The following is a 66,883-nucleotide window of genomic DNA, read 5'->3' as shown; positions in this document are numbered from 1 at the left end:
GTCCTTCCAGAGAGACACTCCGGCCCCCTTAAACAGAACTCCTCCGCCCCTCCCCCAGCGCCTCCCGTCTCTGCAGACCCAAGCGTTCTGAGTGCCCCACGTAAGGGGGTCGGTGGTGCAGTATCTGTCCTTTGGGGTCTGCTCTCTGCCACTCGGCCTGATGTCGCTGAGGTTCATCCACAATGGAGAACGTCTCAGAATTCCGTTCATTTTTAAAGCTGAGTGACACTTTGTTGTGTGTGAGTGGCACATTTTGTCTATCTTTTCACCCACTCACGGTCACTCGAGTTTCTGGCCGTGTGAAACACAGCGCAGTGAGTGTTAAGTGTGCAAATATACGTTCAAGTGCCTGCTTTCCATCCTCCTGGATATGTGTGTAGAAGAGAGATTGCTGACTCACGTGGTAACTGCATTTTTAATTTCGGGGAGACCCGCCGCAGTGCCTTCCACAGCGGCTATGCTGACCCCGCTCCCGCCAGCGGGGCACCTGGCTCCAGTTTCTCCACGTCCTTGGCGATACTGGTTGTTGTCTCGCTTGTTTGTTTTGCTGGTTTTCATCGGCCCTCCTGATGCCCGTGAAGTGGTAGCTCGCTGTGGTTTGATTTGCGTTTCTCTGATGATTATTGATGTTAAGCCTCTTTCCAAATGCGTGTGGGCCATTTTTTATCTCTTCTTTGGAGAAATAGCCATCCAATCTTTCCCTATTTTAAAATAGGGTCACTTGTTTTGTTGTGGTTTTTATTGAGTTGTAAGAATTCTTCACATATTCTGGGTAGTAATTCCTTATCAGATATGTGATTTACAATATTTTCTCCAATTCTGTGGGTTGCCCTTTAGTTCTCTTGATAGAATCCTTTCATAAATAAGTTTTTAATGTTAATGAATCAGTTTATATATTTTTTCTGTCTTACTTCCTATAATTGCATGTGAGTATACAATTAAATGTAAAAGTTCACTCCATCAGACAAAATGTGAAAGCCCTTCTTAGCCGGGGGTCACACAGAAACAGGCAGCGCGGGGCCCACGAGCAGCAGGCTGCCGACCTCGCTGCGGAAGAGAAACCGGGGTTGTTGCCACTGTTTTCTTGTTCTAAAAACTCACTCTCATCCTGCTCCTAACCCGTTACTTCTGCGGCTCAAGGACTCACAGATTCTTCGGTGTGTATGTATCTGCGTGTGGTCCCGCCTTCCCTGGTCCCAGAATCAAAGAACTTGTCAAAACAGTAGCTACAATTCCACACCTAACTTTCAGAAACCAACACCCAGATTTTTTAGCTTTGCTCTTAACAGGTATCCCCCACGTTTCATTTTAGGCCACGCCGGCTTATGAAAGGCGTCGTGGGGACTCTCTGCTCCCAGAGAGCGGGAACCTGTATCTGCTATCTTTGGTGCATGGCGGCAGAGGTTTTAAGATGGCACCTTTGCCGTCCCCTGCGCAGCCTTCTGCCCCTCCTGGGGGCCTGCCCCCACGCCCTCGCACGAGTGGGCCCCCCACGGCCCGAGACAGCCTCTCCTCTGCCTTACAGTCCTAGTTGTTAGAAAGTCCTCACATCACCACATCCTAAGCAAGGTTTGGTCCCTTTTTAAACTGAGGGCAGTGTCACTTAAAGAAGGTCATCGTAACAATAGTGCTGGTTCTGATGACATCACACACTCTCTAACTGACCTCAGTGTGACATACATTCTTTCTCACACAGTGAGTACTTTATACCGGTTTTACAAGAACCAATTTGTCACCCTGCTTGCTATTAGAAATAGCGTTACAGAAAAGGCAGCAGTACAAGCCACCTCAGGAGTTTAGGGGGACAAATGGGAACCCTGCAAGGCCCCAACCCAAGCCCAGACCCACTGTGAATTCCCCCAGACCCTCAGCAGCCTCCGCACTGGGGACCTGCCTCCCTCCGGCTGGCCGATGGCCATTTAAGAAGATGTCTGATTCTGCCACCCTCTTCACGGGGTTTCAGTCTCCTGTGGGTCTCAGAGTAAAGGCCAGCACAGCCTGCAGAGCCCAGCTCAGGGTCTCCAGCCTCCTTTTGCTGCCTCTCCGGCCCTCGGGCCCCACAGCGCTCTCCCTCTCTGGGAGTCACTGCTTCCCGCCCAAGGGGCCTGTCCCCAGCACATACAGCGCTCCCTGCCCGGGGCCATGGTCTGCTTCCTCTCCGCTGAGGCTGTGTTATCTGCTAAATCAGAGATTTTCAACCCTTTTCATCTCTCGGCACACATAACCTGATGACTAAAATTCTGCAGCACACCTAAAAACGTACTTTTTGCCAACCCGACAAACAAATGGGTTTAATTTTGACTCGTTCACACTGGACGGCTGTTGTGTTGCTGTTGTCATTTTTTATTGGACAAGCTAAGGAAAACCAGGTCAGTGCCTCTGACTGAACCTTCAGGTACTGCATGTTTTAAAAATTCTTGTGGTGCACCAGCTGAAAATCGCTGTGCTGAGCGTATGTTTGATGTAATAAGAAACTGCCGACTTGTTTTCCAAGGCGGCCGTCGGGTTCTGCACACCCACCACGGAGGTGCCAGAGTGTCTCCGAACAGCTTGAGTTCGTTTCTTGCAGTGAGAGCCTTGGTCCCGGCCTCCCCGTCACCTGCCTCCTCACAGAGACACTCTTGAGTCAAGCTTCATGAAAGTGGAGGGGATTCAACCTGCTGAACCACACACATTGTTTTTCAGACCAAACTGATAAGAGCACAACAGCTTCAAAGCCCTACCTGCGCATCCCCACAAAGCTCAGACTCACCTCTGACCCCGCCGTCTGGGCTGGAACCAAAGCGGTGAGGGTGGCGGCCCCATGGGTGGAAACGTCGCGGTGGGCACAGTCACAGAGGGTGCAGAGGCTTCCGGGAACGGAAATGCCTTTGAAGGTTGGGTAACATAGTTTCCAGATCATTTCGGAAGACTACCAGTGGATTCTTTTTTTTTTTTTCCCTTCAACACAAACCCCACCGTGGCCAGGCAGCGGGACGTGCCATGTCTCACGGACGACTTGCTCTGTGTTTGTCAGCGCACTCCAGTGCGAATGGCTCTGCGGGAGGTGACAGGAGCCCAGCTCCAGAGCTGGCCTTCGCTAAGGTTCACGTGTCACCAGAGTTATAAAAAGAGCTCAGCCCCTCATCTGTCCACAATGACACCACTATCCCCACAGAGAGAGCTGTCACTAAAGACTGGACATACGTAGCCTGCTAGCCACTATCCCAACCGCGGGTCTCAGCACAGGAACCATAGCCCCAGGGGAAAGGTGCCCTGGGACATGACTGGCCAGGTGCGGTCGTGTGCCTTCCTGTCCCCCCAGAGCCTGACTCTCCTAGGGATCATCCTCATGGGAGCAGCCAAGAGCTCCAGCTCTCTCTCAGATGACAAACCCCAGACAATTAGGCTGTGATTTATCTTCTTCTTCTTTGTCTCCTCCCCTCCCTTTCCTAGCATACATGGTACAGTACATCAGACAACATGTACGCAGGAGGGCTTCATAATTATTTATTGGGTGGTTGGGTGGATGATGGATCGATGGATGGATAGATGGATCGATGGATTGGTGGATGCGTGGATGGATTGATGGATTTGTGGGTGGATGGATGGGTGGATGGATGGATAGGTGGATGGATGGATAGGTGGATGGATGGGTGGATGGATGGATTGGTGGGTGAATGGATGGATGGATGGGTGGATGGATGGATGGATAGGTGGATGGATGGATTGGTGGGTGAATGGATGGGTGGATGGATGGATAGGTGGGTGGATGGATAGGTGGGTGGATGGATGGGTGGATGGATGGATAGGTGGATGGATGCATTGGTGGGTGGATGGATGGGTGGGTGAATGGATGGGTGGATGGATGGATAGGTGGATGGATGGATAGGTGGGTGGATGGATAGGTGGGTGGATGGATGGGTGGATGGATGGATAGGTGGATGGATGGATAGGTGGATGGATGCATTGGTGGGTGGATGGATGGGTGGATGGATGGATAGGTGGATGGATGCATTGGTGGGTGGATGGATGGGTGGATGGATGGATAGGTGGATGGATGGATTGGTGGGTGAATGGATGGGTGGATGGATGGATAGGTGGATGGATGGATTGGTGGGTGAATGGATGGGTGGATGGATGGATAGGTGGATGGATGCTTTGGTGGGTGGATGGATGGGTGGATGGATGGATAGGTGGATGGATGGATTGGTGGGTGAATGGATGGGTGGATGGATGGATAGGTGGATGGATGGATAGGTGGATGGATGGATTGGTGGATGGATGGATGGGTGGATGGATGGATAGGTGGATGGATGGATAGGTGGATGGATGGATTGGTGGGTGGATGGATGGGTGGATGGATGGATAGGTGGATGGATGCTTTGGTGGGTGGATGGATGGGTGGATGGATGGATAGGTGGATGGATGGATTGGTGGGTGAATGGATGGATGGATGGGTGGATGGATGGATGGATAGGTGGATGGATGGATTGGTGGGTGAATGGATGGGTGGATGGATGGATAGGTGGGTGGATGGATAGGTGGGTGGATGGATGGGTGGATGGATGGATAGGTGGATGGATGGATTGGTGGGTGAATGGATGGGTGGATGGATGGATAGGTGGATGGATGGATAGGTGGATGGATGGATTGGTGGATGGATGGATGGGTGGATGGATGGATAGGTGGATGGATGGATAGGTGGATGGATGGATTGGTGGGTGGATGGATGGGTGGATGGATGGATAGGTGGATGGATGGATTGGTGGGTGGATGGATGGGTGGATGGATGGATTGGTGGGTGAATGGATGGGTGGATGGATGGATAGGTGGATGGATGGATTGGTGGGTGGATGGATGGGTGGATGGATGGATAGGTGGATGGATGAATTGGTGGGTGAATGGATGGGTGGATGGGTGGGTGGACGGACGGATAGGTGAGCATGTTAATTCTGTGCTTCCATATACTATCCTGGAACTTTGACCTTTTATGCACAAGTTGATATATTAAAGACAATATCCTATGTAATATGCATCCAAATGTTCCCCCACCAAAAAAGTAGTTTCCCTAATACCCAGAGACAGCTGCCCCCAGTCAGGGCATCCAAACATCAGAACCACCTGGGGAGCATTTTTGTTTTAGTTTTTTTAAATTGCATTAAAACCCACACAACCTAAAATTAACCATTAACGATTTCACAGCAGACAACTCAACGGCAGTCCGTACACCCCCACTGCCGCCAGTGACCTCCTGCACCTCTCTGCACGGTTTCTCATGACCCCAAAGGGTCTTCGTACCCAGGAAGAAGTCACACCTGCTGAGCGCTATTTTTAATTAAATTTTTTGTCTTTATTTTATTGTTGAGTACATAGTCCAAGGCCCCACATCCACGAGACTGAGATTCAGTGGACATAAGAATATTTTCCAACCTTCCAGGTATCTTGCTCCTAGCTATTTACTCAAGAAAACGGGCGTGCACGCAGCATGCTGCGTGAATGGTAACAGCGGCTTCTCCCCAGGCACCCAGACCCGGGAATGACCGAATGCCTCTCGGTTGGGGACATACACACAGACTGTGACACACCCCGAGAGTGGACTAGTTCTCAGGAACTCAAAGGAACTTCTGACGCGCAACAAACAGGAGGAATCTCCGGGGTTTTACGCCAAAGGGAGGGACCCACTTCCCCTACTGTGCCCCATTTAGATGACATTCTGGAGCTATAGCGAAGGAAACAGATAGTAGCTTCTGGAGTTTAGGGGAGGGGGCGGGTTCTGGTACAAAGGGGCAGCACGGGGAATTTGGGGAGGGGTGATGAGAGGCTCTTGCAGGTGGACTGTGGCGGTGCTAGCAAGCATTTGTCAAAACTCGTAGAACCTGACACCAAACATTTAAATTTCACCGTATTTAAAAATAAGCTGGGAAGCATTTTAAACCTCTCTGGATGTGCTGACGTGCAGCCTGTTTGGGGATCCAGGGCATGGATAATCCCGGACCACCTCACACTGTTGGAGAACCCAGTCGAGCTACACTTGGGGCCCGGGCGGGCGCTGCCAGCTCACCGAGACCAGGTCTCCGATCAGCATCGCCGCACCGAGCATTTCCACGGGCTGGACGCCTGAGCCACCCACCGTCCCGGTCCGCACAGCTGAGGCAGTCTGATCAGACGTGTGCGCAGACAGAAGTTCGTGACAAGCTGTCGTGCCCTGGAGCACCTGAGTGTGGGACAGGTCACAGGACACAGGTAGGCAAAGGTTTCTTTCTGGGGTTTGTCAACCTGCGCTCACCGTTGAAGGCGGTGACTCTTGAGCCTTCTTTAAGAATGTGAGTTATACTTTGTATTTAATCAGGTTAATGGAAATCTTCTGTATTGATGGAGATTAGAATATAACCAATGAACTTACCCTAAAACATTCTATTTAACAACGGCAACGCCATGTTTAACAGTCTCTTTTCAATGAACCCAAATCGGAAACCGGAAGTCGGCAGTTTTATGTGGAGATCAGCGACCATAACCAGCTCTACTGGGAGTCATCTGGGTTATTTCCATCAGATCCGATACCTGTGCCACAAAAAGGAGACCAAGGCCCACTCGTTTCCTCGCTGGCCGAGGCCCAGAGGGAGGGGACAACCCCGCATCAGGTCCTGCGTCCCTTCTTCTGTGGATGTGTACGGGTGGAAAGCAAATGACAACCTCGGGCCGGTGTTTCTGTGGATGACTTTGTTGTGCTTGGCCTCCCTTAAAAAAATGCCATATCCTGCTGTGGCTGATTGTCTCAAAGAAGCGCTGAAATTCAAACAGGAACTTCCGACTGTGAGAAGCAAAGAAGCAGGCAGCCTTTAGATAGAAGAAAAGGCTCACTTCAACCCCGACAAAGGGAAAGTGCAAAACAAAGGCCTCTCTGTGCAGTAGGGGGGGTCCCGCCCAGCCCCGCCCCCCCAGGGCGCCTTTGCTGACCTGCGATCTCTGGCTGCCCCCCCACCTCCCACGCCGACACACACAGTTTCTGTGTGTGCCCTCACTTTGCTTCCTCATCACTTTGTAGAGCGGCCACAACTCTGTGGGGCCTCTGTTCACTCTGCTGCCTTTTTTAGAGCTGCTTGTGCCCAAGAGGAAATGGAGGTGCAAGTGTTTCCTTTCCATTCAAAACGGGCCCTTTTCTGCAGCAGGGGAGGCGGAGGAGGACGGCCAGCTTGCTGCTCACAGCCTGAGACGACTTCAGCTCTCTCGACCACAGTCCTCGTGTTAGAAATTATTTGGTATGAATTTTGTCACAACCTCCAGGAAGCCAGCTGGCCAAATTTTCCTGGTGCCAGGTGGCTCAGCAGCCCTCTCAGATGTCGCCCCTCTGGGTCACATCCCTGCTTCAACCGCCCCACACCCCAAAGTTGCATCCCGCTGAAAAGTGCACTTAAAAACATTCCCAGGAAAGCTCCTCATTTCACAGATCCCAGGCTTGGCCCTGCCTCTTCCAGGAACAGCCAGGGCTCCTCACCTCCCACCTGAGCGCCGCAGGGGGGTGGAGGGGGGAGCAGGTATGCCCAGGACCTGGGAGACAGATAGCCAGGTGCCCTGTGCTGGAACACAGGTGCGCAGTTGAGACACAATAATGCGGAGGAGCTGCGTGCCCATCTCTGGTAGTAAAAACTGACTTCGGGAAAATTGCCGTGCTGATAGAAATCAGCGTTCTTTGTTGTCGGTGACAGGCCACACTTGAACTGGCTTAAAAGGGAAAAGGGCACCTATTGGCTCGTTTACCTAGATAGGACAAAGAGGAGAGTGACCGGGCCAGCGACACTGCACAGGCGTCCTTTGGCCTCCTGCTTCCGTCCGCCGCCGCTCGGGTGGATTGGGCAGCCACAGCCCAGCGACTCGGGAAAAGAGGGAAGAAGCACATACCCGATCCAACGCGGAAGGTTCAGATTTCATACTAGAGTGATGGGGTGCCGAGGAGCGGCCCCCAGAGGACAGACGTGGCCCCTGGGGACTTGGTCTCCGCCACAGACAGATTATTTTTATCTTGAGCTCTCTTGAACTTCCAGGCGCGAGGACTCCTGTTCCTGAGAACATGTTTGTATCAGTTTGAGAAGCACGGGCGTGGGTCACATGGTTTCTCGGAGGGGCTCAGAGCTGGAGTCGTGGGAAGAACGCGCCAGTGAAGAGCTGGCTTTGTTCTCTGATGGGCATTTGGCAGTGGTGACAGCCCAGGGACCCAGGGGAGACGGTCCACCAGAGAGCATCGAAATATATCTTCTTTGGAAAAATGAAGAGGAAAGTCAGCAATGGAAAGAGCAGGAGGGAGGGAATAAAATGAGGGAGAAGGAACAGTGGACGTGAGCGGGGGCTACTTAACAGTCCCTGTGGTGAGGAGGCAGAGGGATTCCTGAGACTGAGGTGAGGGGGCCAAAGCTCTGTGACACAGACAGACGGGGGTTCCAGAAAACCCACTGTCTTTTCTTCCTGCGATTGAAACGGGACCCCGCTTCCTCCTGCCCCCAGGCGAGAGAGCAGGTGCCAGTGCCAGCCCTTGGGCTGAGGGGTGCTGCCCCTACTTGGCCAGGGTGAAGGATGAGCCTGAGGTTGAGAAGCCTTATCTAGGCCTGAAGGGAATGGTGTCTGAGGGACACCGTGACTTTCTGAGGTTCGGGGAGCTAGCACTGGAAAAAGATGACTCCCACGTCAAGGATGGAGATTTTAATGACGTCCGTGAACAGAAAGTTCAAAGTAACACCTCAGCCGCTTGGGCGCCTACAGCAGTGCGGCTCCAAGAGAGAGCAAGCCTCACGGGAGTGCTGCCCAGCGGCAAGCAGGGTGGCCGGCTGGCCTGGGCCTCCGCCCGCAGCAGCGGCTCCCACTGAGCCCCAGCCGGGGGCTTCCCACCCGGCACTGAGGCTGGCTTCTCTGTGGCATTGGACTTGTAGGCGCATTTCCCCTGTCAGACTGTGAGCTCCAGGAGGACAGGGCTGTGTCTGTGTCTCCTCCAGGATCCACCGGGCGCCTGGCTCACGTCTGGCACACCCACCTCGTGCGAATGCATCGGAGCCAAATGCATTCGGCAGATGTGGGGCCTTGAGACAGTCCCCTGTTGGCCTCAAGAATCCCCCTCCTGACTTTGTTTTGACAAATCAAATATGTTTTACTGTCCGACCCCTTGAAAGGGCACTGGTACCTTCCTTTCTGTAAAGAGCAAGCGGCGTGAGTCATGTGCGAATCCGGCGGCAGTTCTCACTCGTGAATTTCGCAGCAGCGGCCACCACGGAGAGCTGTGGCTGTTAGTAGTGATAACATCTGCTGCTTCCTAGAAATCACACACCTCCTCTTCTGACGGGGCCCAGGCTGCGCTGGAAACTGTGTCTCTTTCCCTTCGGTCCAGGCAGCAGCTTCGCGGCTGAACCTCAGCTGCTCTGCCTTCGGAACCTTCCTCAGCAGAGTTCCAGGAACGACTACTCTTGTCTTTTCAGAAGAGGATGTAGTGGCGTTCTTTTTTCACACTCCGTGGAGCTGGCTGCCTTGAGTTCACGGCCTCTCCCAGCACCCAGCGTGGGCTTCGGTACTTAATAGACACTTGATAGTGTAGTTGAAGAAGTAGGTGAGTGAACTAAAGTTGTTTCCCTCTGGGGAGGCACTGCAGAGGAGGACACTTAAGGCGGCGGCTGCATTCTGTCGCGGCGCACAGTGAGTCCTCAGGGAGCAGTGGCTCCCCAGAGCCTAGCGGGGGAGGGGGGAGATTAGAGAACAACTTCTACACTCAGAGGGAAAAACTGACCAGTCAGCCATGTGGCTTGGGCACAGGCCAGGGGAATGGGACTTTCTGTCCTAGGCCCAGAATCTACTGCCTTGAACTCGAACAGCTGCAGAACGACGTCCTGAGTTAGCGACGCCCACAGGGAGACTGGCCCATCGTGACTGGCCATGAGTTTTAACTCTGGTCGAGTGTCCATGTGTCGGGTACCATCCATGGCTGCGCTGTGCCATCTAGGAGCCACGGGTCACACGTGGCGGTTGAAATTTAAATTAACTAAAGTTAAAATTCAGTTTCTCCCATTTCCAGGTGCTCACTAGCCGCTACTGGCTCCTGTATTGGGCAGCACGAACCTCGAACGCGCTCATCATTTCAGAAAGGTCCACTGGACAGAGGCGTTCTCTACGCCGCCTTAGAAAACTGCGCTGATACTCACCGGGGACAAGCGTGAACGCGGCCCGCAGCGCCCGTGTGTCCGAGTGCGGGTCTGTTTGGGGAGTTTTTCAAGTGGCCCTGGGCCTCCGTTCTAGGCTCCAGGGGTTCAGACGCAAACACAGCAACATTTCTGCCATCACAGAGGCTCCAGCCTGGAGGCCAAACCAGGAAGGTCGCTGCAGACCGCGGGGCATGCACGCCGGAAGTACACAGACAAGGTGCCCGGAGAGCGTGGCAGAGGGGAGGACATGGCTGTGGGCGAGGAGGCCTGGACATAAGGGGCCAGAGGCTGGAGGAGGAGTGTCCAGGCAGGAGTCATCGGAAGTGGTCCAGGCAGGAGTCATCGGAAGTGCAAAGGCCCTGAGGTGAGAGGCCGCTGTGGTGTTCTGGGGACAGAAACCGTGTCCCCAGACAGGGGGCCGTGTGGTGGGAGCCCAGAGACCAGGAGGGAGGAAGAGACGGCAAACCTGCAAAACAAGTTGCCGTACATGAAGACCATCCCATGTTCCTGAAACAGAATTCACGTGGAGGTTTAGTCTCAATCTACTTCAAGGGGGTTTTCACGTGTGGGAAGTTGACAGCATGGGGTTAAAATAAGCTGAAAGGAAAAGCATCCCAGGATCTCCGAGAAATTTTTCCAGAGAGGAAGCTATCGGGCATCACGACGTGCAATGATGACTAGAATGATTAAGACACTCCTGCATCGCCACAAAATGGGATCGTTTAGTGAGTCCCGAATCAGCCCTTGGACTACCCAAAAACTCCATCTGATGAATTCTGTGTCATGGACTCTGGGGAGGAGGGCCGGATGGCTAAGCTTGGAAGCAATAGTAAAAAAACATGAAGGAAAACATTGTATTTGAGCACATCCAGATTAAAAGCACACTTCACACTGTGAAAAATATCCGTTGTATAGGGACATGCGTGGGGCTAATATCCTTACTAGGTAAAGACCGCCATCGATGCTTAGACACGCAAACACCCAGCCAGCTGAGCATGGCCAGTGGGCGGGAACACACAGAAATGGGCCGGCGAGCGGGCACAAAAGCCTTTGTCCCTCTGATGGAAGAACGCGATGTGGTGTAGCAATGAGAGCTGCTTGCGGCCCGGAGTGGAAGAGAATTGAGTTAAGACGATGGGTCAGAATTCACTGAGTTCTTTCACGCGCTGGGCACCCTTCCAGGTACATACTTGCAGTTTCCACGTCATCCCGGCTCTGTGATGCGGGCAGCACTGCTACACCCGCCCAACCGGAGAGAAACCGAGGCACGGGGCAGTCAAGCAGCCTTTCCGAGACACACGGCCAGGAGGTGGTCAAGTGGGGCTCAGTCGCAGCCCCTGTGACTGGGGGCCCAGACCGCAGGGCTGACTGTCCATCAGCCGGGGGAGGCGCGGGGGAAGGGCCGCTGCGGTTGCCGGTGCTGCCGCTGCTGGCGGTGGAGTGAACCGGCAAGGCCTCTTGGAAAAGCAGTTTGACTCCGAGTATCAAGGATCTTAAAGAATTTGTCATTCTTGACCCAGTAACTGCACTTCCCAGAGTCAGTTCTGAGGACCTTAAAGACAGATCTAGAGAATCATGTTAAGAATACTGACTCTAGAATTATTTATACAACTGAAAACTTAGACGTAAGGCCAAGTGTTCAAGAAAAGTGTTTAAACAAGTGGTAGTGCCTCCATAAAATAAACACACATGTTTTTAAATGATTTAACAGCATGGGAAATGCAAGAGCATATACTAGATTTTAAAAAGGTGCCAAGTATTATGTATGTTGTCGGTCTGACTATTCCGACTGGAGATCAGGAAGGCTCGGGAAACACAGCAGGGTGTCCATAGTGAAGGTCCTGGAGAGGCGGAATTACGGGTGTGTTTGATTTCCTCTTTACACTTTCTGCACCTTCTAGGTTTTTCATAAAGAAATCCATACGATCTTTTTTTATAATCAGGATAAAGCCAATGAACATTCCATGTTTTAAGCAGAATTACTTGCAACATTGTTTTGAATGAGTTTTGCTCCTTGCAGGTGATAAACCAGACATGGTTAGTGATTCCCTTCCTCCCTCCCTCAGCCCCAAGAGCAGGGCCCAGAGCCCTTGACCTTTGCATGGAGGGCAGGGCTGCAGCGGAGAGAGGCTGCCAGCCAAGGACTGGGAGCCCTGTTGGGAGGAGACAAAACACCAGCTTTCCGCCTTCAGGTCCTTTCCTTTGATGAGGGCAGCTGAGGTCACCTGAGACGCGTCCACCCTGCCTGGCCAGGCTGTTTTCACAGTGCACTGCAGGGGCTCGGAAGCTGGAGCACGGGGACCCCTTCCCTGGGTGGCTCAGCCGCGTGCCTTGGGCCAGCCCTGACATTCGCCGCCTGAACATGAGGAGTGTCACCTCTCACAGAGGAGCAAGAAGTGCAAGCACACGGCCAGTCAATCCAAGTGAAAACGAAAACACCGCAGAGAAGTGAAAGTTGCTATTATAATGAGAGCTTTCTCCGTGCCTGGAAGGACGGTCTTGGTCCCTTGTCTCAAGTTCTGAGCGTGGCCCTCGGGAATGGGAGCGGATATGAGCTCCGTGGCTGGGCTGCAGCTGGGCCACCTCTGCCCAGTTTCGAAAGTGCTTCCTGCGTGTGCCCCGAGCAGGCCTTTGATGTAAACGCGCATTGTGTTTGAACCGTACAGGGCTGTGTTTGCTGTGAGTCACATGTTTGCCTGGCTGGGGTGAAAAACAGCCAGCAAGTACCCAAAGCCTTGCTCCAGAAATGTCATTATGTACTTTTTTCTTTAGTTAATAAGTGTCAAGAGAAATGCAAGTAATTACATGGTGGCTGGGTGTGTCTTTCAACCAAGTGCTTGAGCAGCCCTGGCCTGTGAGGGGCAGCGGTTCTCAGCCTCCTCCGGAGTGCTGCTGGCGCGTTCGGGAGGGCTCAGAAAGCCGATCCCAAACAGGGACATTTTAGGAACAGACAAAACAGTAAGCGTTCAGAGCTCCGCCACCTCGGCAGGCTTCTGTGAGGACTGTGGGCAGTCTGCAGTTCTCCACGTCTCCAGCTGGGCAAGGAAGGTGAAGGCCCCTGAGGGCGATGCATCTCCGTGACCAAAAGGCCAAGGTCCTCCCAGATCTTGGCCTGAGTCCCCGTGCGGAGTTTCTGCCCCAGAACTCCCGAGCTGCTCTGCTTCTCCCTGAGTGCCTCTGGGGCTGAAGGTGGTCCCCGCACTGAGGCCCCTTTTCAGGGGGGTTCAGCACTGGTTCCCTCTCCTCCATGCAGATCTGGGAGTCTGCAGGGCCTTGGGTGCCCCCAGCAGGGGCTCCAACAGCAGAAATGTACTTTCTCGCAACTCCGGAGGACAGACTCCTGAGATCAGGGCCCACGGGACGGCGTCTGGTGAGCACCTGGTCCCCGGCTCGCACGGCCGCCTGGTCTCTCTGTGGTCGGGCACGCGGCCTGCTCCTGGGGTGTGCACAGGGAGGCAGGGGAGAAAGCCAACTCTCTGGTGTCTCTTCTCTCGAGGAGGACAAGGGATCGGCCCTGATCTCATGACCTTACTTAACTTGATTATTTCCTCAGAGGCCCTAGCTCCTAAAATGGCCACATGGGGGGTTAAGACTCGGTACATGAACTTGGGGAGGGCACAGGCATTCATTCCACAGCAGTTCCCCTGCAGGATGAATTCCTGATACCGAGGACTCTGGAATTTTCTGCCCGAAGAGCCCAAGCCAGCTGGCAGAATGTCTGCCTGGGGCGCCCCAGGAGGTTGCCAGGTGGCACGTTGCCGCCACTGCATGTCACGGGGCAGGGACGCCGGGTTGGGTGCAGGGAGCTGCCGGACAGAGGAAGAGGCCGGGGCCCGGGCTAGATGCTGGCTCGCTCTGTGCCTCTGCTGTGTGGGGTGGTTCTCTGGGAATTTTTCGTTCTGACCTGAACTTCCCAGTTGTTAAGGAGAGAGGAGGGTAGAGAGCGTTTTACTCGGCAGTTTTTTTAACGTGCCCCTTAACTTTTAAGTATTTAAAATGTGGTAGGACAGCCTCACATCTCCTCTCTGCCGGTGCCCAACAAGTGTGGGGAGCCAACCTGCGGCGCGCTGTTCCTGCTCTCTCTGGACCCACTTTCAGCTCCATCTCTGATGGACTGGCCAGTCCCACCAGGTCACCAAGCTGAGGTGGGTAATACCAGTCTGAATCCACGTGGAATCAGGTCCCGGACCCCCATGTCCTGACCGGTGTCTAGCTCACAAGCCCTGTGGCACGGCACTAAGGTCTGATCCAGGCTTGCTGTGTGCCCATTACCCTCCCAGCACTTTGCGTAAAGAAATTCACATCCTTCCCGCAACCTGTGAAATGATACTGTTACTCTCCATTCTATAGCTGAGGAAACATGAACACGGAGAGATCGGGAAGCCTGTCCAAGGCCACCCCGCTGATAAGTGGCAGAGGTAGGAGTTGAAGCAGACTGTTCGGCCTCAAGATCTGCTCTCTGCCATTTTGCAGGAGCCCCCCAGTATGAGCTGATTTTTCTTGAGCAGTCCCGATACCCCGGCCCCGGTGCTACGGCCGTATGAGGCCAGGATGAGTACTTCTGCCTTTCACCAGGTGAGCCCCACAGGTGAACTCCTAACAAGCCCCCTGGCAGATTCTGACACAGGTCATCGGTCCCAAGCCCGCACTCTGCCCTAGGCCAGTTCTGCTTGCTCATGACCGTTCCTTGAAGGAGCAGACGCAGATGGCGAGGAAGGCCTGACAAGTCACTGGGTCAGATCGTGACAGTTACCACAGAGGAAACTCATCCACGCTCGGTGAAGAAATAGGCCGATTTGAGTAAGACTGCAATTTGAGGAAGTTAAATGGATTAAGATGACAGGTTGTGTTTCACGCTGGGAAAAAGACTTGCATTTTTAGTTCCTGTGGCTTGACATGAAATCTCAGACTGAATCACCACCATCGCGTTCTGACCCGAGGAGCGGCTTCTGCGAGAGCAAGGCGTTCCTCTGGAATCTGTGAGCCCTTTAAAGCCCCTGGGCTCGGAGCCACCCAACCCCGGATCTGTTTCTGCCTCATCCCGTGGCATCTGTGGTGTCTGGTGAAATAATAGGTTCCCCCACCGGAGAGAAATTTGGTGACGCAGGAAAGTCCTGTCGACGAGGAGGCTGCTTCTCTGATTCCGCAGTTCTGCGTGTGGACTTGGCCTTGGCTCAGATCCTCATCGACAGGACTGAAAGCTGGAACTACGCCGACGTGAAGGGCATCAGAATACACTCGCAGCCACCCCTCCGACGATCCCCACCTGAAGGTTCTCTCGGCACCAAAGGGGTCACTGAGGCACAACGGGGATCAGGAAATGTCACCCCTGGATCCCGACTCCCGTGACCATGGCGGCCTGGCGGCGTACTTTCAGGGCCGTCCTGGCTCAGTGGCCTTGTGTGTTTGTTTCCCAGCCCCCTTGGCTGGCGCAGGGCTTTGCTTGCTGAGCTGCGTTCACTGTCTTTGAAGGTCCTGTTTGCTTATGGGCAAGAGCCTGCCTGGAGAAGGTTACAATGCAAACTCAAGGTCAATGCAAAAGGAGCTGTAGCTCAAGCAGAGAAGGAGACCACCTGGGCGCTGCAGCCCCCTCGGGAGGAGCCTGTGTCTGGACCCTCTGCCCTCACCCCCAGGGCCCCCCGGGAACATCTGACTTCCCCTTGGCACACTTCCTTTGTCTAAACAAAGCCCGGTGTGTACTCTTGTTTGTAACTCGAATATTCTCTTTACCAAAAAGGACAGCTATCTAACTCTACTGTGCTCAAATTACATGTTCAGAATACCAAAGGTTAGGTTGGGACCGTTGGTCTCAAATTTTTTTCTGCGTCAGATTCACCCAAAGGGCATTTCCGAACAAAGATCCCCAGCTGGCCGTGGGCCCTGAGAGCTTCTGACGTAGCAGCCCTGGTGTTAGGCCAGGAACTGACATTTCAATACCTTTTCAGGGGAGGCTGAGCTGCCAGGTATGAGCCACCCTTTGGGAGTGACTGGATTGATGTTCTAAAACTTTTTCTGCTTAGTCACACACCCGGAGCGGGAGTGGGGGTGGACTGGGGTGCTGGCGACCAGACGCTCCCCTGGCAGTAACAGGGTCACCGGGACAGGGACCCCGGCAGCATACTGACAGCACATGGACCTTTAAAAACACCTCAGTCGGGACTGTGCCTCAGACCACAGAGCTCACAAGGCCTGGTGGTGGGACCCAGGCCCGGGCACGCTGGTAAACACGCAGGCGATCCCAGTGTGCAGCCAGGGCCAAGAGCCTGGGCTGGCATGAGCCCCTCTGGGCGGGGGCGGGCGGGAAAGAGGCAGAGATTGGTGTTTTATTATTTTTCTTTTTTTAAGATTTTATTTATTTATTTTCAGAGAGAGGGAAAGGAAGGAGGAAAAGAGGAAGAGAAACATTGGTGTGTAAGAGAAACATCAATTGGTTGCCCCTTGCCCGCCCCCAACCAGGGACCTGGCCCGCAACCCTGACTGGGAATCGAACCAGTGACCTTCCGGTACACAGGCCGGCGCTCAGTCCCCTGGTCCACACCAGCCAGGGCAGAGAGATTCCTGCTGTAACATCCCTCCCTGGGAACTTTAACGCGTCTCCTTGGGGTGAGACTCTGTGACCGTTTTGTGACCAGGCTGAATGTCAGCAGATAATGTCCAAAATAACGCCTCACACGACACTCGCAGAAGCTACACGGCCAGGGCCACATATCTCGAATTTCTCTGTGGTTACCTTTTCCTTCTTCTGAAATTGCGCAGCAGGAGGCGAAGGAGCAGCCAGCTGGGGCAGCTGGATGATAAGGAAGCCGGGGCTGGGCGCGGCCGGGGCTTCCTGCTGTCTTAGCTGATTCGGGGCCCAGGGGAGGGCTCAGCCCCTGGCTCAGAGAGGTGACCTGCAGCTCCCTGAGACCTTGTCATAGCTGAGCCCTTTTGACCCCGACGCGGTGAACCCCGAAACAGGAGTGGTCTGCGTGCACATTGCAGTGCCCGCCCCGGCCCCGGCCCCCAGGGAGACCTGCGGCCAGGGCTCCGGCACTCGCTGGCTGTGCGTGACCTCTTACGCTGACTGGCTCCAGATCACTGCTAGACAAGGACTCCAGCCTAAGGTTTCCATTCCACTCTGGACACTCCCTGAGTGACTAAGGGCAAGGTGCCTGTCTTCCTGGAATATCCAGTTTCCTCGCAGACACAGGGCGCAAAACCAGCTGATCTGTTCACCCGGCAAGTAATGTGGGACTAGACAACATTTTCCTACGTGATCACAACGGAAAAGAGAAAAAGCCTCACGCCACAGCTACGTGCTTTGGGTTAGGAAATGCTGCCCTTTTCAGCTTCATGATATCCCCAGGCATCTGATGCTGCCTTTATAAGCACCCGGGAATTCTGTAACAACTCTGCCACGTGTGCGTGCTCTTCAGCCTTCCCCATCACAGGCAGTCCACGAACGTCTGTTGACCAAAGGATGGAGCATTAATCAATTGCTTAAATGAAGGCGTTTTCAAAATCTGATATGCCACTAATAAACAGAACCCCCAGCTGTAGTATTCTAAATGAATAACTCGGTGACTATGTCCTAAGCTGCATTCACGATCATCACCTACTGTACCCCTGCATAAGAGATATTAAACGTAGGGGGTATGTGACAAATTCTAAATTAAACACTTGATTCATGGCTGGGCTTCAGGAAGCAGAAGCAGCGACAGCTGTGTCCACGGGTACAGTGTGTGCCCACACGCACTCCCCAAGCCCCTCCTGCTCCGCTCTTTCTTGTTTTCATGGCCTTTAGCACCTGCCGGCACAGCGTGTAATTGATTTACATATTGTGAAAATCAACTGGCTCCTGGAGCTCAGATCCCCATGGTGAATACCAGTTTCCTTTAAACTTCTACATTTTTTCATATGGTCTCATCCTTGGTCACCCAAGTGCCTGGTTGTTTACAGCGCCCAGGATGAAGCTCATCGAAAAACATGCAGGTTTTGGGTGACAACAAGTATGACCTGTATAGAATGTGTTTTCTGGAAAGCCAGACTGACATAATGGGCGTGACCCACAAGAAGAGGGGGAATGTAGCCCATAAAAATAGTGTCTTAGCGTACTTTGCATTGGGCAGACTGCATATTTACATGGTACGGCGTTTGGTTCTAGATAATAGTACTTTATGGGACAGACGCCAGCTGGCGGGATCTCGAATGAGCAGTCCGGACAGAAATCTGGATATTGTGTCAGATAAAGAGAAGTCGGGACTCACTGTGAATTTCCATGGTAAAGGATATAAGGGTTAGGATGGGTGTGGCAGCTGAAAGTTCTGGTGTAGAAAAAGTAATGCCCATGGTCCGTGTGGGCTGAGGCTGCTGTAACAAAGCATCCTAGCCTGGGAGCTTAGATACCAGAAATTAACTCCTCACAGCTCTGGAGGCTGGTCCAGGGTCGAGTCCAGTCTCTGGAGAGAGCTCTCTCCCTGGCTCGCAGATGGCCGTGTTCTCAGACGTCCTCACCTGGCCTTTCCTCTGTGCCGCAGTGGAGAGAGGGCAAGATTTCTTTCTCTTCCTCTCCTAAGGGGGTCGTCAAAGTATCAGATTAGGGCCCCACCCTGACAACCTCCTTTAATCTTGACTAACTCCTAATATCCCTATCTCTAAACACAGTCTTCTGGGGAGTTAGAGCTTGAATGAATTGTGGGAGAAGTAACTCAGTCCACCACACAGCCCACAGTCCTCTAAAGCAAACACAGGGGGAGGCCTTGTAACTCACCAGTGAGAACACTCTCAGGCCAAAGCAGCTCCGCAAAGAAACTGCCCCTGGCTCCCTGAGGCTGGGGCCCCTCCTGTCGCCGGAAATACTAACTCAGCTCGGAAACCTGTCTGTGGTGTGGGGAGCAGATTCCTGGCATGGGTGGGAATTTGGAACAGAAGGGAGCCAGCATTTCTCCAACTCAAAAACGCTCTCACCCGTGAACTTGTTCAATGTTGCTCTTCTACTGGATTCACCTCCAATGGTCCTCTCAAAGAATGGGAACCACATGTGGTTATCCTGGCACGAGAATAAAAGTCTTGTAAAAGGCTTCAGACAAGAGCCTTCAAACAATTTTGCATTAAGTGAAATTTCACAATTCTTGGTTTTGTGAAGAATGATGAGATGTGGCTGATTCTCATCAGGATTTTGCTTTGGTCGACGATTTTGTGTGAGGTTGGGAGGAAGTGGTTTAATTAAACTCTTAAACCGCACCCCCGAAACCGCTCGTTACCAGTTTTTAAAGAACCGGAAAGAGGTTGGCTCTGATTCCATGAATCAGATGGAAGGTGCCTGATGTGTGAGGCCATGGCAAACCTCGTCTTTAGTAACCTTTGGGCAGAAAAAGCCAAGAGAAAGAAACTAGATTAAGAAAGAAAAACAGGAAAATGTTTTCACTGCTTTTCTTCCAGAAAGCACATGGCCTCCTCTGTGACGGCCAGACGTAATAAATTTCCAAGAGAAACTTAGTTCTGGGTGAACCCGGAGTAATTAACAACCAACACTATCTATTAATTCTGAACTCTGTTTTACTGTGAGTGGTGTTATAGTCCAAGTTTTTTATATACGACAGTTCAGCTTAATAAAAATGTTCCTATTCTTATAAAAATTTTACGTCAACAAACATAAGACATAACATGAGTTAGTCGCAATTGAGTCCTTAGAAGTCAGTAAAATGAATTCTTCTGTTAGGAATGTTAAATGAAAACAATGTCAAGAACGCTTACAATAAGGTGGCTGTGTAATTTATGTGAAAATGCCCAGGGCACTTTGAGAGGGGAGGGGGTGTCGCTACGCTGGCTTGACAGGCATAAGCAGGAACTGTGCCAGGACATTTGGGGGCCCCACCCATAGGGGATGTGGCGGTGGGCGCCCCAACCGCAGTCTTTCACCAATGAGCATGTTAAGACAGTGGTCCTCAAAGCGTGGTCCCCGGCAGAGGTACCGGCACCACGTGGCACCTCGTCCAACCGCAGGCCTCCGACCTCAGGAACGCTGAGGCCGGACGGGCAGGCACAAGTCTTTCCATGTGTGCCCCCAGGTCATCCCAAGGCGGGGTCTCATCCAAGACCCACCAGCGTCAGCCCGTCCTGATGTCCCATGGCCGTCATCAGGGTGGGTTTAGGGACACGCTGGCACCACACCAGTTTGAGCCGTTGAAATGCAAGGAGAGGCCAGTCTGGGATTTCTGGGGAAGATAAACTCTTTCGTTGGATGTGAACAATGTGAACAGGGACCACACTGCCCAATCGATGCTGAGGGCGGCTATGAACCGCAGCACAGGGACAGAAGGAGAGCCCAGCACTCTCTGGCTGTGGGGTCCGCCACCCAAAGCCCCCAGGCTCCGGACTCTCAAAGGAAGTAGCGTGCAGAAGCCTTTCCTGCTTGAACTAGCCGAGGGCTTCCTTACACACGGCTGCTCACTCCCCCTTGACTCGACCTGCCTTTGCACTATTGCCACCTGCACGCCATCCTCTCTCACGGGTCTCCCTTCAGTCCCACTTCTCACACCGCCGAAGCCCACCAAAGCCCCACTCACCCTGCCCTCGTGAAGGTTCCCCCGACGGCTCCACCCCACGCAGTCTCCTCCTCTTCAAAGTCCAGGTGCTTACTTTCCGGCCACTGTTCTGCCTTCACTGTGCACTCTCTCCCCTGCCTGTCTGAGGCCTCGTCCTGTCCAAGTACCTGGCACCTGGAACTGAGCGTGGTACTCCAAGGGTGCTCAGCAGACCCTTCAGGGGTGTCTGACGTTTGGCGTCGCTGGGCCGCAGTGGAAGAAGAAGAGTTGTCTTGGGCCACATATTACATACGCAAACACTAACGAAAACTGATGAGCAAAAAACAGGCTTTAAGTCAATTTACGATTTCGTGTTGGGCTGCCTTCGTAGCCATCCTGGGCCATGTGTGGCCTGTGGGCCATGGGCTGGACACCCCTGGACGGTGATTCCAGTGGTCTGTGCAGAGGAGGTACTGGTGTGCAACCACTGCCAGCACGGCCCCCTAGCCCCGTCACAGCCCTTCCTGGCACAGACCACCCCGCCAAACCCCAACTTAACTACAGCTCGAATCCTGCTGTGGCCTGAAGCCAGACTGAGACGACTTCCGACGTCTATCAGGCAGAATCCAGGAGCAGAACGGGACAGCCTGAGGCCAGACAAATGCTGGGCCGTCTGCGTGGAGCAGGACATCGCTGTGCCGAGGCGACCTACGTCGCCACAGGAAACAGAGTGGCCAGACCACCATCAGCATGCTCCCCCTTCTCTGAACTCGCTCTGTCTGGAAACTGGCTGCCACCACGGGAATTGTGTTGGGTGGCAGGAAGCTGAGCGTGTGCGTGAGCTCAAGTCCCTCCACCTTCTGAGAAGACAGCAGAGCTCAGTGTGAGAGAAGGTGGCTTTTGGAGTCAGACCACCAGGGCTGGATTCTTGGTGAGACTGCTGTCTATTTATAACCGCGGGCAAGCTCTTTGACTTCTGGGACTCGGTTTCTTCATCTGTAAAATGGGGTGGGGGCAGCGAAGACCATGCCTACTTCATTTTCTCACGTGAGAAATAAATGAAATCTTGTTTGTAGACACTTAGCATCACGCCTGGCTCGCAGGAAGCACTCAGTACGTAGTTACTGTTAGTGACAATCTCTGTCCCTCCCCACTGTGGTTGTGGGAGGGGAGGGGCCTTCAGCCCCCCCACTGGGTGTCAGGCGGTGAATGAAGGGTCCAGGCAGTGACAGGGGCGCGGCCGGCACAGAGCAGCCGCGCCTGGCCAGCTGTCGGCCAGGCCACCGAGGGTTAGCACCTGCATGCGAAATCTGCCAGCGCCCTCCTGAGCAGACCTGCCACACCGCCTTCCCACGCCCCGCCCACCGGTCCTATCACAGTCACGTGCTCAGCTGGAAACGAGCAGACACGAATGAGGTCCAGAAGCTTCTGCCAGCGTCTCACTGTTAAAGTGACAGCCGTGACACTGTGGTGTCAGGATTGGAGCAGTGGTCACCAGGGGGCCTCCAGTGGGGGGTGGGGGGGCTTTGGGGGGCTGGTCGCCTTCTGGTTCTCCGTCTGGAGGCGAGTTACACAGCTGTGTTCAGTTTGTGAAAAATTCCAAGCTGTGTTCTGGCAGTATGCTCACTTTTCTGAATACATATTCTTCAGCAAAATTTCTGAAATTAGTGAGTCATAATGATGCTTAGTTTTATCGCTATGAAGTGAATCTTTCCTGTTTTCTAGCTTGGAAATCTAGTAACAACCTGATTTAAGTTCATCTTAAACTTATGTTACTAAGTGGATTGCAAGGTGTTTTAAACGGCTTCATTTTGCAACGTGTGTTGACTTAATTACTACTTTTAATTGTTTGGTGAATTAGCAGCTCTTGGGCTACAAAGGTTTTAACACCTATAGAAAGGCTGTCTCCAACTCACCACAGAGGTAATAATTTACATTTTTTCCTGGGGCATTTTGTGCTAGCAATGGAAAGGATAAAACCTGGCAACTGAACTGGGCAGCAGCAGTAGAACCAGGAACATAGGGGAAGGGACCCTTTTAAAGGGGAAGGGGCTTTCTTCCCAGGAGACAGTAGGCAAGGGGACATCTACAGTCGCCTCCTAAGGTAGAGAAAAGTTAAGGATGCTCACAAATGATGGCCTGGGTCTTTCTGAGGAATAATGAAACAAAGGTCTGGACTACAAGTTGTGTTGGGTGGGGCAGGCCTTTCAAGGCAAAGGGAAAGAGGAAATGGCCCAGACCCGGTCGAGGGAACAGGAGGTGCTAGGAGAGTGTAGGTCCACCGTCGAGGCGAGTTCCCACAGCCGAGGAAGCGGAGGTAGGAAACAACCGATAACACCATGGGAACGTGGACTGGAGGTCACTAAGGGGACAAGCTGCAGGCGCAGTGGGAGGAAGGGAGGCAGCAGGCCTGGCTGCTGTGAGGGGGCAGGGCAACGCACTCCCCACAAATGCAAAATGTGGCAGGTGGCATGAATCCATCTGATGACTGGATGCAAGGTGTGGCTGCACCTGGGGGTTTCGGATAGAGGGGGTGCTGAAGGTCATTGGTAAAGAGAAGGGTGAGAAGTTGTGAGGGCAGGGTGTGGACTGAGTCATCACTGTGGATACTGACATCCTTCGGTCGATGCGGAACGTGGGGACAGTCCCCACGGCTGACACAGAGTTTCAGATGCAACTGGGTGCCGGCAAGGAAGGAACCAGTGCCCTGGCCAGGGCCACCTGTCAGCGGAGAGCACGGCAGGCAGGGTTAGCCTTCACGCTCTCTCCCCCCCGTTCTGTAGCACAATCCCCACGCCCACTTCGTTCACCTGCCCGCAAATGCCCGTGTCCTCACGGCGGCCCTCTGCCTTGGACCGTCCAAATCCAGAACAGTCCCAAGGCACAGGCGGAAACTCCCTGTCTAGGTACCACTCTTCCCCGCTTATCGCTGCGTTCTGACAGAGCTTTCGAAGGACAGATCCTTACCCCAAAAGTGGCCACTTCAGGGCCAGTACCCTACAGGGCTGTGTGCAAAGTTATTTCACCCCAGAGGAGGGGACAAGGGCTCACTTATGGCCCTGAAAAACCTCCCTCCGATATCCATTCATTCTTTTAGCCCAGGATGTTAACCATCCCCACAAAATGAGTTTCTTAGCAGTTAGGGCTGGACTAACCCAATACGAAGGTAGCCAGCCACTAATGGACGCAGTCCTTTGCTTTTCTGACCAGTGTGCAGGGCAGGCTAGTGTGCTGGGAGTTATTAATCCCCTCTGTCCACTCCCTGTGCCACAGACTGTGACTGTTTTCAACACAAGCGGCCATGCCAAAGGTTCGGGAGGCACTGCCGTAGCAGACAGCCCCTAATGGGAACGGCCGACTCCTATTGAGCACCTGCTACGGGCCGAGCCCATCGTGCATGTTAACTCAGCAGGTCCTTGCAGCAGTCTGAGGGGGTGACCGTTATTCTCATGCAGACAGAAAAACTGAGAGGACCTGCTGAAGGTCACAGATTGGGGAAGTGGCAGGATTTAAGCCCAGGCACTACGGAACCTGAAGGTACCCTTAGCTGGTGGACACTGCCCCTAAGTCAGTGTTTGGTAGATTTTAAAAGTTTGCTTTCCAACACACACCCCTCTGAGTGGCAGAGCTGGGGCACAACGCAGTCCCGTTCCCACCGGGAGACACCAGGCGGCAGGGGGCAGCCTGGCGGATCTGGGGAGCTTTGTCTCCATGCTCTGGTCTCCAAGTTGGCCTGGGACTCCTTCAGCAGTAGACACACAGCAGGCCCGCCTGTCTGTGTCTTTTAAAAATTACATGATCTCCACTAAGAGATCATAATTTGGTCTGTGTTTTACTGTATCCAAATTCTCAGTATGATGAAGAAACTTACAACTGCGTTACTACATGGGTATAACTTGTTCCGTTCCATAAAATCATTATTGTCCCCCTATAGATAGCCTGCCATTCTTCCACAGAAGACCCTGGCCACACCCCCCCAACACACACACACACAGACACACTGACACCCCCGCCCCCCCAACACTCATCAGGTGGCCTCGCAGGCCCTTCCTCCCGCGGGGCGAGGTGGCGGATGGCGGGCGTTTCACCAGACTAGCTCTCTCTCAGGGTTTTTGTCCCCAGCCCGAGTCTTTGCCCGACTGATGCCACCCAAAATCTTTCGCTAACTTAGAAGTGGGAACCCTGGCTCGTTTCCCGGGACTGGACTCAAGCCGCGGCAGCCGCCACCTGCGGTCGCAGCGGCGAGCAGGGTTCCCTGAGGAGTCCCATCCCAGTCCCCAAGGAGCCGGCGGTCCCTCCCGGCCGGGTCCCGCGGGCAGGCCGCGGAGCCGCGGCGAGCTGGGAGGCGGCGCGCGCACGCGGGCCTGGACCTCCGCCCCCGTCGCTCCACGCAGGGACGGGACCTTCCGCTCCTCCGCTCGGCCGGGGGCGGGGGGTGGGACCCTCCGATCCCCGGCGCTCTGGCGACGCCGGAATCCGGGACGCTGGGAGCCGCGTTCCGGGAATCGCGGCCGTCAGGCCCCACCCTTCGCCGTGCGCAGCCTTCGAGCCAGTGGCGTGGCGCGCCGGGCCCGCGGGGGCCAATCAGCACGGCCCAGCTCGGTGGGCGGAGGAGGGGCGGAGCTGGGGGCGAGTCCCGCCCTGGAGGAGGGCCGCGTGCCGCGTCTGCTGGGAGGACTGAGCGGGCCGCAGAGGGGTGGTAAGCAGTGGACGCTGGGCGCAGCTTGCCAAGCGGCCCGTGGCCGCCCTGCCGACGGGCCGGACCGGGCCTGGCGCCGAGGGGACTCGGTTGCGGAGACCGGGGAGCGAGGCGCCCGCCGCAGGTGAGGGGGCCGGGGCCGAACGCGGGGCCGGCCGCGGGAGGGTGAGGGCGCGGGCGCGGCTGGACGGCCTGCGACCTGGCTCTTCGGGGCCGCCTGCCTGGCCGGCCGGGAGGGCGGCGCCCCCGCCGCGCGCCCGGAGCGGCTGATCCGCGCCGGGAAATCCCCGCATTCCTCGAACCGGTCCCGCATCCGGATTGGAGCCGTCAGCTTTGTCCCCGGGAATCTCAGCGCGGAGCTCGCCCCTCCGTGCGACGCACAGCCCCTGGCCCGCACACAGGCAGCACACAGACAGCCAATACATTCACACTAACACACACATCAAACACACGCCCCCAGCACCCTGGCGAATTCTGCCCCATTTGAGTTACGAATCCCCACTTTTTCCTTTCCTGTCCACTCAGTCTCTGCTTGGGTTACAGGCCAGGCCCTCGGCCCCCTTCCCATCCGAGCCGAATGTCTCTGGCTCCGACTTTCGGAGCTCACACGCCTTCTCTCTGCAGTGTCGCCTCCCGGGCCCAAAGCTTCTGTCTGAGCCTAGGAGACGACGTGGCCCTCGTTCTTTCCTTGCGTCCCTCTGAAGGAAACCGTTCCCTTGGAACCCGTGTAGGATTGTGGAGTATTTCGGCGACTAGACTGATTCGAACTAATTGTTGGGAGACCCAGCGGGAACCTCTGAAAGGCTGGGGGCTTGGGGTGGTCGGTTTGGTGAGCACATCCAGCACACGCGCACGGACGGCCTCCTGTTGGACCGGCTCCGAATTTGAAGTGACTGGCTCGGTGTCCTCTGAGCTCTTTGCCATTGTCTGAATTTCTTACATTCATGGTCACTCCTATTTGGAAGTATTTCGGAACTATTAACTGGAATAGTTTGTAGAACCAACTGGCTACAAAGCGAAATTGTGCTTTCCAGGGCTTGTCCGACCGGGATAGTTTTGGACACTTGTTTTCGTCACAAGTGGAAGGAAACACTGGCAGGGTGGAGAAAGTGTCAGAAAAGCAGGGTCAGGTGTGTTGTGCAATTTCGTCCTGGTCTCGGGTCTGTACTGTTTGTTGTCTCACGTTTTGGCAGTACTGTGTGTGTTTAACCTTCTCACAGGTAATTCAGATACTGTAAATACCGCCGCCAGCTAATTGAATACATTTTCTCAGGCAATGAAAAACGTGTTCGGTGTTCTCGTTTTTACTTATGAAGTGCAGTGTTTCCAGTTTATTTTAGACCTTTCCCAGGGCTGCAGCTCATGGTCGGGGTGCAGGTAGTTATTACGTATGTGTGGTGTGGGTTACAAGGCTCACCAGATAGAGGGGGAAACTGAGGCTGCATCCCTGGGAAACCCAGATCCCGTCCCTTCCCCATGCTGACACATTTCTCCCAGAGGACCCCCTGCTGCCTAGGGCTTGGGGCCTCCGCACAGTCTGCAGCTCCCCTGCAGGGAGAATGCCTTTCTCTCGCCTTATTTCTGAGCCTCTCTTCCTGTGGCCGGCACTCTGGCCCCTGCATGTCTGCAGCTGTGCTCCTGGAGAAGCGTGGCACGTCCATAGCCGCCTCTTGTCTTTGATTGCAAAGGGAGTGGGGTCCCCACGGAGCTTTCTCGACTCACACAGCAAGCACTGAGCGCTCGCTGCTGGCTGTAGGGACTCACGGAGCTGCGAGGTGCCCTCCAGACCGTCACAGAGCTGGCAGACAGGCAGAGTCACAGGGGTGTGAGGCAGTGTTAATTAAACACAGAGTGATACAGAAAATGCTGCCGGCCTTGGAATGATCAGAGGGTTTACCAGAGGTCAGCCTTGAAGCCTGGGGAAGATTTGGATAAAGGGAAAAAGGAAGGGAGCCCATTCCAACTAGAGGTCTGTGTGGAAAGGTCCAGGTATACCCAAGGTCATTAACTTGCCTGGTGCCCCTCGGCTGGTAAATGGCAGATCCAAATTCATACCTAAAAAGCCTGGCTGCAGACTCGCAGCTAATAACCAGGAGGCCTTGCTGCCTCCTGCTAGAGCGGCCTGGAGGGACAGGGCCTAGAACTGTATGGCCATACCAGACGGTCTTTTAAAACCCACTCTTAATGGTCTGTTACATGCCCCTGAGTATGTTAGATGCTGAGGATACTGATGGGCAAAACAAGCCGTTACAGTCCAGCTGATGAACCCCACTAGGGGGCTCTGCACGAGCACTGGGAGCAGAGGTGCCTCTGAGAGGAGAGGGGACGCCTCGGGGAGGATGTGCCAGCTGAGCTGCGCACAGTGCGAAGCCACGTCCAGGGAGAGACTGTAGAGGAGGGACAGGCGCACCAGAAGGGTCTAGCGGTCCCTGGGCTTGAGCTTAGACTCTGTAGGGGTGGCCAGGAGGGAATGACGGAAAGCCAGACCAGTTGCGGATGGCGGTGCAGTGAGGGCCCAGAGGTGAAGAGCCCCAGTATTTGCTGTGCCTTGGGGAAACGAAGATAACTGAGCGTGACCACAGCAGAAACCAGGTTGCTCGCTCTTCTCTCTAGAAGTACCGTGGCAGGGTGGCCTGAGGGAAGGTCTGAGTCCAGGGTCGGGGGAGGGCGTTTAGAATAGACTTTAAATAATGGAGAAGATAGTTTGGACAGGCCCACCGAAGCCACATTTTTAGGTGCTTAAATAGCTACCATAATTGGCATTATTATTCACCCTTTAAAAAGCTTTGGGGAAAAGAGTGACAGCTTTCAAGTGGGGTTCTGGAGACATTTACCCACCACAAGAGCTCAGAGTGACTTGGAGGGAGGAGGGACTGGAGGCAGGAGGCAGGTGGAAATGGAGGCGATCAGCGGTTGGGCAGCTACACTGAGGGTAGTAGAGACGGGACAGAGGGGAAGGACGCTGGGGAGGAAGACTGGAGCAGGTTTGTGACTGAGGAGAGCTGGGATGTGAGGGATCGGTGCGGGGACGTGTGCCCCCCAGGCTTAGCCAACTCAGGCAGGGTGACTGGTTTTTAGATGGGGGCGAGAGAAGTGCTGTAGTTTTAAAGAAAAGGATGTGCGTCTGTGTGTGCGTGCACGAGCACGTGTATGCGTGTGCGTTGTTTTTAGACCTGTCCACTACCGTCGCGTTGGGGACAGAACATTCAAGATGGTGACACAGAGCTGGAATTAGAGAAAGGTCCCAGCCAGAGGGCTGGGATTTTTTTTTTTTTTTTTTTTTTTTTTTTTTTTGAAGGTAATAGCTGACATCTTCGGTCTTCGAAGAAGTTGATACTTTAAAGTAATAGTAGATGCCAGATACTTTTGGTTGGTGCATAGCCAGGAGACAATAAACACCTAGCACAGACTTCATACAGGAGACGGTAAAGGTGGTGAAGGAAAGAACTCAGCCACGTGATGCGGTTGCATAGAAACCGAGAAACTCGAGCAGCAGAGGTGGTCAACCACGTGAGACGCTTCGGAAGCACTTGTGATGTTGTCACGATGACTGCAGTTTCCTTTTTATTGTGCGCAGCTGGTGGATCCCAGTGAGCGCTAGTGAGAATTAAATGGCTCATCACAGAGCTACCTTGTGGACACGCGGTCGTGGCAGAGATTACCGGTTTAAGGCCACGTGTGGGTGTATCCAGAGCAGGCGTTCAGTGCGTTCCTCCCAGCACAGTGCGTCTGTCGCTGTGTTAAAATTTGAGTGGTCTGCCTCCGAACGACCACGTCCAGTTCACTCCCGGCAGTCAGCTCCACCCTTGGCTCTCGGGTAGGCTGGTTTCCTCCTTCCTTCTGAAGCCTGCGACCATCCTCCCTCAGCGGTCTGTCTTCGTCTGCCCGTTCTGTTGTGTGCGTCCCCAGCTCAGCCCCTGACCCGGAGGAAACCCTCGGAGCTGCGCTTCCCAGGCCGCAGCCCCAGCGTGTGGACCGGCCTGTCGGTGGGGGGGGTGTCCCCACTGGACAGTTACAGTCAGCGGACACAGGGCCCGGGCCTGCTGCGCTCCATCTAGAACACCTTTCCTCCCGCTTCCTGATGGGGGCCCTCTCTCACCTGGCTGTTCTCTGTGCTTCTGTGGTGCCCTGGCCGTGTTCTACCCTCTAAACTTTGAACTTTGTCAGGGCAAGAGCTGTGCGTTCGGCTTCAGCTGCAGCATTTGCAGAAGGCCTTCACCTCTGGACTGCAGGTCAGACGCCTGCGGTGTGTTTTCCGCCCTACGTCCCCATTTCGCTTTGGGGCTGGACTGCGTGTGTCGGGTGGTGGGGGGGGTAGGCAGGGCGCCTTAGTTTTATTTGTTTGCTTGTGGAGTCGGTTGTCCCCGTACTACCTAGTGGATGGGCCTTTATTTCCCCGGGGATAGGAGATGCTGCTTTAAAAAATCAGGTGTTAGATTCTTGCATACAGAGTGGGCAGAGTTGATTTACAGGTGTGAGTGTGCACAACAGTCTCCTCTTGTGTTCTCACTGATCAGTCATTGCACTGCTTTCCATACGCACGAGTGTAAGCCGGCTCTCGCCCTAGTCCTTGGCTCTGTGTGGGAGGAGGAAGCTCTCCCCCGTCCACGGGAACCACATCCATGGGAGAGTGGGGAACCTCGCGTACACGAGAGGCTCGGAGACAGAAGGGCCACGAGGTCCGGGCGACTCCCTGAGCTGGGCTCACCCTGGGGCCCCCCGGGGCGGGGGCGGGGTGGGCCATGAGGACTGACCTCTGCTGACAGCTCTGGGCGAGGCTGGGGTTGAATTCTTCCAGGGAGAGAGGGAGTTCACGTGTCGAAGGGCTCGCCTTGGGGAGGACCGATCTGAACCCTACATCTGGTTCGGCACTTGTCCTTTTGTACCACTGACTTAATTGTCTATCTTAAATAGCCAATGCCCTGTTTTAATTACTGTAACTTCAGAGTTTGTCGTAATAGACGGTACATCTGTTCATCAGAGTGGTGTTTATTCTGTTTGAAAATCGCCCTCTGGCTCTTCTCTGATATTCTGTGTGAAATCTTACATCGGTTTGTGAAGCTCCGTAGCCGCTTTGCAGTTTGGACTGAGTGGCACTGCTTTGAAGCGCTGACTTGTGAAGAACTGATGTCTCTGCTAGACATTTTTTTATTCCATGAAATTTAGCTCTTCCTAGTGAAACTTGTAGTAAGGATTTACAGTTTTCTCCATAAAGTTCTCACTTGTCTAATTAGTTTTTTTCCTAGATACAGTTTTTGATGCTAATGTGAATGGGAATTTTTCTGTTACATTTTCTAATTGCTTATTACTGGCACACAGGAGAACTCCATTTTTTGGTGATCTTTTTTTTATTCAACTGTTATATTAAACTTGCAATAGCCCTAATAGTTTGGCATTTGATTCTCATTCCTTGATGACATATCACCTACAAGGGTTTTTTTTCCATTTTCATCTGATTTATTTTATTTTTCGTTATGCCCTCTGGAACTGTGTTGACTAAGGGGTGACTCCAAGCATCTCTTTAGAATGCCGACTTTAAAAGGGACGCTTCTCGTTTGCATCTTTACAGATGGTGTCCCTGCACGTCTCTGATAAAGTGTGACGGCCGGCAGCTGCCGGGTGAGGGTGAGGGTTAGGTGAGAGCGCGCCGGGAGCCAGCCGGCGTCTGGGCGCTCAGTGTGGAAGCCCTGACACGCCCAGCCCCGCAGGACGGGGCTCTGTTTGGGACCAGGGCTGTTGCAGGTGTGATCAGCCGTCTGTTCGGTCCTCCGCTAGGATCCTGGCATCTAGAACCACACCCCGCACAGAGAGCACTGAATGTATTGGTTGCATGAGTAAATCGGCTTCCTTTTGGTGAACGGGCACAAAATGTGTCGGTGGGTAAATACGCCACAATTTAACTGGCCCCGGGGTTTTGCACGGACACGGCTTTCATTTCTCTCAGGAAGTGCCCAGGAGGGGACTCAGGCACAGATCTTCACCAGTGACCTGTTTCTTCTCACTTTGTAATTGGGTTTGCTGTCTCCTTCTGTTTTGATAGTTTTAAATATACATCCCGGAATAAGGTTTAATTAGAAAATTGATTTATAAGTGTTTTCCCCCAATCTGGCTTGTCTTTTCATTCTCTTCCTAGTGTTTTTAAAGAGCAGAAGCTTTCATTTTAATGGAGTCTAATTTATCAATTAGTGTTGTGTCTAAGAAATCTTTGCCTGACCCACATTCTCAAAGGTTCTCTCCTGTGTTTTCTAGGTGGGACGTGTTAGGTTTTTGTAAATAAAGTTTTATTGGAACTTGGCCCCCTGCATTTGTTGACACATTGTGTCCACGACTGCTTTAGCCCTCCCGTGACAGAGCTGATCGCTCCAGGAGACTAGATCATGTCTTATCTGGCTCCTCACAAGAAATGTTTGCCGGCTTGTTTTAGAAGGTGCTACGTGCTATTGAGAAAAAACAGGAACAGGGGGATGAGCAGTGGAGGGTGGTCAGAGGGGACCTGGGTGAGAAGGTGAATTTGAGCAAAGGCCACAAGGGGTTTGTCTTTATATGTAGACTTGGAAAGTGTTCAGTGCGCGGTGTGACGTGAGGAAAGGTAGAGACCATTCCTGTGGTCCGTTCTTACAAAATAAGGAAGCACGTGTTCGTGCAATGCGGACGTAGGCACGTAGAAAACTTTGCACGATGCACGCACGCCCGTGTCCAGTGCGGCAGCAGGGACAGCAGCCGCGACCTGGAGCCGCCTAGATGTCCACAGTGACGGCTGGGTGAAGAGGGCGCGGCGCGCGTGCAGGGTGAGAAAGAGTGCGGTCTGGCCTTTGTGGTGACGTGGGTGGACCTAGAGGGTGTCGTGCCGACTGGAGTGAGTCAGGCAGAGACACGCTGTATGTCTCACCTACGGGTGGAATTTTAAAAAATGTCAGTGAACAAACAAAACAGAAACAGACTCAAGGACAGAGAACGAGCTGATGATTGACAGAGAGAAGATGTGGGAGGGTGGAATTTTTTAAGTTGTTTTTTTTTTTCTTTTTCCAGGCTAAAATAATTCTAGCCATGCTGAACTAAAACAATAGGAAGTAATTTTTGCGAAATTATTTAGTTGTTATCTTGGGATTATAGAGGACTTTCACGTGACATTTTTCAATTTCTGTTTTTTGAAAATTTAAAAGTAATTATGTATTTGCTTTGCATTTTAAAATACCATTGTTACAAATTTAATTTCTTACATGTTATTAAATTATATCAAAGGCTTAATATGTCTGAAACAGTAATGGAGGACCCAACTCCTTGGCCCGGTTCGAAGTTACCTTGTTAGGCTTCAGAGAGGAACCGCACTCCGCTCTGCCCCGTCCGCTGGAACGTGGCCTGGTGCTGAGCAGGTCTGAGAATGAATTTGTACCCCTCGGCGCCCGAAACCGTTCGGCAGCTGAAGAGCAGGTGGCCTGAGGTCACTGCTAGGGAGGCAGAAGTTAGGGTTGTGTTGCAGGTTTGTTTTAGCTGCTTTTGTCAGGTGCATCAGAAAGTCCGTCTCCAGCTTCCGGAACGTTCCCCGGACACCAGGGAGGTTCGGGTCAGGCAGGGGCGCTGTGTCCCGAGCAGGCGTCAAAGCAGCGGGAGGTTGGAGCCCCGGGGTGCAGGGGGGACTCGGGAGGCCTCTGCAGTCAGACGCGCCCTGCGCACCTGCACACCTGCGAGCCACGGTGAGGCCCCAGGAAAGGGGGGTCCTCTGTGAGGGTCCGGTTTCTGTTGTCCAGTCCTGGGGGTCCATCCTGGTGGCCCCAAACCCGGAGGGCGTATAACATCAAGAGTGCGCCCTGAGGTAACCTGCAGAGTTGGGGTGACCGCGGTGTGTCATCGCAGGCTCGTGCTTGGTCACACGCACCACTCCGGCGAGCAACGTTGGGGGGCGGGGGGTATGGGGAATCCAGTACCTTCCTCCCAGGCTTGTTGTAACCCTAAAACTGCTCTGGAAACCCCTGCCCTACCCCCCTGGTTCCCTAGGATATTAGAAGTGTCAGTGAAATGATGTATGTGGACGTGCTGTGTGTAACGTAGGATGGTAGGTATACTGGTGCTGGACGTTGTGAATTCATAACCAGCACTACTGGAGTAGAGCAGAGCTGGATAGTTTTTTAAATAACTTAATAATCAGTTAATATAACGTAGGTATGATCAGCAACTTGCAGATTTATTATTCCCAGTCACAGCCCCGTGAGTGACACCACGGAGAAGGTGCTGTGTTGACGCGTCCCGTCCCGCTCACTGCCCTGTGGCTGTCTGCTGGGCGCTCGGACCGGACCGGACCGGACCGGACCTTTCCTGCCGCTGCGGCTACGGACCAGGCTTCGGCCCCACAGACGCCATGCTGACCACACGCTGCAGCTGCTGAGCTGCCGAGCCGCCGGCCAGGCTGTGCACCCCGGAGTGCACTGCGGCGTCTGTTCCGTTTGGGCCGGGGTCAGGCTCGTTAGCAGAGGGCCCTTCGTTCTATTACATCTCCCAGACACTTGGCTACGTATTGGGGGGCGTCACGTTCTGATGGCCCAAACGTGAAGCCGCGCCCCTCCGGTGGTCCTTCACCTGGGGCGCCCGGCTCTGCGCAGGTCCGGGGCTGCTGTGCGGGCGTGGCGAGCCTACCTGCTGCCTCTCGGTTTGGCGGCCGGCTTCCAGCCGTTTCTCAGCGATGCGGCCGAGGGGCGCCTGGCCGACGTGCTGGGTGCGGTTGCGAGGGGCAGCCGCATGGTCGGGCGGGTTCTGCGGCTGGGCGAGTGGGGAGATGGTGGAAGAGGACAGGCCGCCCTTGCCTGAGACGTCTGACAGCTGGCTGCCTCTCACACGGCTGGGGCGGTGGCCACGGCCACGGCCACGGCCAGTTCAGGCTCTTGTTTAGTAACGCAGGGCTGGGCTGCACTGGGTCCCCCGCGGAGCCCTGGTCCCGGAGTGCAAGGTCGTATTGGGAGAGAGCGTGTACACGTTCTGTGTTTCTGTTCATTCGCTCATTATCTTTTATCACCATTCCCCCCCCTCCCGCTCCTGCAAGTTGTTCTCTGCAAAGTCCGTCCCTTTCAGACTCAGTACCGAGGGAGACGCACAGGCCACACACAGCGGCCTGCCCTCCCGCGCCGGAGGCTGAATCGCCCAGTGCGGGGCAGTGTTGGCGCCTTCGCCCGTCTGGAGGCGTTACGCATGTGTGAAAAGTTAGCGTATATTTTGTTGTCTTTCGTGTTGTCTAGCCCACAAGTAACACAGTGTTCGCCCCCCAACAATGCCCCTGAGAGGCCACTGCGCGTGCGCACGCCCAGCTCCTTTCCTGGGCCTTGCACGCTGTGCGCAGGCTGCTTCCCCACTGTCTGCTGAAATCCTGCTTCGGGAGGAGCCTTGTGCATGGTGGTTGCGCTCGTGTCGGGAGGGTGAGCTGCCGGGAGAACCGGTGGGCTGACGTTTGTGGACTTCGGCTTCGGTGACTGTGAGTCCCATGTGGGCGGGCTGTCGTTTCCCCGCCGAGGTCGGCCCCACAGACGGTGAGGTTCGCGGTTCTGACCGCGCTTCTCTGAGAAGGCTCAGCCTGTCCACACGGTGACCTCCGAGCAGGAGGGTGCCCCTGAGTCATCTCTGCACCAGCACTGCCCGTGAGAGTGTTTTCACTAAGTACAGCTTACACACACGCCCACCAGCCCTGAGCGGCAGTTCACCAGCCCTTCCGGGTGCAGGCCACGCCCACATCCGGCCTCCCCCTCCCCCCAGATAACCCCTTTGACCTCACCTCCCCCTGCCTGCCTGTCTTTAAACTTGGCGCAGGGAATCGTGTTCCAGGGCCGCCCACGCTGGGAGAAGAGTTGTCTTAGGCCACACACCAAACACTAATGAAAACTGATGAGCAAAAAGAGGTTTTAAGTAAACTTGTGATTTTGTGTTGGGCTGCGGGCTGGACACCCCTGGCTGTGCGTTTGTCGTATCTGGCCCCCTCCTGCTGTGTCATACGTGAGATTCGGTCATGCTGCAGTAAGCATCTGTGATTTATTCTCCCCGTTGCAGCGACTCACCGCGAAGTAGGCATGATGGACCCCGCTGACTCGTTCGACCATTGCTGGGCTTATGGTTGCTTCTGCTTTTCAGCTTCTGTGAATGGAACTTGGGTGCACTTTGGTGCGCATGTCCTTAGGAGGAGTTAAACACTCACTTCTTTTGGCTGTACAGCTTGTCGGGGTTGGTTTTGCCTTTTTAAGATTTTATTTATTTATTTTTAGAGAGAGGGGAAAGGAGGGAGAGACACATCAGTGTGTGGTTGCCTCTCGCGCGCCCCCTGCTGGGGGCCTGGCCACAACCCAGGCATGTGCCCTGACTGGGAATAGAACCTGAGACCCTTTGGTTCCCTGGCCGGTGCTCAATCCACTGAGCCACTCCAGCCAGGGCGGTTTTGTTTTTCATTGAGGTCTTTTTTTTTATGATCCACACCTGAGGATATGTTTGTTGATTTTTTTTAAGAGAGAGGAAGGGAGAGAGAAGCATTGATGTTGGAGAGAACTATGAATCAGTTGCGTCCCGTCCACTCCCCGACCAGGGATCGAACTTGCAACCTTTCTGGTGTGTGGAGCAGCACTCCAATCCACTTAGTGCCTGGCCTGGGCTGAGGTCTAATTTATGAACTGTAGACTCACCAACCTCTAGCACAGAGTCTGTTAGGAAACAGTCTTCCCTGCGTCTCCTGCATTTCTTAGGGGCAAACTCCTCAACTGCCTTTGTGTAGACCGTTCTTGCGAGGGTGATGAGAGATAGAAGTGGTGTCCCAGAGAGTGAAGGGCTTCCCGCCCACGGCCATGGCACTTAGAGAGGCTGGCTTCCTCTGGGGTGAAGGGCTGGCCTGCCTACTGCCACTGTACAAGGTCCACCTTCGCAGGCCACCAGGGCCCAGCCGCACCTGCTCTGGACAGCGCCTCGTGGTGCTCGGGGCTCGGGCAGCGGGCGCCAGAAGTGCCGATGCCACTCTGCTGCTGCCGCAGTGTGAGTCACCAGGTCCCTGTCTCCAACCCCGGAGTTGCGTGCCAGCTGCCACTCAGTCCCCACAACCAGGGGCCCCTGCGACCTTGCCCTGAGGGGCAGGGCTTGGCCCTCGCCATCGAGACACCGGTCAGGGTATTGTGTCCCTGTGGAGTCTTGCTGTCCCCACCGCAGTCAGCCCATCGAGCGTTTCTGTCACCCCTGGAGTCCTTTGCTGCCCATTACATCTGTCCCTCCCCACTTCAGCCAGCCCCACTTCGGCACTGTGTCCCCATGGTGTGGCCATCTGTCACCTTTCCTGGGAGTGGAGTCACATGGTGACTCTTCAAGTCCTCCGCCTGCTGCACCCATCACTAGCTCGCCCCCGTGTCCTGAAGAGATGCCCTGCTGTTGGGACAGCTGTTTGCTCCCTTGCCAGCGGCGGGCATTTGCGTCATTGCCAGGTGGGGACCCTAATGACTGGAGCCCGGAGAGCAGTGGAGGGCAAGTCTTTGTGAGGCCGTGCGGGTATTCTCTTTCTCTCGGGCACGTTCTCAGGAGTGGAAATGCCTTGTCTTCAGACGCGCTTGCAGCCCGGGAAACTGCCCCATTATTTTCCAGCCCGCCTGTGTCACCTTGTGCTTCTCTGCAGCCGTTTAATTTGCATCTTTCGATATGAGTGAAGTTGAAAGTATCATTTCATGTGTTTAAATTACTTGTATTTCCTTTGCTACGAATTGCCCGTTCACCTCATCTTTCCTGTTTTTCTACTAGGTGTTGGAATTTTTTTTACTGATTTGTAGGCTTCTTCGTACCAGGGGGTGTTTTCGGTCATGCTCTGAATTACAGACTTTCTTTCCATGTTCCCAGGTCACTTTGGAGGTTGTTTATGTGGGCTTTGCCCTGCAGAAACGGGTCTCGGAAGTGCTCCGTCTCAGGGTGGTTGATGACGAAGGACAGGGGTGTTCTTTCAATTCACCCTAAGGTGTAAGACAGGCATTCCAGCAATACTTTATGTAGCCGTAACTCCAGTGGGAATAAACAAAAATATTCTGAAGATTTAAGCTTTTCTGCATTCTCATGAGAATTTACCACCTTTTAGAAAGCAGCTATACATTGGAAACAGGAGCGTTTGAAATTGTCTTGCCTTAGGTGCAGGAAGAGACAAAATGTTAAAAGTCATGTTATGTGTGTCTTTACAGAAATATCCGCGCAAGATGCTGGCGCTACGAACCTGGATGGCGCGGGCCCTGTTCATTTTCCTCACGGCCGAGTCTCTCGGTAAGGCTCCCGAGACCCTGCCACCCCGCCCCTACTCGGGCTTGCTCTGGTTCTGCAATTGACGTAATTATGCTTGTGCTCAATGACCATGTAATTGTGCTTGCTACTTATTCTTCCTAGGGCCGCTATTAGGAGACTAATGCTGTCTTAAAATAATTTGAAGAAGTGAAATGCCCTTGATAAATTATACTTTGTACTTTGAGTCGAGACACTCAGTAATTCTAAGCACTGTTTAGCTGTAGTAACAGTAACTAAAAGGTAGGGGAAAAGAAAGGTTTTTTTAATAAAGAAATAGGAGAAAATCTGCTTGTCGCCCTCCTGGTACTTCGCCGCCCCCACGTCACACGTACTGCGCAGTGCTGCCCCACCCTGCCGCGCCAGCTCGCCTCCGAGTGCCGGCTGGAGGATGGGGGCACTGGCGGTCCCCGCCTCCTCGGGCCGCGGCGGAAGTCGAGTGCGTTGATGCACAGAAGGCGCTTGGACAGCGGCCCACAGTAAGCTAGTGAAAGGGGTGGTGGTTAGATGCTTGTTGCTAGGGCCCGAACGCAGTGCGCCTAGGGAAGTGCCCGCACTAGACGTGCCCCGCGTGTAGTGACTCTGTCGCCTGGACCCGAACGTCATCGCGTTGCAGCAGCGTGGCTGGTTGCCAGTGACAGACACCGTGGTTTCAGGTGAGGCTGCCGGTCAGGGAGGAGTCTCAGGGTGTTTTCACGCCAAGTCCTTTCAAGCCGTGTCCGCGTCACCCTGTAAAGAGGGGCACTCGCCTATGTTGCCCAGCTCACTGCACCCGTTGTAGCCTGTCGGTCTGCTCTCCAGCACAGTTTTGAGCCCCGACTTCACCGTCCAGCGTGCCGGCAGCCCTTCCTAGTCTTGCCCTCGGCCAGCGTGGTGAGTGTGTGAGCCCTTCTCCTTCTCCTTCTCTTTACTCCCACGTTGTCGGCAAAGTGCCGAAAATACCCGCGCTGCTTTGCCTGCTGCTGCTTCACAAGACACCGCAGCGCCACGGCCTCCAGCGACAGTGGTCGTGCCTTCTCTGGTCTCTGTGCGTCGGGGACCTGCACCTGGAGCTGCGGAGATGGGGGCTGGCATCCTCAGAGGGCACACGCGCTCACCTGTCAGGCGCTGCTGCCAGCCGCGGGCTGAGGGCAGTGCGGCAGCTCTCGGCCAGAACACCACACGTGGCCTCTCTCCATGTGGCCTTGGCTGGCTTCCAAGGGCAGATGTCTCCAGAGAAAAAGAGAGCAGAGCCAGCCGGGAGTGGTATGTCTTTAACAGCCTAGCCTTGGAAGTCAGCACACCCACTGACAGGGGCAGGCAGGAGTGCTGCGGGTCTGAGAGCAGGGGACTGTGGACCCCACTGCTTTGCGGAAGGGGTGCCATTCACGTTGTGAGGACAGCGGGTGGGCCTCACCCGTGTGGCTCAGCTGGCAGGAGTGTCATCCCATGAGCTGAAGATTGCGGGGTCGGTGCCCAGGCAGGGCATGTGCTTAGGTTGTGGGTTTGGTCCCTGGTCGGGGCGCATGTGGGAGGCGGCCGGTGCCTGTTCCTCACGTCAGTGTTTCCCTCCCTCTTACTCCGCCCTCCCTATCTCCGTAACACCGATGAGCGTGTCCTCGGGTGAGGATGCAGAGAGGAAGAAGAGTGTGGGGTGGGATGCATGCGTAGCTGTGCCCAAGGACACAGGGCAGCACATCTGGGAACTCGGCTCCAGGCTTCCTCTCTCCGGCTTTCTTACTCAGCGCTCTTCATACACCAGGTCTGTCCGGAAAAAGTCCAGCCACTGTTCGCATAACGAGAACGGTTTGCGCAACATCAACGTAACCTGGCGGCCAAGGAGAGAGGACTGGAAGGCACATGTGTGAACAGTGACGACTTCACTTACTAGTCAGTGGGGGCGCAGACACCTTTGAGTGAGTGTGTGTACTGGGTGGTCGTCACATTCAAAATGACTGAGCTAGCAGTGGATCTGCATCAGATTTTGCATTAAGCTTGAACATTCCTCTCTGGAAACTATTCAGATGATTCAGAAGGCCTCAGCTGTGGGCAGCTGGTGATTGGCAGCTTCATCATGACAACGCACCTGCTCATGCATCAGGTCTCATGCAGAGTTCTTTGATGAAGCATCAAATCACCCGGATGACTCAGCCCCCTACAGCCCAGATTTGGCACTCTGCAACTTCCGGCTTCTCCCAAAACCACCTTTGAAAGGGAAGAGATTTCAGACCATCAGTGAGGTTCAGGAAAATACGACGGGGCAGCTGATGGTGACTGGGAGAACTGTGTGAGGTCCCCAGGTGCCTGCTTTGAAGGGGACTGAGGTGCCATTGTCCTGTGTACAGTGTTTCTTCTATCGTGTATCTTCTTCAGTAAATGTCTCTGTTTCATAGTACGTGGCTGGAGACCTTCTGGACAGACCTCGAGTATGAGTCGTCGACCAATTAAACACAGGTTTGAACCTGTGAGATTTCTGGTTCTGTGTAGGAAACCAGCCGAACACCAGCAGTGTCACAGTGCTCCTTCTAATACTGGCTGTAGCACCCTCTAGTCCACAACTCCCGCTTGTCCGCATGAATCCTCCCGCTAATTTTATCGAGAACCTTCTTGAATTTAAAAAAGACCTTTCTGGATTTAACCCCAGAGAGCCTGGCAGCTCTGTAAAACGGGGTCGATCTGGGACGGGGTGGTTTCAGTGAGCCTGCTTTTTTCTCCGTGACAACGTGGACATTCTAGTGTCTCTTACCCTTTGCGATACAAATCAGCGCTGTCGAGTCGCTGGCTGTGTCTCACGCTCTTGAGTACTCTGAATTGCATTTCGTGTTCGCCGTTCCCTGTGCGTCCTTTGGAGAGGGTGAAACAGGAGTGGGCCAACCTGGGAGCCGGGTGCAGTCTGGGAGCTGGGAGGGTTGCCCCAGCGCACAGGCACCAGATGCGGTTCCACGCAGGCGGAGATTCTGAGTGACGCGTGTACTGGGACGTAGAGTGGCCGTGGGGAAAGAACGGCAGGGCCCTGGGGGGTCACGAGAGGGCCCAGGGTCCATTCAGGGACAGAGCGTTGGCTCCGGGACTGGTTTTAATGCTTCCTGCCGACTCCGAGAGATGCGGAGCAGGAAAATGACCTGGTCAGCCTTCTGAGGGGCTGGGTAGGTCGGTCCTCTGCGCCATCCGCCCTGGGACTGTGCTGGGGCCTGGCCTTCAGGGTTGGCTCTGTGGGCGAGCGCAGGGGTTAAAGCCAGTGCTCTCCGAGGTTCTCCTCAGGTTCCTATTTCCACCGGCGCCAGTCACTGCTCCGGGAGCCTGCCCCAGCCAGCCGGCCGGAGTGACAGGTCCCTGTCTCTGGAACAGTTGCAGTGAGGGTGGTGGAGAGGGTGCCGTCTCTTGGGGCCTGCACATAGCAACCCCCAGCAGGGGCTTCACACGCAGCATGCCGAGTCTCCGCACACTCGCGAGGATTCACTGGGGAGGCAGCAGAAGGGGAACACAGTCATGCCGCTACCTGATCGGGAGTTTATCTCAATGGGGCTAGGGGGCCGCTACAACGGCTGAGCCTCAGTGGCGCAAGCCCGGCTTGGCCAGGGAGGAGAGGTGACCCGTGCACGCATGTACACGCATGTGCGCACGCGGAGTTGGGACCCACACCCCTCAGGGCGGTGCTGTCCGGCTGCAAGCTGGGGCCCGTGGAGGTGCTGACAGTGGCACCGGGCCCCTGGCGTGGGCACATGGGGGGACTGCTGCCACCGGCAAAGGTGGTGGAGAAGTGAGAGTGGGCTGGAAGGGGCTGCGGCGATGCCTCTCAGGCCAGCTCAGGCTCTGCGTCTGTCTGGGGAGCTGCGGCTGCGGGCGGGGTGAGATGTCATCGGTCCAGGTGTGTTTTATGTTTATACAGTCGGGCCCTTTGCTTTTAATACGGGATCCCATCCCATCCACTGACACTTAAAACTAACGTGTTTGGTCACCTTGTTCCCCTCTTCCTGTCTTTCACTGCTCACCCGCTGTTTCCTCGCTTGTCTGAATGTCGGCAAGTGAATGGTGCGGGCCGCCCACCCTCTGTTCCCCTCGTACCCCAGCAGCTCGCGGGGCGAGAGTTCCGGCCGGCCCCAGGCTGCGAATGGACAGACAGCCTGTGCTTCCAGAAGCCAAGCTGGAACAGTGCGGGCCAGGCCGGAGCCTGCCTAGGCTTTTCCTCGGCCTCCTGCGTAGTCCTGGGGGCTTGCTTATTTCTTTACGAGTTTTGGAGTTGAATTCTGGCCATCCTGACTTTCACTGTGTGTTCCTCCTCCTCCTGTGTCTTCAGAGGTGGCAGTGGCGGCAGAGGGGCTGCTAGACACAGGACAGAGCTTTGCGCGGGAAGCCCGGCCCCTGCTCACGTGGCCCGCTGTTGCTCTCTGCAGGCGAACTTCTGGACCCCTGCGGCTACATCGACCCCGAGGCTCCTGTGGTGCCGCTCGGCTCCAGCTTCACTGCCCTGTGTGTGCTGAAGGAGAAGTGCATGCGCTACTTCCACGTGGATGCTGACGACATCTTCTGGAAAACAAACCATGTCACCGTCCCTCACGAGCAGTACACCGTCATAAACAGGACAGCGTCCAGCGTCACCTTCACCAACATGTCTCTGCTAAACGTCCAGCTCACCTGCAACATCCGCACGTTCGGGCAGATCGACCAGAACGTTTATGGGGTCCGAGTGACGGCCGGCCGTAAGTGTGGGGCGTGGCTCAGTGCGGACTCGGTCGTGAGTGCTGGGCCGCGCCTTGAGCGTGGAGAGCGTGGAGTGTGGGGGGCGGTGACTTCTGGCACACTTGTCTTCTAGAAGGCAGCTGGGAAGTGCACGGCAGTCTCACTGCCCGTCGTCGTCGGGAAAACCTACAAAGTAGCGCAAGTTTAAGTCTGTCTTCCCGGCAAGCCGAGCGCCTGCCAGTTCCCCGGAAGGGTCTTTGACCCGGGGCTCCGGAGCAGAGCTGCCGAACTGAGACGCACTGTGTTCCGAGTGACCTGCAGTGCCCCTCATGGCAGAGGAAGCGCACACTAAGCAGCCACCCGGAGAAGGCCAGCAAACTCTGCAGAAGGGCCTTCTCTGTCACAGCAGATGCACTTAGTGGGACCGCAGAGTGGCCTCTCAACTCTCCGCGTCACCCAGAACTAGGATTTGGCCATTGGCTTTTCTTCCAGCAGTGTTTGGGAAGGCAACTGGCAGGGAAATATAACTGAGTCATTTTTGCTTCTGTTTACTAGCCTCTTTCTAATACGCAAATATTATCGCTTTTTAAAATGCACTTCCTGGAGAAATCAGTGGACACCGTTACCTAGATATTTATTTAGAGAACTGTTTTGAAACGTACTAGCTAATGGCAGTTTGGAAAGGAAGTGTATATTACTATCGTGAAAGTGGTTTATGGTTAAATAGAAATTACCTTTCTAGGCACCAGTCTCTCACTGTGCCCTCACTTTCTGCTTGAGCTTTTTGTTTTCTCATTTTGGTTGTAAATTTTTGGGGTAGAACACACATTACATATTATTTGTGGATAAAAAGCTTTTTCAAAGCTGCTAATTTTTTCCTTCTAGTGCCTCCAGAAAAACCTGAAAACCTGAGCTGCGTCGTGCACGAAGGGAAGAAAATGACCTGCCAGTGGGACGCGGGCAGGGAGACGCACCTGGAGACGAACTTCACCTTGAAGTCGGAATGGCAAGTCCCGTTCATTCGCTCTGGGCTGCGCTCGCTTAGTTGGGCATTGGTGCTGGAACTGTCGTTCGGTCAGCTGGCCCACTGCGTGCAGGTTGTCGCACACTTCGCCTGACGTTGTCCGTGAGCACGTCTGAAAGCAGGAGCGGCGTGGCAGGGGCCCCACGCGCCCGCCGTCCGGCTCCAGAGTGGGCAGCTCAGGGCCCGTGTTCCGTGTGTGCCCCGCCCCGGACTGTCTGAAAGGAAGCCGCAGACATCCTGCTGTCTCATCAGTAATTCTGGAGCGCGTGCTCCAAAACACGAGGGCACTTTGAGAAAGTAGCCGAATATCGCGATTGCACGCCAACATGATCGAGAACCCTTTAGCGCTGCCCTCGCATTCCCAGTTAGGGTTCAGTCTCCCCAGGTGTCTTGTAAACACGTGGACTTTCAGCCCTGCTCAAATCGAGATAGAAGCAGCCTTCGTGCGCTGCAGACTGGTACGGCTGGTCTCTCTCAGCGGGAGGCCCGCTGCTTCTCGGTTCTTTGTGATTCCGTCATTCAAACAGCGGCTTTACATCGTTCCGCATTCCTGCCCCTTTATTTCCTCAAAATTGCTGTTGGATCTAGACGCTTGATCACACGCAGCTGCGATTTTTCCCCTGAAAACTATCGGTAGGAGAGGTGTGCGCTTCGGTCAGGAGCCACCACCTGACGGTTGACCGGTCTCGCTCTCTGCCCCTAAGACGGAGCAGCGGTTCCCGGCATTGTCGGCCGGCCCTTCACCGGGAAGTTCCCCGTTAGCCCCGTCACACACAGAAGCGGGGAGAGTCTTCCACATGCCCGTCGCCTGCCCACCGTGTTTGCTTTGTTATGTGCCTACTTACGCTTCCTTCTCTCCGTCCATTGGTCCGTCACCCCTTGTACATCCGGCAGTGAGCCGCAGACAGTCTGCTTCACCCTAAACTCCTCGGCACTCGCGTCATTAGCTACGTGTCCTTAACCACCTTAAACATGTCCTTTACTCAGCTTTACTTGTGCACGCACCCTGTGGCTCTGCCCATCAGGGCACAAGACCTCACTGGCCCCCCAGGGGGCTCGCGGCACCCCTCCCGGCCTGGCCCACCGCCTCCAGTCCCACCCCGTAACCGCCGTCTCTTCACTGGGCGCTTGGCCTGTTCTAGAATGTGGTCGACACAGAGTCAGGAGGGGTTTTCTCTGCAGCGGGAGGTTTTTATGGCTCCGCAGAATGTTCTGGGGATTTAACCACATGGCTCCCCAGGGATTTTTACTGCAAGGTTTGAGCGGTCCCCCACGAGCACTATTTGTACCTGAGGTTCACAGTCGAGCTAGTCTGTCCTCCATTTAACCGGAGATACCTGCACCTTCCCTTCAGCAACTCAAGGTACCCGGGGTGCTCTGTGTGTGAGACGAGCTCTGTGGTCTTGGTGGTTCCCCTCATTAACCATTTTATGATGAGTTCATTCCCCAGGTGTTTTCCAGAGGTGGGTGATGAGGCTCCTCCCCCTCATGATGAATTCGTATTGTAAAATATTTTGATGTGTTTCAATTTATTATGGTTATTCTTCTCGACACTTTAATTACTTCATATTTGGCTACTGGGAACTTAATTCCGATCGGCTCATCCTTTTCACGCGGCTGCATTAGTCTCTGATAGCGTCCTTGAGTTTTGCTATGACACTATTTTTCAGGTTTGTCTTAACATAGTTCTTGCCCCAGACCTAAAACCAGCCACGTCCCTAGTAGCCACGGTCCCACGTCGTGTGAGATACTATTTAGAGGCCAGAGCCGGGGCGGCGGGGGCTGGTCGCCGTGGGCTTGTCCTTGTTCTGCAGCTTTTTCGGTGGGTGCTGATTGTCTTTCCCACTAAGGACACAGTGCGATACAGTTGCACTGTATACTATGTCAGGACACACCTGACATAGTTGCGTCGTACTCCCAGCTCCGCGCGAGAGATCGTAGGCTCTTCTTTCACTAAGTTAAATTATAGTTTTAAAGACACTTGAAATAGTTGTTACACTACCAGCTCAGTGCAAGAGTTTATAGGTTACATTTTCCTTTGTTTAAAAAAAATTTTTTAATTGATTTTAGGGAGATAGGAAGGGGGAGAGAGAGAGAGACGTTGACTTGCTGTTCCACTTATTTGTGCACTCATTGGTTGATTCTTGTACGTGCCCTGACCGGGGATCGAACCAGCAGCCTTGGTACATCAGAATGATGCCCTTACCCAGTGAGCTACCCAGCCAGGACCTCATTTTGCTTTTATTTTTAGGAATTTTCTTTAAAATGTAAAATAACTAGTTAATCACAAACTTAAATTTATAAAGCAGTGTGTATTCACAGCCATCTTACTTCCCTGTCTCCTATACCTTATTTCCTCCCTTCCCCCAGGTTACCCGGGTTGGTTTGGATTTGATCTACTGCATGTATACAGATTTTTAACTGGCACATAATCTAAACCTACGTGAGTGAGTGCAGAAACGTCACTTTCTGCCGTGACAGGTCAGACAGGGGTTGCCTGGTGTGACTGGAAAGAGGCTGAGGACATGTCCTGGGTGATAGAAATTCTTTACAAACAATTTTTTTTTAATTTACTGATTCGAGAGAGAGAGAGAGAGAGACATTGATTTCTTGTTCCACTTACTGATACGTCATTTGTTGCTTCTCGTAAGTGCCCTGACTGGAGATCGAACCCACAACTTTGGCACATCTGGGTGACGCTGGACCCGACTGAACTGCCTGGCCAGGGCCCGGGAGTTCTCACCCCTGTTCTCTCTCTGCCGAGCGTCCCGTGCTCGGGGAAGGGCGTCGCTGGTGTAGTGAGGGTCCTGTTTCAGGAGAGGGGAGAGCCAGCACGGAGACCGCAGCACGCGGATGGCGTGTGGGGGAGAGTCGGTGGGACAGAGTGCGGTGTTCTAGGTGTAGCGTTGCTGAGCAAAGGTTGAAAACGGTTTTGTGCTTAAGCTACAGATCAAAGTCAGCTTTAAAGAAAAGCAGGTTTGTTTTTAAGAAATGTTTTTAGCGATCAATTTACTTCAAACTTACTGGAATTAGCTTATTTATTCTAAGGTGTAATAATCTGGGTCTCACCAAACTCTTTTCGAGCAACCTCTTTAACTCTCATTTTTCCAGATCTGTTTTTAACAGCTGGTCCTTCCTCGTTTGTATTCAGGGCGACAGAGAAGTTCCCCGATTGCAGAGCGAAGCGCGAGGCGCCCACCTCGTGCACCGTGGAGTACTCCCCCGTGTACTTCGTGAACCTCGAGGTCTGGGTGGAGGTGGAGAACGCCCTGGGGACGGCTGCGTCAGCGCATCTCAACTTCGACCCTGTGGATGCAGGTGAGCCTGCCCCCGAGTTGGAGTTGGAGGGTTCGTTGAAACGCACAAGGATTGATAAAGTAGTTCTCAGCTTTTAATGAGTGTAGGAACAAGCGTTTATTTTATTTGTGACTTCACTAATCCATTTTACTAGCAGCACTTATTAAAAATAACACGGATAAAGAAAAATACCCACAACCGGACCGCGCTCACAGCTGTTCTCTCGTTGAATGTTGTGTCCTGGTGTTTGGTTTCCAATGTTGCACAGGATCGTAGTCACAGTACATATGTTTCGTTTTATTCCTTTTTGCAGTTCTGCGTCACAGATACTTGTTTTGTGATGTCCGAACCTGAAAAGTTTAACGGAAGTGCTAAACTGAGGAGAGCTCAGTTCAGGAGCTCCTTCCCATTCCAGTGTCCCGAGCGGGAGCCCTGGGGGTGGGGACGAGCAAGCACTGAGGAATGAGGAAGTGCAGAGAGGGAACTTGAGTGTGTAAGAACTCCACCAACACGAGGGTTTGCTCTGTTCTCCAGTGAAGCCCAACCCACCACGAGGTCTGTCCGTCAGCAGCTCGGAGGAGCTGTCCAGTGTCCTGAAGCTGACGTGGACCAACCCCAGCATCACAAGTTTTATCAGGCTGAAGTACGACATTCAGTACCGGACCAGCGGTGCCTCGGCCTGGAACCAGGTACGCTGGACGTTGTTTGTGTCCAGGCTTCCTCGCAGCCCTCCAACCTAGAAGCCTAGTCACCTTCCGACTGTCTCACCTGAAGTATTTTGCTTCACCTCTTCTCAACCTACATTTCAAGCGAGGGCAAATGGGAAGACATCTGAAAAAAAATACAGTTTTGCTGAATACAGCAGCTTTTAAGTGACACAAGGAAGTAGTGCAGGGTGACAGAAGACAGCATTTTGGTGAGAGGCCAAAGGAACACAAGCGATAAGCAGATTATGGAAAGGAGTGAAAGCGAGGAATTGTGTGGCTGAGGGCAAGCCGGGGCTGGCAAGCCAAGTCCATGGGCCGGCTGTAGCTGCCGCCCGTGTCTGTCAGTGAGGTTGGGAGGGGACACGGCCACGCACGTCTGTGCGCGGCAGCTGCCGCTGTGGCGGAGCAGGTGAGCAGCCCTGGCCGCTGACTGCCCAGGACTCAACAGGAATTCTGTCACCCCCGTGGCCAAGGAGGGGCTTGGCAGGGACTTGTCAGACTGGGAGGGAAAGGGCAAGGGACCCAAAGGTGGAGCTGTCAGCAAAAGGATGACTCGGAGCTTTTTACAAGGCTGTCCCCAGAGCGCCGGCCCCCGTGCCCTCGGGGCGGGGACAGCCGGTTTTGTTCCCTCCGGCCACAGGAATGAGCTCCCCAGGCAGTGGAGCCCTGACCTCCCCACTCCCGCCCGCCGGCTGCAGGGCTCGGGCGGCAGTGGGACGAGGCAGCAGACCCCAGTGGGCCGGGGCTTCCTGCTCTACAGGGAGGGCACGTGCCTGGAATTCTTCAGGAGGTTTTCAGGGGCATAGAACCTTTATTCATTGGTGCAAGAAAGACTGGTGCCTGCTTTGTGTCCAGTATTGAAAGCTCGGAATAGCAGAAAGAACCAGTTATTTCTACTTATTCTCCTCTGTCTCCTAAAAACCAAGTTTGTCTACAGCAGTAACTTGTTTTTCTGGAGTGGGCTGCATGCGTCTCTGTTTTGCTTACCAGGCCCCCTCTGCCCTGCTTGCTGTCTTGGTATGCTGACCTGAGAGGGGTTTGTCTGTGGGTTCCACTCCCTCTGGCCCCCCCTGTTGAGATGGGGGACCGGGCAGAGGGCATCTGGCAGGAGGGAGGAGCCAGAAGCAGGATCAGCTCACTTGCTTTTCCTGCTTCCTCCAGAGCCCCTGGGAGCCCTTCTTCTGGACCCTAGGCCCCTCCCCTTTGGACCTCAGGCTGGTCACAGCTACGAGTCCCAGTGCAGACCACACTGCCCGAGGTGTCCCCGTTCTCTCCCCACACCCCCTTCAGTCAGCACTCCCTGAATTAAATTCCGGTTGGAACTTCTGATCTTTTCCTGCTGAGATCTTCCTGTTGTAGGCCCTTTGGAGAACGGAAGAAAGAAAACTGAGAGAAGGAAGGAAGGGTCCATAGTAGTTGTTTGCCTGCTTCCCAGACCTATTACTTGGACTGCTTTGGGCCGCTTTTGACTTGCATTGGTTTCTCTCCTGCTCTTGAGTTCCTTGGTCTCGTTTCATTGGGTGAGTTTCTAAAGTCTGATGCGATTTAGAGGACCTGCGATTAACCACCACGTTGTGTTTGTTGCTGATGCGCTTTGCGTGCAGATTCCTCCCGAAGACACAGCGTCCACACGGTCCTCCTTCACGGTGCAGGACCTCCGGCCGTTCACGGAGTACGTGTTCAGGGTCCGCTGCGTGAAGGAGGATGGCAGGGGCTACTGGAGCGACTGGAGTGAGGAGGCCAGCGGGACCACCTATGAGGACCGTGAGTGCACACGGGGGCCAGGGCGGCGCTCGGGGTGTGGGCTGGCCACACGAACTGACCTGGGTGGCTCGTGACTCGCTTCGTGGTTGCCGTGTTCAGCCCAGTCTCTCAGGCTGTTGTTTTTCAGGACGTTAAGACCTCAGCCGTGCGTTGCTGGCAGTGTAAGTGTATGTGGCTCCCAGTGGGGTAAAGGGAGCAGGGACGGGTGTCTCAGATGCCTGCGGGAACAGGCCACTTGACAGAGGAGAAGGGTCCAGAGGTCCCCCTGCCGGGAGAGTCACATTTGGAACTATTGAAGTCACACTGTCTAGCAAAACGTCCTCAGGTCCTCAGCTGTTGTAGGTTGTGGTATGTTCATTTCCCCCCCAGCCCTTGATGAGCCCCTGGAAGAGACCCCTGGAGTTCTCGTGGGTTGGTTGATTTTCCTTTTCCCCCGTGATGGCCCTACGTGAAAACGTTACAGTGAAAGGGTGGACAGCTTCGAGTAAGCTTTCTCACCGCAGCAGCTAGCGCTACTGGTTTCTTCTGCGGCCCTTGTAAAGTGGGCCTTTGGCATGTGTTTTCACGTTGAGCCTTTCCTACCACGGCCTCCCCTCCAGGTGTCCCGAGCCATAGAGCCCCCTCCTGCCCCACCCCGCTCACCCCAGCTCTGTAGGAGGCTCTCGGGGGCCATGAGGGACAGCCCCGCCCTGCCCCCCCTCAGCACCTTGCCCCTCCCTACGGGAAGGCGCGAGGTCTTGCTGCGGCCATTTAGGGCTTTGACTGGGCTCCTGTGTCTCCGGCAGGATTCTTAAACCGGATTCTTGGGGCCTTCACACAAGTTTGGGTGTCTCTGGGGGAGTTCAGACCACCGGTTGGGGCTGACGTGCGTTTTTCGGGGAGGTGGGACCTAGCCTGTGTCAAGTCGCAGAGCTCTGGAACCGAACAGCTGGGAGCCGTCAACGTAGTGACCGGCGCCTCTGGGTTTCCTTTACGTGAGGATGTGTCTCTAGCCCATACCCTTTTCTAGAAAAATTTCACACTCTTGTGTATGTCTGTACCTGAAACCGTGCCTGCTGGAGCGCGCCGTGCAGGCAGCCTTCTCCCCGCCTTCCGGCCTGTCTGTTCTGTGCGTGTCGCTGTAATCGCCTCTTCCTGAGCCGCACATCGGCGGAGATTTTACTCGGATCCTTTTTAAATTCTCTTGAATACTGTGTTTTGCAATTATATTCATAAAATTTTTTTTAAATGAGGTAGTCCTACAGGGATTTTTCAGACCTAGTTACTAGCATTCGATGCTTTGTCCTGCGAAGTGCTTTTTTCACGAGGTTGGTGATCAGTCTCGTAAACTTGTTTGTTTAATACCCTCTGACACCGGACGGCCCCGCGGTGAGGTGGGGAACTGGTACTGCACTCATCCGCTTACTTGCGTTTCTTTGATGTTCTTACATTTATACACGTAGGGGTTTTAAGCACATATTTAAATAGGATTTTTCAGTTTCATTTTTAGCATTATGGTAGAGGTGCATCTTCGGTTGTTGCTTAGGGTGTATCTGCAGGTTTACAGTTTTAAGACTATAGGAGAGTTTCCGTATGATCGAAATCATCAGCTGGCCCCTGACTGAAGGAAGACCCAGGCACCGCACGTGCGACGGGAAAATGCGCCTATAGAGAACGAGACGCCGTGCGATTGGAGGGCAAGAATAATGTCCAGGAGTTTATTTTACTGCTACGATAAAAGCTTGTAAGAAGTTTATGTCATTTCTTTAGGACCATCCAAGGCACCCAGTTTCTGGTATAAGATGGAGCAATCCCCAAGTCACGGCTCCAGATCTGTACAACTCATATGGAAGGTAAAAAACCCCTTTGTCGTCTTCTGTCTCAGTATAAATACATTTTACTTGATAGGGTGAGTGGAGTCTTCCAGCTAAAACTTTTACTCATTAATATGAGCGAGGCGTTTCACAGCTGGAAAGCGTAGAAGCACACAGTTCTGCGCACACCACACGGAAGCCAGGCTCATGAGCCGCAGGCAGTGCCGCGTGGACACTGCGGCCTGCTCTGTGCGGACAGAGACCTGGTCTTGTGTGGAACCTGCCCGAGGGCCTCAGAAGCAGCTGATGAAGGTTTGGGCCGTCCAAATACGTATCGGTGACAGGGAGTGTAAAATCGTTGAGCAGGCTGTGAGTGTTCATTTGGGGATCCTGCTAAAAGTGGGGGAAGAGCAAAGCACCGAGGCCCACGATTCAGGCCACACAGCTCCCCTCCCCCTGCGGCGCCTGCCTCTGCTGCGCCAGCGACTCCAGGGTGGGAGCACTCTCCAGAATGTGTGACCTGATAGCATTATTTGTGAGCAAGAAGAAAATCAGCTTTCGTCCCGACTGATGAAGCACGTTTTTAACGAGCAGTGTTCTATTACAGACTTTGCCCCCTTTTGAAGCCAATGGAAGAATCTTGGACTACGAAGTGACTCTCACAAGAGGGAAGGCCCCCGTGCAGAGCTACACGGTCAACGACACGAAGCTGACAGTGGACCTCACCAGCGACCGCTACAGAGCCACGCTGACCGCGAGGAACGGGGTGGGCCGGTCCGACGCATCGGCGCTCACCATCCCGGCCTGCGACTTCCGAGGTTCGCATCTTGGGGGGACCGAGGCCAGGCCCCGCCCGAGTGGGCATGGTCGCAGGCATCCCTCGGTGTCCCTCGGTGTCCACGAGGGGCGTGCATCATTGTCCCGGGGCCCCAAGACCTTTCTGCCAGCTCCTCAGTGCGAGTCAGCATTTTCTGATTGTGTACCTAGCCAGTTTTTCAAATGTTACTTTGAAGTTTTGGGGTCTTTACGACTTAAATACATTGTTTGTAGCTTTCAAAGAAAAATTGTCATTTGCATTCACAAAACACAAGTTGTGGGAAAGGAAGAATTCACGTTCCTGATACACTGACTCTGAGAACGTGGTGGTAAAGCGCTCGTCCGCGCACAGGCGTGTCGCTGGCGCGCTGTGAACATGGATGGCAGGATGAGTCGCGGGTCACAGCAGTGGACGTAGGGCTTCAGAATTGAAGCTTCTGCTCCGTCACCGCTGCGGTGTTCACCTTTGTTCACAGCCGCACGCCCCGTGAGGGACCTGAGAGCGTTTCCCAAGGACAGTGTGCTCTGGGTGGAGTGGACGGCCCCCAGCGAGCCCGTCACCAAGTACATCCTCGAGTGGTGCGTGCTGTCAGACAAGTCACCCTGCGTGCCTGACTGGCAGCAGGAAGAGGGCACCGTGCACCGCACCTTCCTGACAGGTACGCCGCGGGGGTGGCTTCAGGTCATCCGGTGACGGGGCAGGTGTCTGATCTCCCAGGTGCACTCCCTCTGCACCGTAGGGTGTGTGTGGGCAGAGCGAGGGGCGCTGTGTCTTTCCGCTCCTCGGGGAGGTTCAGCTCGTCCCGCGGATAGTGGGGGAGTGAGGGAGAAAAGGCAATCTCCCCTCTGCGGCTCACTGGCCCTCTGCCACCGGCAGAGCCTCTGATCCAATAGTGAGCAGAGACTCTCCTCCTCCTCCTCCTCCAGCTGCTGGGTCGGGAAACAGGACCAGAACTCAGGTTCCCGTGCATGTCCCCCGTACAGGTGCGCGTGGAGGACAGGAAGCCGCGGCACCATAGAACTCCTTCATGGGGTTCTCGGTGCCCTAAGGCGCACCTTGTCAAGTGGCTTCGAAGTAATAGAACTTCACAGAAAACGAACCCCTCAGCTTATACGTGGGATTTTTCAGGGGAGAGGGACCCCCAGTAGAATGCAGCTGGGAACGACATGGTTAACCGGAGAGGAGCTCGAGGCAAACACGCAGACTGTTCCAGCGCAGTGCAGTGTGCGAGCTTTATTCCCGCTGCTCGGCCCTCACCAGCCCGTTCAATTCACAGCGCTAATAAACACGGTTGACTAGTGTGTCAGCCTTCTCAGATTGAAGGCGGACAGGACTGGGAGGACGGCCCCCCACGCCCATGTCACAGCAGGTGGTGGGTTCAGCCTCCTCCTCGGGCTCCAGAGCTGTCAGCCAAGGCCACCGGACTGCGGCCAGGAAGCCAGGGAGCCTGTGCCTGTCCCTGCACGGGGACCAGCTGGGGATCTCAGTCAGTTGTGGTTGAAGACATGAGCTTCGTGTCCCCAGGCTCTGATGCAGACAGGCTGTGCGCTGCGCACAAAGAACATTCCCCACTGCGCGCTGGAGGAGTGGGTCGGCCACTGTGTTCATCTGCAGAGAGTGTCTGTAAAGTGTTCAAGATAATTCTTCCTTTTAAGACTGTGCTACTTTCTGGGGAAATAGCACTAGCTCTCCGAGTCCCCGACAGCTGGACCAGCTCCTGTGGTGGGTGGCTCTCTAGGCATCAGGTCAGAGGTCCAGGGAACTGCCAGCTGCAGGTCGGTGTGTTCCGGAAGTCCCGGGCAGAGGGCAGGCATTACTCGTGTTGACACGAAGCATTTTTTACCCACTGCGTTGGCAGTGAGAGCAGCCTCTTACTCCCACAAGCAGCTTTACTCCGTTCAGTTTGAATCCAGCTCACACAGGCGGTGCTTAATTAAAAAGGTGTGGTTTTAGAGGAAGTTCAGTGGTCGTGAAGTTATAATGTAAAATAATGGAATCAGACGTTTTTGTCACAGGAAAAAACAGCTCAGTCTGCGTCTCTCCCTCCAGGGAACCTGGCGGAGAGCAAGTGCTACTTGATCACGGTCACTCCAGTGTACGCGGACGGGCCAGGGCTCCCCGAGTCCACGCGGGCGTACCTCAAACAAGCCCGTGAGTGCAGGCCCGCTGGCCACGGGGGGCATTGTTCCGTGTCGACAGAGACGTGTTGTCCCTTTGAAATCAGGCTGCGTCCTGTTATTTCAGATAAAAACTCTGTGATCGGTTTTACTGAATTCTAATGATTTCCAGTCAGCAAATAGCCTTTATTCTGTTCCAGCACCTTCCAAAGGGCCCACCGTCCGGACAAAAAAAGTGGGGAAGAATGAAGCTGTCTTAGAGTGGGACCGGCTTCCTGTGGACGTTCAGAACGGGTTTATCAGGAATTACACCATCTTTTATAAAACCAATACAGGAAACGAGACTGGTAATGCCGCTCTGTCAGTTGTTGAGAGTCGGGTTATTTCTTTCTTTTAAAGATTTTATTTATTTATTTTTACAGAGAGGGGAAGTGGGGGAGAAAGAGAGGGAGAGAAACATCAGTGTGTGGTTGCCTCTCGAGTGCCCCCTACTGGGGACCTGGCCCACAACCCAGGCACGTGCCCTGACTGGGAATCGAACCAGCGACCCTTTGGTTCGCAGGCTGGCACAGAATCCACTGAGCCATGCCAGCCGGGGCAGTCTTTTCCTTAGGCTTTTAAGTACTAAGTGAAGTCTCTCCTCCTCACGTTAGTTGTCTTAGTCTATAGCACGTTGCCCTCAGAAAAGACCCCCGCAAACGAGCCGTTCGGTAGTTGTCATGGTTTTACGTCAGCGATGAAACTTGCTTTTTGGTGAAGTGCACTTTTCCTGCCTTTTGACGTTTTCACGACGTCAAGTGCAGGCAGAGATGGCGGGAGCACCGAGCACTGAGTAACGCAGGCGTGGTCTCTTCCAGCCGTGCACGTGGACCCCTCGCACACGGACTACACGCTGTCCTCGCTGGCCAGCGACACGCTGTACATGGTGCGCATGGCGGCGTACACGGACGAGGGCGGCAAGGACGGGCCCGAGTTCACCTTCACCACACCCAAATTCGGTGAGTGGGGCTCCGGGCCCCGTCCTTCTGAAGTGTACGCACCGAAGTGTTGTTAGAGGCGCAGCTTTGGGTTCGTAGTGACGACGCCTTCAGAGATCAGGACGTCTGTGTTTCTGATCCAGTTTCAGTTGTTTCTTTACACTACAGGAGATATTTTCCTCCCCTGTGTTGTTTTGGTACTATTTCTGCCCGAGTTCACCTGGACCCTAGTAAACCCCACAGAATGTGGGTCTTTCCCAGTGGCTTCGTGTCCTCCCTGGCAGAGCCCGGGAGCAGTCCCCCACCGCACCCGTGGGCCCACCTCTTGCAGGCAGGTGGCTAGAGAGGCTTGGCCATCCTGTGTCCCCACTCACCTCCCCCCAGCTCTGGCTCAGCCTGCTGAGACCCGGCTTCTGCCTGCCCTGCCCCGCCCCTCGTCCCCTCTGTTGCTCACGGAGACCTCTCGGGTGCCCTGCCAGTGCATGCTCGTCCCAGCCCTGCCTCGGCATCTTCCCCACCCTCACAGTTGCCTCCCCTGCGGTTCTCCGCACTCCTCTGTCGCTCCCCAGTGCCCTCCCAGCCGCTGCCTCCTGCCTGCTCTGCCCGGGAAGGTTTCCTTTCCCGAGCCTGCGCCCGGCCCTGGGCCCTCGCCGCCCATACAGTCTGCCCGTCGGCCCTCCCCTCTGTTTCCCAAACACACGGCTCCCTTGGTTCTGGGCCTCAGCTGTCCACTCCGCTACAGCCCGACATTCGGGGTGGTGGCAGCAACTGTCTTCGCATCTCTGTGGCTCCCGTGAGCCAAGCATCAAGCCCTCTTGACCTGGCTTCTCATTGCTGCCCGTGTGGCCCTTCCATAAACTCCTCTCTGACCCGAAGCCTCTCACCATCTTCTCCTCCTCTTCCCTCTTTCCCTGCGTGCTGCCCGGGGTCAGGTGCTCACCTCCTTGTTCTGGCTGTTCGTTCGCCTCCCTGAGCCAGGCTGATGCTACGCTCTTTGTTGTTCCTCCTACGTTTTGAGGCATTGCAGAAGTTACCTTGTCTTACTGTAATCGTGTGTGTGTGTAGCCGCCACCCCCCTGCAGCACGCATGGCCCCTGGTGGTCGAGTGACTGATGAGGGAAAGAACGAGTGGGCGAGTGACTGTGTGACATCGAAAGATCCGGAGCTTTGTAGGGTGGCGGCCAGTAGTGAAGTTTCTGAGATAAGATTTGTAGGATCGTGTTCATAGGATATACATGTAACAAACGAAACTCTGCCGCGATCTTCAGAAAAATAAAACCAATAACCTTGTTTACCGTTACCGTGATCATAAATGTTCAGCGCAGGGTACTTAGACTACTCAGAAAGTACAAATAGGAAGGAAAATCACTCCTAAATCCATCTATCAAATTACCTGTTAACATACTTGTTAACTCGGTCTCTCCCAGTGTAGATTTTTCCCAGAAGTCAGGTCACACTTACCAGTATCCCAGTTTCACTTCCGCAGCTGCTCTCTCACAGCCCGCCGCGTGACGGACCTGCCGTGGCTTCTTCACACAGCGTGCCCTGCCCCGAGCGCCTCCCACTCAGGTGGAGAACACAGGACTGGGAGAGCCCCGTGGGCCCTGTAGACAGCACAGAGAGTGGGGGTGGGAAGGTGCTAGTACAGGGCGGCGTCTCCCCTGCGAAACGATTTTGGGGAGGAGACATACGCGGGCCTCCAAGTCAGGATGTGGACAGGCTGCGAGGGGGAGGCACCTCAGAGCAGCGTGTACAGAGGCGGCAGCGTGAGGGCGGACGAGCAGTGACCTGCCGGGGCCCGCCCGAGTGTGGCCGGGCCGACGTGTGGAGCACCCCCAGACACTGCGGCCCCCGAGGCTCTGTGGGTGTGAGTCTGCTCACAGAGGGTTGCACGTGGCGGGAGGGTAAGGCTAGGGGAATCCGTGTGACTGCAGTGTTACTTTCAGGCATTTTTCCTGTAAAATGCTAATTAAAAGGGCACTGGAGGAGCTAACCAAAAACAGCTGTGAGGCAAATCTCTAAAAAATACCTCCATAGCTCTGGTCAAGGTGGCGGCGTGGGTAAATGCAGTATTTGCCTCCCCCCACAACCACATCAGAGCCACACCTGGACGGCACAACAGCCATCCTTCGGAGCCACCTGAGATCGGGTGGAACAGGAGGCCTACATCCAGGGACACATAGAAGCTGCATCGGGACTGGTGGGAGGGGCAGAGGCTCTGGACAGGCTGGGCCACACCCACGAGTGTCGGATATAAGTTGGCACATGGTATCAGAGGGCCCCCTGAGGAGCAAGGGGTCCCGGCTCAGGGTTCCAGTGCCAGGAAGACAAGTCCCCACAACTTCTGACTGTAAAAACGAGTAGGAATTAAGGCTGAGAAAGATGGAAGCTTCTGGAGTCCCAGGCAATTCCTCTTTAAAGGACCTGCACACGGACTTGCTCGGACTCACTCCCTCTGAGCTCCAGCCCTGGGGCAGCAGCTTGAAAGGCCCCAGAGACACGTGGGGAGGAACTGGACTGCCTGGCATCAGGGCGAGAGCTGGGGAAAAGGGCAGCTTTCTCCCAGACGGAAGTGCCGGCAGAGGCCACTGTTCCTTTGAAGAACCCCCCCCCGCCCCCCCCCCCCCCCAGCGCCGCAGAGCGGGCGGGCAGGCACCCTGTCTGAGACTCCGTCAGCCTAGTCGCTGCCCCGCCCTGGTGAACTTGCAGGCCCACCCAAGCTGATTTCGGTGGCTTTTCCATAGGAACGGCCTGTCTTGGCCCCTGCTTCAGACTCCCCTAGGACCCCCCAAACAGGCAGCACCTGGCCTCAGTGGGCCTGTAACTCTGGCCGAGTGGCCCCGGGCCCTGCAGCAGCAGCAGCCCGTTCACAGCTGGGCCTCGCCTGGGCAGCTCCGAGCGAGCCCAGCGCAGGCATCAGCTGTCCCAGATCGCTTTGTAGCTCGTGCCATGTGACCCCGGTCAGAACACAAGGTGTGGCTGCCCTTGGACGTGCGAACAGCAGTCAAGGCTCAACTACAGGAAGGTGACGCCGGCCACACAGGGGGCACCTCGAGTTCCCAGCTCGGGTGACGGGAGGCTGTGCCACTGCGCCCCACAGCACACCTCCCACATTAGGCCACGCTACCGAGCCTGGGAGGTGTGGCATGTCCACCCAGGGCCTAGAAACCAACACGGGGAGGCTGCCGAGACGAAGCAACACGGCCCCAGTGCAAAATCAGATCCAAACGCCCGAAAAACAGCTGAAGGAAACGGGGACCAGCAGCCTCGTAGATGCAGAGTTCAGACCCCTGGTCGTGCGGGTGCTCAGTGAACGTGGACGTGAGGAGAGAGCGCGGGAACTGTGGAGCGGGTCCAGTCAGAAACGAAGGTGCACTGCCTGAAATGAAGACTCACCTGCAGGGGAACAGCACTAGAGCAGATCGAGCTGAGAATCAAGTCAGCTATTGGGAATATGAAGCAGAAAACACCCAATCAGAACAGCAAGACAAAAAATAACCCAAAACAACGGTAGTGGAAGAAGTCTCTGGGACAGCTGCAAGCATAACAACATTGGCATATAGGGTGCCCAAAGAAGAGAGAGAGCAAGAAATCGGAAACCTATTTGAAAAAACGATGACAAAACTTTCCTAACCTGGTGAAGGAAATAGACATTAATCCAGGAAGCCCAGAGAGTCCCAAACAAGACGAACCCGAAGAGACCCACACCAAGACACGTTGTAATTAAAATGCAAAAGTTTTAAGACAGTATCTACAAACAGCAAGAGAAAAGCAGCTAGTTACCTACGGGGGAGTTCCCATTAGACTGTCAGCTGCTTTCTCAACAGAAACCTCGCAGGCAAGAAGGGGCTGGAAAGAAGTGTTCAGAGTGATGAAAGGCAAGGACCTACAGACACGATAGCTCTACCCAGCAGAGCTTTCATTTAGAATCAGAGAGCAGATAAAGAGCTTCCCAGACAAGGAAACGCTAAAGGAGGTCATCATCACCAAGTCGTCATCATATGAAATGTTACAGAGACTTATTTAAGAAAGAAGGTCAAAACTGTGAACGATAAAATGGCAGTGAATACACATCCATTGACAGTGGAACATTTAAAAAGTAAACAAACAAGCAGAACAGAAACAGACGCAGGCAGAGAACGTTTGACAGTCGCCAGGCGGGATGGTGCTTGGGGGCTGGGTGAGGAGGGGAGGGGCTCACAGGAGAGTCACAGGGACGTGGGCACAGCGCAGGGAGGACAGTCAGTGATGCTCTGCCGCCTGTGTGTGGTGCCCGGCGGGTGCGAGGCTGGCCGGCCGATGGCTCGGCGAGTCACGTCGTGTCACGTGGTGTCTGCTCGCTGAGGCGCGCGCCCAAAACCGACACTTGTGTGTCGGCTGTGACTGGAAAATAAAGGATGGGAAGCGTCTCTGGCACCAGTTGCCCCGGTGTATGATTCACTGAATCGATAAGCCCTCCGGTCACCAGACCAGTGGCCGTGTGGTGTTTGGGGACCTTGGCTTACTGCTTTTTAGGTGACAACATTCCTGCCTCTGCCACCTGTGCCGGTGGAGGTTCTCCTAAAATTCTTAGTCCTAGAGCAGAAGGGTCATCCTTCCGAAAACGGTAACTGTTGAAATTTTGCCTGAAGGGTACATTGTCGGTCAGTTACTGGGATTATTGCCCGGTGGCCTCCCCAGTCCTCCCCAGTCCTCCCCAAGAAGCTTTGCTCAGATTCTGCTGCGAGCAGGCAGGCCAGAGTCGGGATAAAGGCTTGAGTTTGAAAGCTCTGGCTTACCGGGTGGAGGGTCCAGTACCTGAGCTAACCCTCTTACTCCCCAGCGCTCCTCAGGGAGGCGGGTGTGCCTGGAAGAGGACTTACCAAGGAGAGCGGGGAGAAAACCACCTTTAAGTCTGAAAAGGCTGTAAAAAAATTAGCACGAGAGTTTCACCTTTTTCAGCAGGGCAGGCGTATTGGAGATACTGTGGGTTTGCTTCCAGACCACCGCCCCAATCCCACGAATTTTGGGGTTTCCCAGTGCGCGTGGAAGTCACGTTTGTGCTGAGGTCTAGTGAGCGCAAAGTAGCGTTGCGTCTATAAAAACGATGCACATGCCTTGGTTTAAAAAATTTTATTGCTGAAGAAAAAAAGCTAACAGTCACCTGAGCCCTCAGTGAGACGGTGGGGGTCTGGTCCCCAGTTTGTAAAGGAAAAGAAAGCCTGTCTGCAGAGCGTACGGAGGCGAGGCTCGCGCTGCGAGGCACCTGGCTCTGGGAGCCGCGCTGTGCCCATCAGCGAGCTGTGCCCGTCAGCGCGACGTGTCCACAGTTCCTTCCCGTCTTACCCGTTCTTCCTTCTCAGCTCAAGGGGAGATCGAAGCCATCGTCGTGCCCGTCTGCTTGGCCTTCCTGCTGGTGACGCTCCTCGGAGTCCTGTTCTGCTTTAATAAGAGAGACCTGTAAGTGCTCCCGTCCACGGTTTGCCATGCCCCGGCCCCGCTGCGCCGTGACTTACACACATGATTTACAGTGAGACCCGTGCACGTTAAGTGTGCAGCGGGGTGGGTTTTACAGCGTGTGCAGACGCACATAGCTGCCGCCATGGTCGGGCCAGAGAGCACCCCCCACCGCAGACGGGCCCTGCAGTGTTGGGTGTCCCTTCCCCTCCCTGCGCCCCTGGCCCCAGCAGGTCCCTGCGGCAATGCTAGCGTTTTCCTCTGTCTATGCTGAACGGCACCCTGTGGTACAGACACCTCACAGTTTGTCTGTCCGCACCACTGGGAAGGAAGTTCGGGTTGTTCCTTTGGACTCCCTTAGGAACAGTGTTGCCGGGAGCATTCCCATGCGGATCTTGGTGCGGCGCGTGTTACCTGAGTAATTGCCGGTAGCGGCCGCTGGCTGGTGGGGGAGTGCACATGCAGCCTGACCGGGAGCTGCCGGGCTGTTCCGGAGCGGCCACCAGCTCGCACCCCCGCAGCAGCGTGCCCTCGCTCGGCACTGCCGGCTCCATCTCGGCCGTCCCCTCTGGGGCATGTGTGGTGCCGTCTCCCTGTGGTTTCGATGCCCGTTTTCCCGATTCTTCTCATGTGCCACTCATGCGTCCCCTTCGTGATGTGTCTTGAAATCCTTCTCCCATTTTAAAATTGGGGGGATTGTCTAGTTAGTATTGAGCTATGTGACTTCTTCATTTATTCTGGTGACAAAATTTTTGTCAAGTATGTATTTTGCAAAATTTGGTACATGGCTTACCTTTTTTCCTTAATTGTGACTTTGGGAAAACAAAAGTATGTAATTTTGATGAGATCCGTTTTATCAGTGGTGCTTTCTTTCCCATGGTTCTGGGTTTATGTCCTGTCCAAGGACTCTTCGCCTAACCTGGTGTCGCACACGTGTTCTCTGTTTTCCTCTGGAAGGTGCGTTGTTTGAACTGTCTGTGATCTCTTTGGAATTAGTGTTCGTGCGTGGTGAGGTCAGGGTCAAAGCTTACTTTTTTCTTTAGATATCTAGTTGTTCCAGCATCATCTATGGAACAGACTTTTCTCGATTGAAGTGCCTTCCTACCTTTGCCCAAATCGGCCGTCTCTGAGTCTGGGTGCGTGTGCGGGCTCCGTCACCACCCTGTCACGGTGGGTTAGCTCCGTCCTGCGTTTCGGGAGCAGATGGCGGAGTTCCTCCCACATGTTCTTCAGAACTGCGTGGGTAGTTTCTGTGACTGTTCGCGTAAATTTCAATACCAGTTTACCCATTTCACTGAAGAAAAACCGCTGCTCGAATTTTGATTGGGATTTTACTGAGAGTATAGATCAGTTGAGGGAAAATGCAACCTGAGCTGACTTCTCTTGTTCACGAGTCTTCCAGCCCAGGACCAGAGCACCTCCCTGGGCTGTGGTCTCCCGTGCAGGGTTTTGTGGTTTTCCGTGGTCAGGCTGCTGTTAAGTTTATTCCTGAGTAGTTTTCTGCTGTTGCAAATGGACTTTAACGTTTTTTATTTTCTAACTTTTGGTTGTTAATTACAAGTATAGTTGATTATTTTTGAAGTATATATTGCTCTTGTAGACTGAGGCCTTGATAAAGCATTTCTTCTCGTAGCATTTTGTCTTTCTTAGGGTTTCCCCCCGCCACACACAGCCCTGCCGCCTGCCGAGACCCCAGTGCGGGGTCAGGCGGGCGTGCTGGGAGCCGGCGTCTTTCCATCCTTCCCACCGGAGGGAGAAGGCATTCGGCCTCTTCCCACTGCCTGGGACGTGGGCTGCGAAGGCGAGGGAGTTCTCTTCTGTCTGTCCTGCCGAGGTTTCTGTCACGGGTGGGGGTCGGGCCCTGAGGTGCCTCTCCGCCATCTGCTGAGACGGCTGTGTGCTTTTCCTCCTGCCTCCGTGAGCACGGCTGGGGTTTGCAGTCCATCTGTCAGGTGTCGCCCTGTCCTTGGTTCCTGGGCTTTGCTGGATCGGCGTGGGAGTCGTGGCCGCATCTGTGTTCACGACGGCGTCGGTCTGCCCTTGCTGTGGTCCTTGCCAGGTTTCAGACCCAGGGTGGCGCTGGCTGCACACGCCCTGGCCCTAGTGGACGGGGCCGTTTCCTCTGTTTCTGGAAGAGTCTGGGTAGGACCAGTTGGTTGGTTTCTTTTTCACATGTGTGGTGGTTTCTTTCGTGGAAAGATTTTTAGTTAAAAATTTAATTTCTTTATAAACATAGGGCTATTGAAGGTGGTTTTTCTTTTCCTTTCAGTCCGTTTCAGGACTGTATGTTTTTCAAGGAATTCATCCATTGATTGGTTGGTCTGTTCACCTAAGCCACAGGTGGTAAACACGAGGCCCGAGGGCCGAATCCAGCCTCCACCTTGTTTTGTCCGGCCCGGCACCTTGTTCTACCCAGAGGCAGCGCCGAGCTCCCGCTTAGCTGTTACGGGGTAGTTACATTTACACAGTCCTAACGTTACACTGGGCCCTTTGAGGGCAGCCGCGAGGTTGCTGTGGCCCCGGTGACAGTGAGTCTGACCCCCGCTCTGGGTTGTTGACTTGATCGTTTCCTGTGTCATGTGTGGGCGCTGTTCCCACGGGGCAGTCGCCCTGGAGGACCTCCCTGCCCGTTTTTTATTTCTGCATCCGAACTCACTCGGAATGGCGCGTCTCCTGGGCGCGCGTGGACTGGGGGGCCCCTGGCGGAGGGCTACACACGGCAGGGAGGCGAACAGACAAGATAGGGTTTTGATGACGGGGTGTCCTGAACTAATACCGTTCGCCTTTCTTCCTTCTGAGACATCAGACTTGCCACAATCTGGTGCCACGTTTATCTGGCAGCAGAGCAGTTTCCTCTGTGTTCCAGTTGGGGACACGAGGCTCTTCCGTTGCTGGGAAGGGTGCACCCCAGCGCTCTGAGACCCGAAACTTCCGAGTGGTTTTGCTGCAGAGCGTGGTTTGAGGCTTCCCAGCAGAACGCTGGCTGCTGGCGTCGTCTCACCAGCAGTTTCCCGTGGTGACCGGGAGTAAGACCCGTGGGCACTCGAGACGGCAGTTGACCAGGGAGTCCTGGGTGTCGGCTTTGGGCGCAGGCGGTCCTCGCTCGCGTGGTGGGCGTGGTGCTTCGTGCTGCGGGGTGAGCGCGTGCGCGGGCTCCGCAGACACCGTCTCTCCTCTCTGCAGGATTAAAAAGCACATCTGGCCAAACGTCCCCGACCCTTCGAAGAGCCACATTGCCCAGTGGTCCCCTCACGCACCGCCACGGGTAAGAGGGGCGTTTCCCACTTGTCCACAAGGCACAGGCAAGCGAGGGCGCGTTTGCAGAGTTCAACCCAGGGATGCCCAGGCTGAGCCAAAACGCAGAAGCAAAGCAGTGTGCAAGTGGGAACTCGAACCCAAATTTGAAGTGATGCTGCACATTCCGTTTTACTGCCACACGGCATATGCTGGCATTCGTGGTGTCAGGTGTTACTGTCGAGGTCTTACAACCCGAATACTTAGTCACCCACACTGCTCTGCGGAGACCCTGTGTGACGAGCACTCTGCATCGGACGTTGAGTCAGGTGGGACAGCTGACCGCGTTCTCACTGGCAAAACGGGGTCTGGAGACTGGGCTCCGTTCTCTGAGCCTCCCTAAGGGGATGGTTTGCATGTCCTGCCTTTGAACTCTTGAATTTTATGCTAACAGATTAAAGTGTGATACGTACGTTTATATGCTATGCAACTGCAGTCATTTGAGTTAGGTTTTTATTAATGACTTTTAGTTTTTCTAACCAGTTAAAAACCCTGGGCCACCCAGTCTGGGCCTGGAGTACAAAGTGCTGTTTGCAGACCAACAGCGTCTCTAAGTACGACCCCAGCAGCGCGGCTGGGGCACTGGGGACAGGCGGCCGGCCGTGCTCAGAGTGGGGCGGGCAGCAGGGGGTGATCTGGGGACGGTGCTGTCCGTGTGCACGTGGGGGCTGCCGAGAGCCCTCGAGGTGACACGGAGCACACACTTGGAGTTGCAGGGTGAAGGTGACGCGTCCTGTCTCTCCCCCAGCACAACTTCAGCTCCAAAGAGCAGATGTACTCAGAAAGCAACGTCACCGACGTGAGCATCGTGGAGATAGAGGCCAACGACAAGAAGCCTCTCCCGGAAGACCTGAAGTCCCTGGACCTGTTCCGGAAGGACAAGGCCAGCACGGAGGGACACAGCAGCGGCATCGGGGGGTCCTCGTGCCTGTCGTCCTCCCGGCCAAGCATCTGCAGCAGCGAGGACAGCGAGTCAGCACGCAGCACGGCCAGCGCCGTGCAGTACTCCACCGTGGTGCACGGCGGCTACCGGCACCAGGCGCCCCCTGCGCAGGCCTTCTCGCGCTCCGAGTCCACGCAGCCGCTGCTCGACTGCGAGGAGCGGCCGGAGGATCTGCCGCTGGCAGACGTCGTGGCCAGCCTGCCCCCCGGGCCCCCGCCCTTCCAGCAGAGCTGTGGCCCCCAGCTCGCAGGGTGCGGGCAGGGGTCCCCCGTCCGCGAGGAGGACTTTGGCCCAGACCCTGCCTCTCAGCCTCCTGCCTGCGGGCTGGGGAAGGCGTTTCCGGAGGCGCTGGCAGCAGGGGCTCTGGGTCCAGGCCCCGAGGGACCCGTCGGGGAGCTGGAAGCAGTGGGGATGGAGGCCGCACTCGACGAAGGGGTGCCGAAGAGCTACTTGCCGCAGACAGTGAGGCGCGGCGGCTACATGCCCCAGTGAGAGCTGGGGCCACTCGACCACCAGGCTGGGAGCTTGCGTGCGGGTCTCGGAGGCAGTGGTCGGGGTGCGCTGGCAGCAAGCCCTTGCCCTGGAGGACAGGGACGGCCTGACCTCCCCACGGCTGTCCCCTCCCGGAGAGCCGGACCGGTGTCACACACTACAGAGACTGACTCCCCTGAACGGCTGAGGGGCTGGGGCCGTGTCAGGGTGTCTGCACTGAAGAGCAGCGGAGCGCGGCTCGGAACCTTAGCGAGTACTCGCGTAGTCACCTGGGAGGCAGGTGACACTGCGCGGCTGCGCCCGCTGCCACGCAAAGGCTGCCAGTCGAGTGTCGCAGGGGGAGGGCAAGAACGAGCTGGCAGGGGCCGACCCGCCTTGGCTGAGGACGGGACCGCACGGCTGTTGGGCACCCTGGCTGCGAGAGCCCAGCTCTGCTCCGTAGCCGCACCGACGGGCAACATGCTCCTCTGCTGCTGTCGGCGACGGGGCTGCCGGCTCCTGGAGCAAAGGGGCCTGGGCGTTTGAACTGGGCAAATCACAGCTGTTAGCTTTCGAATATGATATCGTCAGTAATCTAACTTTTCAGGAAGTTGCTTTCACTATTAACAGCCTCTTTGAAGATGCAGCTCACCAACTCAGCAGTGCGCCTGGGTCGGGGCTCGGAGCACATTCAGCCAACCATCTGAAGCGTCTAAACAGGCCCTGCCGTTTATAAAGGCTTAAAACGTTTCTGTGTGTAAACACTGTTGACCCTTCCTGTTAAGGTTTCAGTTTGGTTGATGAAGCACTTTATACAATGTCTTCAACTTTAAATGTATTTCAATTTAATACACTTTGTTTTTCTCAGTAGGCCAGGATTGAAATTCTCTTTTTTTCTAGTAGGTGTTTAAAACAAATGGAGTTAGGGGGCTGGGGCCGCACTCACCAAGGCAGACCAACCCTCAAAACGGAGATGCTGATCTCGGTACTGCGCGTCACGGTTACAACCCGAGCGCCTGAGGCGGGTGGACGTGAGGTCGGTGTGGGGACCCGGGATGGCCTAAACCCTCCGCCTGCGTCCTGCCCTGCGGGGGGCGAGGTGCTGGGCCTCCGCAGAAGAGACGTGTTGCTGCTCTGCCCATGAAGGTGCCGAGGTCAGGGCCATTTGAGGCAGTTTGTGGAGGTCAGTGGAGAAGCGGCTGAGGAAGCCTGGGACGCTGTCACCGCGGGCGCAGAGTCCTGCGCGGTCCTCTGTCAGAGCGGTCACGTCAGACCTCCTCGCTCTGTCGTCTCGCCTCGTCCTCTCCAGAGCTCTCCCACGGGCGGGCTCGGCGGGCAGGGGGGACGCTCGTTCCTGCCGCTATGAAGGCGGAGTGGCGGGACTGGCTGTGGTGAGGAGGCTGGGCCACGGCAGGACGGGCTTTGCCTTGTGAGCGGTCTTCCCAGAAATGTTACCTGTGGGCTTCCGTCTCCCCAGATAAGTAGTCACGGTACTGGAGTCATGTTGAGAGTCACCTTCCTCACGACAAACGGTGGTGCTGGAGGGTAGAACGTTCTAGTGTGCGCTTGCCGTGGGGGGGGCAGCTGTGGAGTATGGCCGGGGGTAAGGGAACGCGGGTAAGGGAACGCGACTGCGGGGTCACTAAGGACAGGCTGCCGTGGGAGCAGATTCCTCTGCTGAAACGCGGATGGAAGGAGACTCAGCGAGCACGTCCTATCCCGGCCACAGCGCGCTTCACACGACAGCTGTGCGGTTGCCGTGCGGAATCCAGGCAGAGAGTGGACGTGCGTTTGGTCGCCAGCGTGAGTGGACGTCTGTGCCCCCGAAGGGAAGTAGACGGAAGATCTGTGATGCACAGTGACCTTGCTGTGGCGTGTCTGGCATCCTCTGTGTTTTGGTGCATGTCCATTGTGTGTGAGGCGAGCAGAGAGGCGGCCTGGTGTATGTGACGT

At 54.8% G+C, this 66,883-nt stretch overlaps 1 protein-coding gene and 1 long non-coding RNA gene across 2 annotated transcripts; both read left to right on the top strand.

The window, feature by feature from the left end:
• The first annotated feature begins 13,430 nt into the window (after nt 1-13,430).
• Nucleotides 13,431-18,754, top strand: LOC139440408 (uncharacterized). The gene is made up of 3 exons (XR_011650644.1): nt 13,431-13,530; nt 14,166-14,305; nt 14,634-18,754. It is a non-coding gene; the product is annotated as an uncharacterized lncRNA (long non-coding RNA).
• A 6,564-nt stretch (nt 18,755-25,318) lies between these two features.
• Nucleotides 25,319-65,800, top strand: IL6ST (interleukin 6 cytokine family signal transducer). The gene is made up of 16 exons (XM_053914905.2): nt 25,319-25,488; nt 37,538-37,616; nt 42,005-42,310; nt 43,176-43,296; nt 46,466-46,632; nt 47,146-47,300; nt 48,923-49,082; nt 50,832-50,914; nt 51,483-51,693; nt 52,168-52,350; nt 53,742-53,843; nt 54,010-54,156; nt 54,667-54,807; nt 60,129-60,225; nt 63,406-63,487; nt 64,265-65,800. Exons 2-16 carry the CDS (start codon nt 37,553-37,555, stop codon nt 64,949-64,951), a joined length of 2,706 nt encoding a protein of 901 aa, XP_053770880.1. The 5' UTR covers nt 25,319-25,488; nt 37,538-37,552; the 3' UTR covers nt 64,952-65,800.
• The last annotated feature ends 1,083 nt before the right edge of the window (nt 65,801-66,883 follow it).

Source organism: Desmodus rotundus, chromosome 1 (genome assembly GCF_022682495.2).
Source record: "Desmodus rotundus isolate HL8 chromosome 1, HLdesRot8A.1, whole genome shotgun sequence".
Taxonomy (NCBI): Eukaryota; Metazoa; Chordata; class Mammalia; order Chiroptera; family Phyllostomidae; genus Desmodus; species Desmodus rotundus.
The sequence above is the reverse complement of the archived record's forward strand: the minus strand, read 5'-3'. Positions and strand labels throughout refer to the sequence as shown.

Excerpts from the sequence above, each read along its gene's own strand:
- IL6ST (XM_053914905.2), top strand. The coding sequence starts at position 37,553 with ATGCTGGCGCTACGAACCTGGATGGCGCGGGCCCTGTTCATTTTCCTC. Across the intron at positions 50,915-51,482 it reads CTGTACAACTCATATGGAAG|ACTTTGCCCCCTTTTGAAGC; the intron begins GTAAAAAACCCC and ends GTTCTATTACAG. Across the intron at positions 63,488-64,264 it reads CCCCTCACGCACCGCCACGG|CACAACTTCAGCTCCAAAGA; the intron begins GTAAGAGGGGCG and ends TCTCTCCCCCAG.